The sequence below is a fragment of the Tachypleus tridentatus genome, chromosome 7, assembly GCF_004210375.1.
Source record: "Tachypleus tridentatus isolate NWPU-2018 chromosome 7, ASM421037v1, whole genome shotgun sequence".
Classification (NCBI taxonomy): domain Eukaryota; kingdom Metazoa; phylum Arthropoda; class Merostomata; order Xiphosura; family Limulidae; genus Tachypleus; species Tachypleus tridentatus.
This window is the reverse complement of record NC_134831.1, coordinates 158,235,400-158,307,488: the sequence shown is the minus strand read 5'-3', so window position 1 is coordinate 158,307,488 and position 72,089 is coordinate 158,235,400. Positions and strand designations below refer to the sequence as shown.

Below are 72,089 nucleotides of genomic sequence, written 5' to 3'. Positions count from 1 at the left end.
TGCATTTGTTAATATTCATTCTTATGTTGAAAAACATTTCCATACATGTAGAACATTCAAAATATAATAAATCCTTAACAAAGGGAAGATATCCTTCTTTCTTATTTCAACCAACACTCTGATAATTTATGCAAAACCTTGACTGATGACCAGGAACTAATACTTAGTTTTATCGTTCCTTGTTTCTTGAAGAACAGAGTCAATTCTAAATGTTGAGGTTACATTTTGAGTATCATTCTTATGAGATATTTTATTTGTTTGGCCTAGGTTATACAGTATCGTGTAGATATTATACTGATCGTCTATGAACATGCAATATTTGACATAAATCAACAGTAATACTTCTACCGTTGCGGTCCTTATAAGAATATGTATTATTTATTTATTTTCACATGTTGCAATGTCCAATCTAGACTTAGCTCGAAGCTTATTATTTCTTGTGTTTGTGGCCATTAATGGCACTTACGTTTTTTTAGGTCCACGGGAACACATTCAACAATTAACTCCTCAGGATCTATTGCAGAGTTTAGGTCTATGTGCTATGCCTACCAGAACGTTGTTAGCCACTTCACTTTCAGGGATCTTGGTTAGGTCTCCACGTTAATTATTTCATTAGGTGGATTATTTTGTATTACTTGACAATATATTGCCAATTTAAATCTTTATAATGATAAAAAAATAACTTCAATAAACTTTACTCTCATTCGTATTCGTAACGGTCTAAATTGAACACCCCTTTACAAACAGATGTGAACAACAAAAACATAATTTTAACGATAAAAACACATAGAAATAAATTTAGTAATGTTACTAAAATTACAGATATTTATGACAAAATATATGTCCATATCAATATCAAACGACAAGCAGAAATAATTATGCCCTTCAATAATTACCTCGTGAATATCTATTTTTTGTAAAATTTGTCGCAGTATATTTATTCGCAGACAAAGTAACGAGAGTACAGTCTCATGAGATAATAAATGTACATGATTTTATACTAAATTAAGAGTATATATACGTCACTGCTAGGAAATGTTGTGTCAGTTTTATTATACCACGTTCATAAAAAAATAGAATTTTGCTATCTCATATGTTAATCTATAGGCATAGTTTCATAAACGGGTCCGGCATGACAAGGTGGTTAAGACACTTGACTCATAATCCGTGGGCCGCAGGCTCGAATTACCGTCAAACCTAACATGCTCGCCCTTTCAGCAATGGGGGGGTTTTCTAATGTTGTAGTCAATCTCACTATTCATAATTAAGAGAGTAATCTAATAGGTGACGGTGAGTGGTAATTACTAGCTGTTTTTCTTCTAGTCTTACACTGCTAAATTCTAGACGGCTCGCGCAGATAATCTTTGTGAAGCTTCGTGCGAAATTCGAAACAAACAAATTGAAAGGCGAATATAGACCTACATAATTATAAGACTTCACCAGTGAATATATTTTTACATTCTGAAATTACTGAACTCAATCATCTTTGACTTACTCATATTTATATACAGGATTTTCTTTCTGCATACAACAAGAAGCTTCTGGAATCTTAACGTTCACAACCTTTTACGACTTTGCTTTATGCGATCTCTAGCAAATAATAAATTTTAAAAAAATGACACTATAGCCTGCACTAAAACATTTCCTTAATAGTTTAGGACTAGCAATTTCTTGCATGACTGAATATTTGTAAGCACAAAGAAAGAAAGAGGAACGTATGTTTGGTATAAAACAGTGAAAAAATATTAAGGTATTACACTCATATTTCTATTTTCTGTTTTGTCGACAGGTTCAAAAATATTTTAACTTCCATTAGACCTCAGAAGCTGGGATGTTATATCTATGAACATTACTTAGTGGGGTTTCTAAAAGGTAATTAATAACTTACTACTTGGAGTTATCAAGAATTGTGTTGTACATTCCATTGCTCTCGGGAAACAGACACTTCAAGTTATTAGTTCGAACTCAATTTATTTAGTAAGACTGCATTTGCACAACAAATATTATAGTGTCAACCAATATGTGCGCTCGCGTTGTAACCGAGTAAAACAATCAGCCGCTGCAACCAATGTAGAACGAAAAACTAATAATTTATTGAACTTTTACAACCAAAGAAATCAAAAAAGGAAATCTTTAAACAATTCGAGCACAGTTAGCCCTCATGTAGCTTTGCACGAAATTCAAAAACAAACAAACAGTTCGAATATAAAAGTTATTTACCAAAAACTTAGTTATCAAATACGTGTCTGACCAGAACTTCATATCAACTGTAATGAACAACAGAACCTAAATATAAAAAGAATAGTAATAATTTTAATAAATAATGGTTTGTTTTGAATTTCGCGCAAAGTTACATGAGAGCTATCTGTGCTAGCCGTCCCTAATTTAGCAGTGTGAGACCAGATGGAAGGCAGTTAGTCATCACCACCTACTACCAGCCCTTGAGCTACTCTTTTACTAACGAACAGTGGGATTGACATTCACGTTATAACGCCCTTACCGCTGAAAGGGCTAGCATGTTTGGTATAAAGGGGATTCGAACCCGCGACTCTCGGATTACGAATTTAGTGCCTTTACCATCTGGCCATGCCTGAACTAATGATAAATAATGAAACCAGGAGTAAAATATCGAAGAGGAAAACCTAATTAAAAAAAACTTTACAATATTGTGAGTTTAGACAATTTCAAAATTAACACGATATGGAGTAACGATCAACAGTAATATGCTTTAACTATATCTCGTGAATTAACTCGTTTACATTTAAGGCAGGATTCTTATTTTGGTAGTTAGATCACGATATTTTATCTCATATGAACATTTAACTTACGTAACGTTTCAAAATATTAAGATATGTAAGAAGAACCTTGTGGCAGTTTCATAATAAGTACACACGCATATACATATGCTGCATATTTTCAAATACACATGCACAGTAACATATCTAAACTATAAAAAAGAGGAGCATTGTTAATTATATTTATATACCCAGATACTAAGAAATATAAACTAAATAAGCAAAGATATATTTTCAATTGAAACTTCATAAAAACCCAATTGGTTGTAGCGACTCCTGGATTTGAGTGAAAACGTATCCTCTGAATCCATTTAAGTTTTAGATGAAATTTCTACGTTAATGTAAACATAACCTTCACTTTGTCTACTTACAGATGTGCTGTCATTGTACATTATACTTGTTTATATTTATAAATTTAATAGTGTTTTTGAAATTGTTTTTACTGGTAATTATCAATAAATACATATAACTGTACATCGTTTCAGAAAATACAAGAACAACAATCACGCTCCAACGAAGTCCAATGAGAAAACCTAGTTTGCCTCCAAAGTAAAACAGTGAACATGTAGAGATAAACAGATAGAAAACCCATATATTGCGTCCTTTTTTACTATTTATCTCAGGTAATAAGTTAAATAAGGAGTGGTTTCCAATGGTTAGTATAGTATCGAGTGCCAGATAAATCAGAAAACATCCACCAACTGATACCAAGGATCGAACTTACATTCCATTGACTTTTACATACGAATAATACCAGTACTTTCTAGTTTTAACATACGTAGAAAAACAATAATACATATGATAATCTAGATATACTGAAGGAACTCAAACTTTTGTACTCATATCAAAGGAGCCTCAGACTAAAAAGTTTTGGAATCATTTGAATAATAGGTTCGATTCGAATAAATTGTTCCCCGCTGGTACAGCGTTAAGTCCATGAAATTACACCACTAAAATCAGAGGTTCCATTTCACTCGGTATACTCAGCAGATAGCCGGATGCTGCTTTGCTATAAGGAAACTCACACAACTCGAATAAACTACAAGATATAAGATTAAAGGAAGCGTGAATCTAAAAATGAAATTTTGAACAACCTACGAAAGTTAACATGACACCCAAATAACAACCCGTTTATCAAGTAAAGAAGAATTATTTAACTGGTAAACAATGAATATCAAATAGTAAAATGGTATCTAAGAACAGTTAAACTTGGATAGGTGTAAACTGAGTTATTTGTTAACTTTGTTTAATTAGTAAAAATGATCATGAAACGAGTTTAAAAGGTAAAATTTGTAAGGTTTGAGCTCTTGCTTTTCCTAATTTCTTCTTACCATTGCTATAAATACTAGAAAAGTGTCTACTTACAGAGTCCGGGCTTATATCTTTCTTTATTTTGCATAGAAACAGGAGTCCGGGAAACAAATTACAAGTTATATTATTAAGTAAGTTTTAATCGTCACACAACTTATAACAAACCAAACCTAAGAAACACTAGTTCTGCAAGACATATTTATTTATTTATATGTGTTTGTTCAACAAATAGGAAATTGCGTATCGTGTATAGAACAATAATTCATATCAGCTATTTGTCGATATTTGCTGGTGTCTCAGCACAAATATCCCAGATAAAATATTGGATTTACTCAACAATGTATATTAATAATATTTCAGTAAATTATATTCAGAGTTAAACTTTGTAACTGCAGTGTTTATATTACTTACGTTGTTTATTTTTTAGATGTATGTAAATATAAAACGTATTTACAACTGCATTTGCTATTGCGAAAAAATGAGCTTTCAAACAACTACAGCAAAACATTCTCACGCGAGCAAGAACAAATTGTTTACTAAGAGAACCAACTACTTTTCTCGTCTCTAATATTCAAATGTTTAGAGCAGCTTGTAGAAATAATGAAATTAATGATGTTTATTTTACAACATCTCAGATTGTTTATACACAAATATTTATATCGAAATCATCTGGTATTGTAGGAAATGGCTGGGTTTTGCTGCACTTCAAACTCAAGAACAGTTCATTCACTAATACATATGATGCATAAAATTTAAATAATTGGTTTAGTACAGTTAAAGAAGAAAACACGTTTCAAACATGTTATTGTAGTCTAACAGAAATAAAGCATCAGTCAGAAGGGACTCGTGCAGCCAAACTTTGAGGTCAAAAACACAATCGTATTTCAGCAAGTGTGAGACAACACACAACAGGGAAATCTAATCATACATTACGTTAGCAGAACTCACGCTAGCTAGTTACACTAAACATAAAATGTTCAAGACTGAGAGATAACACAAGATCACTTTAATGTCTCTAAACTTAACCAACTTGATATCAGGGAAAATGATTTTATTTGAAGAACAGCCTCAACGTTCTACACTAACAAACAATATTAATCACTTATGACTTCAAGAAAACTGAGGAAGAATTTGTTTTGTATAGGAGGTAAAGGAAAGAAGAATGGATATCATTATAGAACTGAAACATAATAGTGGAAATAAAATGCATTAGTTAATAATCAGTGGAACACAGGATAGAAGAGTAAAGGTATTTTCTCAATTGTCAACTGTTAGCCTAATGTAATTAGAATGTTACGCTTTCACCACCAAGATATTCCAAAGTGGGTAACGAAACAAAAACAATTTTCATTCATTCAATGAAGTAGGATATGAAGATCATACTGTATACAGTAAGGTCAAGAAAGTATCAATGTATCACTAGTTCTCTTGGACCTAACAGCATGTTACGTATTGTAATAATATCCTTGAAGAGTCTCCGATTTATTTTGTAATGATTTCATATAGTTGGAAATTTTAATTTTAATTTAAACGCTAACTGTTTGTCGATGTATATAAATTTGTGATTTTGTGTTGATACATCGGTACACTTCACTGGACGGGAATGTAAACTAGCTTTATTCTTATATGGTCTCAAATAAACTTCTTACTGCTGAAGTTATATAATGTCTTCCTTGAATTACTAACGTCTCAAGTTAATTCTCTGAAGTTGAACAGTCCGTAATCTTCGAAATATATAAACGTTCCTGGTCAAATATCTGCAGTTTTCCGATTAATAATCGTTTATCATCATTATAGCTTCCGAGACTTATTGTACACTGACTGCGGAGATACAACAAAATTATAGTGGTTCTCCGCGTGTTGCATTTACTACCTTTAACATTAGAAGAGATTCTCGAAAATTCATCTGGCAACAATACTGATACTTACGTAAACATATACATCATTGGTTCTTACGTTCGAGAATCTTCTACAAATTAAGAAAACAGAAAGAAATTGCGCAATACACCTTGAACAATGTATGTTACATACGTTTCTAAATGTATATTAAACGGAAACATAGATAGATATTAAAATAACATTAAATCCGTTCCAAGCAATAGGCTCAGCATTGACTATTTTATATTGTTTCAAAGACTTAATACTAAATCATTCATACACCTCAGGAGTAAAAAAAAGTCAATTCACATAACATTAAATTAGATTACACACATTTCTAGAATAACAACTTTAAAAGACAAAAAAAGTTTATTTAAAGCAATATTTTAGATATGTTAACTTTACTTGAAAAAGCTACTTTTTATTGGTAAAATGTGATACACAAATAGAAAAATAGCTAATTTGAATATAAAGAAATACTCTAGCTTAAAATACCTCTCAAAAATTGATAAATAACGTAAGTATCAGTTATTAGTTGTTGAAGTAACGTAAGGGTGGGTAGAATATACGTATAATTTTAAAAATAAAAAGTAAAGAATTGGAAATATTATAACCAGAATAGTTATTTCAGCTGAATACTTTTCATTGTTAGATAAATTATATTAAAATAATTTCACAATAATTATTAACTTTTATTCTGATAAGAGAAATATATATTAATGTAATCTTTTTTTAAAATATACATAATTAATTTTTGATTTCACTGGTACTCATCAAGGGTAATAATAATGATATTATGATGTCGTGGGCTGCTGGCACATACACTGGTTCAAATTTATTTTTCAACCTAATCAATACTACGATAAACGTCATTGTTATTTTATTGTTATAATCAAATTTAGATTTCTTTATTTAATCATTTCTATTACTCTTCATTAAGAGAGAAGGCAGCTAATCATCACCACCAACCGCCAACTCTTGGGCTCCTTTTTTACCAATGAATAGTGGGATTGACCGTCACATTATAACGCTTCCACGGCTGAAAGGGCAAGAATGTTTGGTGCGCTGGGGGGCTTGGAACCCGCGACCCTCAGATTACTAGTCGAACGCAATAACTCACCTGATCAGGCCGTGCTGTATATTTTGTCACCACTGTATAATTATGACCAGACATTTAAGGGCTTTGTCGTGTTCTCAGTGAATTTGATGTTATTCATCAATAATTCAACATTGTCTGCTCAGTTTAGAATTGTAGTTGTACACAAATCTTATTTAATTTACTTAATAAGATGGGTTATTTGAGATAAGTAAAAGCATGTTTATATTGTTCTGTCAATTTTGTATAATTTATTTAAATACAGCAATAATATAAAATTCTGATTCGCTAACACCTGTAGTAACACAGTAACAAGTTAACTTATATCTGTCTTAACTTAAATCATTATTGAAGTAGTCATTTGACACCAAATTTAGAAATAAAATATCCAAAGACCGAAATCAAGTACTGGAATCCGGAAACCAAACAGTAAGTTAAACCCTAATTAAAAAAAGGAAAAAAAACACAATATTCCTAAAAATATTTTTCAATATTAATAAGAATATCGAATGATAAACAACAGTACTTCACTAACTATATCTTCATTAGCGTGGTACTTTCTACTAAAGAGTTTCTCACCTTGTAGGGTATTATGTGACACCGCTGGATACAAATTAATCAAGTTTTATTTAAATTTTCTCACTTTTTAAATGTTAGTTTTTATTTGCAGACCTTACACCATTCAGTTGGTTCTCTCCTCATACAAGAAACTGTGGTTTCCGCTCATTTAATCCTAGGTTCTTGTTATATATATTTCTAAACTTTTAAGCAGCTTCAATATATTACGGCCCAGCATGGCCAGATAGTTAGGGTGCTCAACTCATAATCTGAGCGTCGCAGGTTTAAATCCCCGTCACACGAAATACTCTCACCCTTTCACCGTAGCAGCGTTATAAACTGATGCGCAATCCCACTATTTGTTGCTAAAAGAGTAGTCCGAGAGTTGGTGATAGGTGATGATGACTAAATACCTTCCCTCTAGTCTTACATGAAAAATTAGGGACTGCTGATGCAGATAATTCTCGTAAAGCTTTGCGCCAAATTCAAAATACATCTATGAACCAATACATGAAAAACCCATTAATCGAAATAACTTCACAACACGTAGGAGTGATGGGCTGACTGCGATGATATAAGTCTATGAATTTTCAACAGGTTTGTAGACAGAATGGATTCTCGACATTTGTGGTTGACGGAAGGGAGACACATTTTCTAGCTTGTAGATGACCGTCATGTGTGTCAGCATTTACACCTGTTCTGTTATTACTGACAACACACATGATCATCATCATGTTCAGTCATTACTGACACAGTATGCTTTATTTTTACCACTTTGTTGTCGAATGGTTTATTCAGCAATAATGTAAGTTTATTTGAATATAATCTAACTTGTGTTTGAAAATAACTGAGAAACAAAACATTCAAATTTACAATAAAATCTTTATGAGACAGGGTCTTTGTTCAGATATCAATGTAACGGTCACAAATGAATACACAACATCATTCAGGGTTGGACAACAAAAAGCGATTTACTAAATAATAAAAGCATTTAGAATAATTTCAACACCAGAACACACACAATAGTCACGTACTTGTGTAAGATTTGACCCTAATTTTAGTGCAAAATATATTATTTCAAAACATAGAATCGACATTTGTTTGTAATTAAGTACATAGGTTCATCACGAGCATCGAAACCCAGTTTCTAGCTGTGTAAATGTGCAAATATACCACTTAAGGGCACGGAATCAGGAACAAAAAACATGAAAAACGTAATAAAATACATTATACCAATATTCTAAAAATATTTTTTCAATATTAATAACAAAATGCAAAAATGTTGCACCAATAATTTACTAAATGCATCATTAAATAACTATGTAATGATTTTTTCTTTGTTAATTTGGAACTTTCTATTAAATAGTACCTTGGCCAATTCGATATTTTGTAAAAACATTGGGTACAAATTTATTTCTGATCCAAATGCCTTCCACCATACAAATGGTTCTTTTTTCGAACAAAAATCCACAGCTTCGACAAATCTCAGTGGTTATTACTGGCTTTTTAACCAGAAAATTCTAAAATTCTAATGATAAAACGAATTAAAATCAATGAAAATATTCTAACATGCCTTGTATACTTTTAATTTTGTTACTTAAAGTAATATAAAGACCACAATGTTAACATATTTCTGAAAACACATGACACTGTGTTATTGCTTGTCAGTCACTATAGTTGTCAGAAAGTAAACAGCAAGTAATATGAAATACAGACTTGAGTCAAAAGTATAAAAATCAAGCTCATACGATCAAACAAAGTCATAATATATTCAGTAATATGTTTCGAATTAAATTATCTAATATTCATAACTTCATTTATTATTCAAAATAACATCAGTCGTGACTGTGTGATTAACCATTATTTTGTCTTTTCATTATCTTTACTTTTCTAGGAGCTCTGACGTAACGCCGCTGTACCTTTTGATCATTTTGCGACTACAGTTTACATGCGTAAGACTTCCTTAGGGTTAAATTATAATAGCTATTTGGTTTATTGTCTATCTATACTTTAAAAAAAAAAAACATTAATACCTCCACGAAAATTGGATATATCCTGAATTTAGGGATAAGTTAAAGATTGCTGTTAGGTATTCAAATAATCTAAGAGTATGACAAAAAAACTATCCTAGCATGTATGCCATCTTCTCCCAGGACTTTGTTTTTGTTGTTATGATTCCTTCTCAGAGTTCTTGTTCGGTACAGCTTTGTATATAGTCGTTTGCTGTATTAATGTTTCTGCTATTTATGTTAACTGGAAAGTGAGGTTTGAATAATTCCATATTATTTGTTATGTAGACGTCTACTTCGTCATAAAAACGTGTGTTCGGGTCTGGTTCATGAGGTGTTCTGAACTTACTTTTTAAATGTTGTTTGAAGGCTTCAGTTTAGATGTTTTGGCTTATGGTGTTGTGCAAGGCTAGTGGTGGCTATTTTCTTGTTGCGTTGTCTCTTGGTTTGTGAATTCTTTTAAATGTGACCAGATTTGTTTGAGATCTGTTTTTGTCATTTAGTTGGGAGTAGAAGGTGTTCCATTTTACTTCTGTTCGGTCTCCTGCTGGAGCAGCGGTAAGTCTTCGGATTTGCAACATTAAAATCAGGGAACTGAATCCCATCAGTGGACGCAAGTACAATGTAGCTTTGATATAAGCAAAACACAAATACTACTTTGGTTTGTATTTTCTCTTTTGTGTTTATTCTTGTTTTTATTGCTTGATCTCTTGTTTGCATATATTGTCTTTATAGTTGTCTAGGTTTTTAAATAAGAGTTTTGAGATGCAAAAGTGTTTTCCATGAAATCTTTTTTTATTTTGTGTTGATGCAGTTTGTCTGTTTGGCGGCGTCGTGTAGGCACTCCGTGTTTATTTGACAGTTCTTATCTACTTCAGATCATTTCGCGGCTGTTTGATATACTTTAATAGATAGAAGATTATTTGATACTCCTTGCTAATTTGTCTTTTGTTTTGAATTTCGTGCATAGATATATGAGGACTATCTGTACTTGACGTCTCTAACTTAGCAGTGTAAGTTGTTGTTGTTGTTGTTGTTTGGAATTTCGCACAAAGCTACTCGAGGGCTATCTGTGCTAGCCGTCCCTAATTTAGCAGTGTAAGACTAGAGGGAAGGCAGCTAGTCATCACCACCCACCGCCAACTCTTGAGCTACTCTTTTACCAATGAAAAGTGGGATTGACCGTAACATTATAACGCCCTCACAGCTGAGAGGGCGAGCATGTTTGGCGCGACTCGGGCGCGAACCCGCGACCCTCAGATTACGAAACGCATGCCTTCACGCGCTAGGCCGTAGCAGTGTAAGAATAGAGGGAAGCCAATTAGTCATCCATCCACCGCAAACTCTTGAGCTATTATTTTCCCAACGAATTGTGGGATTGACCGTCACCTTATAACTCTTCACTGCTGAAAGTCGATCATTTTTGGTGTGAAGGGGATTCGAACCTGCAACCTAAATATAATGAGTCGAACTCCCTAACCACCTGACTTTGCCGTGTTCAGATTTTTTGTAATTTAATGTTTCTTTTCCGTAAGTTATATTTTTATAGGTGGTAATATCGAAGACATACCAATTTGGAAAATAATTGCTTTAAACATCTTTTCCCATATTAAATTTTACTAGTTTCTGACTCGTATTTTATAAGCTTAAGAAGAGATCATGTATATCACTGCAGCTTTTTGCATACGAATAATGCGTTGATGAAGTATCATTTAATGTGGCTATATTAGTTACTTCGTTAGTTAGTTATCACCATTAGTTTCCATCTAGGAACATAGGGCCGTAATCGCTTGCGGATTCTTCAACAAGTATTTAAGTGAGTAGGTTGTTAGCCCACTGCACCGAGCTGTCCATAATTTAGCAGTGTAAGACTAGAGGGAAGGCAGCTAGTCATCACCACCCACCGCCAACTCTTCGGCTACTCTTTTACCAACGAATAGTAGGATTGACCATCACATTATAACGACCCCACGGGTGAAAGGGCCAGCATGTTTGGCGCGACGGGGATGCGAACCCGCGACTCTCAGATTACGAGACACACGCCTTAACACGCTTGGCCATGCCAGGCCAGCTATATTAGTATTATCAATCAATCAATATTTTTTTTCATTAGTGTTTGTTGTTTTACATCTGAGCTTCTGTTTAAATTTAGTATAAAGATAGAATTTTTATCATGGGAAAAGATGTTATTAAATAAATCTATATTTGTTTAGTTGGTAAACAATAAATCCCTACTAGTGTAAAATACGTTTGTTTGGTTGTGGAGGAAAACATCAACTGTTATACGTTCGTTATTTCTGTTACTTTGCACTTCTGTTATCGACAAGATTGGTTTGTATAATAGGGCTAATTGTATCATGCTTATTGATTCTGTCTTTTCTGATATTTGAACAGCTGTATCCTTTACGTATATTATTTTATACTATAATGTTTCAATTAGTATCAAATTTAAGGGTTAGTTTGTTTAAGTATGTCTTTGATTTTGTATATTTTGAAAGCAAGAACTTCTTGCATGTTCATATGTCGAGCGCTGACTTTTAGAAGACAGTAGATATCTTGTGATTAATGTTATATATGGTATAATTTGTTTTTTTTAGCAATGTTTATTAACATTTCTATAAAATTTTTGTTTTGTGTAAGTTTTGAACAGTCGGGTATGAAGTATGTGAAATGATTTTGATGATGTCAACGAATATCTCTCTTTTTCTTTCCTTTGTGCTAGCCTCTGTTGTTGTACCATTATTTTTTGTGTTTCAGCTTTTGTGTGTTATGGTGATGTTTTTTTGGTATATTGTTAATAGTGTTTGTTGGTTTTGTTATTTGTTGATTTAAAGATGTTATGGTTTGGTTGTTGTTTCGAGTACTTTTGCATATGACGCTTTATCTTCTTTGAGCTAAGAGCACACTAAATATTACGGCTGTTTTTCTTCTTTTATTTTGGTTGACTTTGTGCCTTGAAAGCTTAATAGATTTCATGATCACAGATACGTGAAGCAGAATTTTACACCTTCAATGCACTACGCCATATGATGAATAACATCTAAAGTATTAATTGTGAAGCCTCCAATGGTATAGCGGCTAATCAGCGAACTAATAACATTAGAAGCAAGGTTTCGATACCCGTGGCTTTCACAGCATAAAAACACCATGGTACAGCTTTTCGTTTAATTACAAATGAACAAATATCTCATTTCGAAAACACTTATACGAGACAGATATTTCGAAATTCCAATGTTCAATGAGATAAAAATAGAAAAGACCTAAGGTTTAGATATAATTTCCACTAAGTTTTGAAAGAATATGCTTATAATGAATTCCGTTGTATTAATTAGCAAAAGTAATCCATTACTTTTGAGGAAAAAAATATTAATAAAACGTTATTTTTTGAAGCTTAGTTAATTATTTAAAATTCTTAATAGTGCTTTTATTATTACAGTTGTTTGTTTTAAATTAAGCACAAAGTTACACAACGGGTTCTCCGTGCCATGTCCACAAGGTATAAAAAAATCCGGTTTCTGGCATTGTAATTCCGTTGGCATTCCGCTGTGCTACAAAGGGACTTATTTGTAAGTATATTTTTAGTTGATTTTCAAAAAAAAAATAATAATCTTAAGACTTAGCTTTTAGTTTTTATTAGAAATTTCATCCAAAGAATTTGCATCATTCATAACTGAAAGCTGCATCTATTTTCATCGTTTATCCTCTGACATAATATTTTTATTCATATTTGATTTATAATAATCACTCGGGATTTGGAACCTAATAAAATAGAATATATTTGATATTGTTATGATGTTTGTTCTTGTTTTAAGTAAATAAATGTATGCCTAAAATAATCAAGCATTTTTTACTTCATGTTTGTTTCCTTGACTTGAAAGTTAATTAATATTGACTGTGTAACGGTATCGTTAAGAAACTAATAAACAAATTATTTAATAAGGTTTTTATTTCTCAAAAAAAAGGTTGTAAACTAGTGATGCAATTGTAATCATAACCTTATATTAAAATAATGATTTTTTATTCACAATAAAAAACCCTAGGCGAAAAATAAACTATTATGCATATATACACGTATATATTACACATTCTGTTTTTATTCTTTGAAGAAATGTTATATCACGTGAACAGTTGTGATTCTTTCATATTTTACATCCAGTGGTTAAGGCGCTCGACTCGTAATCTGAGGGTCGCGGGTTCGAATCCTTTTCGCATCAAATGTATTCGCCGTGCAGCAGTGAGGGCATTATAAAATTACGGTCAATCCCACTATTCGTTGGTAAAAGAAAAGCCCAAGAGTTGGTAGCGGGTGGTGATGAATAACTGCCTTTCCTCTAGTCTTACATCGCTAAATTAGGGAAGGCTAGCGCAGATAGCCCTCGTTGAGGTTTGAGCGAAATTAAAAGACAAACAAACAACATTTTACATTTTTTCTTCATTTTTCGCTGTGATTTAAGCACAACCTATTTTAAATATTACACTTTTTACAACTTTCAAGTCTATTTACAAAATTAACATGTACAATTCAAATAAAACATTTTGATATTTCAAGTTTCAGTTCGGTAGTGATGACGTGTTTCTAACAATTGAAAACGGACAAGGTATTCCATTATCACCACCTGACTTTTAAAACAAGCATAAGCTGCAATTCTTATGAGTTATGTAGGTGTTGTCAATGCATTTGAATAAGTTGATGTGGTTTATACAAATACTGATTTTATTTTTATCTTAAAACACCTTGATAATTTGAGGATAAATAGAAATCAATGTAGACCATGATTATTTTGATCAACAGTGACCTGTTTCATAACACAACTGAGGAAAATGAAAAAGCTCGCTTAGACACAAAAATTAATTTAATATGTAAAATATTATATGAAGATTAAGTATGAAAGCCATGTTAATTGGAAATTAATGATGTGTTTTGTTTAAACTAGAAAAATACTTGTTTTAGACTGACATTTTCCATGATAGGACATAAGGAAGTTTAAATGATATTTTATCACATTTTAATGAGATATTGTTTCAGAGTCTAGCGCTCAGACTGTCTAAAATGTCTGATACTTTAAAGTAAAACAACTGATTATCATTTTCTACACTGTTTCGTATGTTGAAAGGCTGGTCAGAAGGTTTAGTGATTATACTTAAGTGAAATCTTCAAACAGAACACATACAACTTATACATTTACCCTTATTGTGTATATCACAGCAGCAGGTAATGTACATGTATTAATGCAGATGAAACAGATTTTAGCCATGGCTAATTTGACAGCTGGAATGTTTTGAACTGTACATTAACAGAAAACATGTCTATAAACAACCCCTGAAAACAAACATAAACAATAGGTTTCAGTTGTATTGTTCCAAAAATATATAGATCTTTTTCTGTTGCCTCTCTGAAAAAAAGCACTCAAGGTTTTAGAGACTACATTATTTTCGGTAAGATTTTAATCTAATACTTCGGTAGAATGTTTTTTTTAGGATTAAGGTTTATAATAACGTTGAAACCGTGAAGCACCATTTCAGATGTTTTGTTGATGTGTAATGTATGTAACGGTTATAAACCAATAGGGAAAGATCCCTTAGACACAAGTCTCATGTGCTTTGTGTACAGGCCGACAGTTAGTTGAAACTGGAGAATACAAGGAAGAAAATATTTATCAGCATCAGCTAGTTACTTTTATTAAACAATAATATTGCCTGTCATTTTTATAAAGTACAACTGTATGAAACGGCTTTGGAAGCATTACCTTTAGAACAACAGACTCTCGGATCATCATTCCAATACTTTAACGATTTGTACAAGGGTGAGTAAAACACTTAAAATGTTGGTTCTTAAGAATCTTACTATAAGCCTCAAAAATATATAAATATATTACAGAAAATATTGTAGGTAACTGAAGAAATAATCCATAAAATATTAAAATTATTTTAACCCTAAACTATATTTGAATTAAATATATTTATAAATAATTTAATCACCAAATTATTTATTAATTTATGATGTTATTTGTTGCAGATCGTCAATAAAATATTTGTCCCATAAAAATATAAAAAGTATAATATATATAGCAAGAGTAGCAATTATAAAATTGTTCTTATTTTATAACTAATGTAAATGGTTGCTTTAGCAACAAGACGATGAAACATATTAAAACAAATTATTTCTGTGTTTCAGAAGAGAATTTTATCAGTTTTATCCTGTTATGCATGTACATATTAAAAAAAACACACGTTATAACTGATTAAACAGGATAAAAGTCTAAAGTTATTTTATGAGACAAGTATCAAACCACTCTTATCATGTTTAAGGATTACCTTAAACCACCTCAATCATGACTATTTGTAAACTGACTCATCATCAATTTTCAGTACAGTTTCAGTTAAAGGAAATTTGTTAATTTTTCAATATATAATTTCCGTGCATTTGGCAAATTTTTACAAATAGCATGTTTTAATGTATCTAATGTTTATTTAACAAATGAAACTGTACATTAGTTTCTCGATAATAGATTTAACAATGATATCAATATCATATCCCATATGATAGTCATAACTATTATAGTGTGAACTACTTTGTATTTACTATAAAGAAAACCTATTCACCTGAGAGATGAAGTAAAAAAAATGGTTGGCCACTTTTCTTTTCCTGTGGGAGTAATGGTGGAAACTAAGTAATGAATATGAGATGATTGGAATTTAAATTATTATCTTCTTCAGTTTTTACTAACGAAGATTGAAACAATATTCCACACCTTTAACTGTTGATAATGAGAAACGAGATCAAACAAGATGACTGTGTTAACTCTGAGCTAGTAAAGAAAGATATTAGAAAATTTTAGAAAAAATTATAAGGCTCCTGAGCCAGAAAATATCTTCACAGAGAAGAATAAATACTTAATTATATTAAATTAAATATTTATTATGCTAACTGCAGCTACCTTAAGGTGAATGCAGTACTTGGTTTAAGATAAGAGACAAATTTATCTGTAGATTAAAATTAAAATGATAGAATGTAATGATTTATTTATTATTTTCACATAATGGTTAATAATTGTGTTTCAATATCAATGAACAATAATAATGGTGAAACTGGTAATCTTTATTGTTGAAAATTGTTGTATGATGTCCATAATATATTTCCAACTAAATTACTAAGAACAGAAACGTACATTGAGTGTCCAACATTTAGAATTTCATTAATAATTCAAACTACCATCAAGCGTGTTTATGTAAAAGACCAGTGTTTCATCCTTTCATTATATTTACGTTTCTAAAAGATTTAACGTCAAACTGTCTTTTAATCACCTATTGACAAAATATTATATGCCTGCTATATCTTTAGGCTTTGGCTGTAAGAAAATTGAAGTTTGAAATGTTAACGTAATCACTTCTATCAGTTTTACAAATATCAACTTTATGAATGGTGATTACTAATTGGTTCAATGCGTCCAAATATTCAAAATGAATTAGATATTTGATAAATTCTGGTAAAATGGGTTAATAATTTGTTCATGACATCTACAAATTGAAATGAACACCTGACCTATATTTGCACTCAGTTTTATTATGTAATTCAACAATTGTTTTAGTTGTGGAATATTTTCTTTTTCTGATAAGATTGTTGTATGATGTCCTATATAGTATTGTACTGACAACGGCGTATGACTGTAACATGAACTTAAGTATTTTGTTCATTTACTCTCTATCGCGAAGTAACCATGACTAATCTGAAATCAACGTCCATAATATGCCATATGGTAACTGTTCGACAGTTCTACGCATGTTTATCTTACAATATATTATAACTTAAACATTTTAAGTAGTAAGTAACCATGACGTTTAATTTAATGAAGCGCTTGTAGTAAGACCGGTTGTTCTGTTATTAGGAAATTATTTCTAATGAGTTCCATGTATTGTTACATTATAGTGAATCCAGGTTGTAGAAAATTCCAGGCCTCAGCTGAGCAACTATAGATATATATGTTCATCAAACTTACACGTTGAAGAGTCAACAGCTAACGCGTGTGTTAGGCTCACCTCAACTTCTGACAAACAATATCAATCTGTTGATGATACAAGATCATTTACTGTAAGTGTTATTATTTACAAATGTAATTTATTCTATAACTTAGTATTTAATGAGTATAGTTTACATGAGAGGAGTGTTGAAGGTTGATTGTTTAAAATTGTTATTTGTGATAAATTTTGTCACATAAGTTTATACAAGTCGTACGTTGTGTGTGGAGTTGGCTCTCGTACTTGTCATTTGTTAATACTCTTGACGTTACGTTACTTAAATCATTGGTACTTTTCTCGCCGAGTGAGTACTGTTACATCATATCACGTCGTAGATTGTAGAATCTTCAAGGCGTTAGTTGGGATTGTATGTATATATATATATATATGTATAGGCAACCGAGCGATAGCAAGTTCAATGAAATGAAGTAATGGTTCAATCATACGCAAATTACAAAACCGAAAGTTAGTTATAATGTGCGTGATTAGCAATAAAAAGCGATATTTTGAAGCAAGTTTCACATCTCAGTAGGTTTAAGGAGAAAAAATTGTCTTGCCAACTGGTGTTCTAATGAAATTGAACCCGTTTATGGGACTTTGACGAAAGAAGTCAGGTATTTAAAATGTAAGGCACAACTTTGGTAGCTAATATACAAGGAAGGTTAAATTAATTTATCGCAGATTGTGCAGTAAGAAACAGAATAGAGAAAAATAATTTGTTTTGCCAATTGGATTCTAAAGTAATTGATCTGTCTGTGTAGTCTTTTGATAAAAAAAAGCGAACTACTTTGAGAATTAGATAAATCTGTCATATCCTACAATGAAAGTATATTTGTACATATCTTATTGTGTGTTTTATGTTTATTTTTCAAATTTGTTGCCGACAGATCACAGACATCTGCTGTAAAAGAATCCAAACCTACGTACTTAAAATCCCTAAACATACCAATAATAAAGTCAATATACGTGTTAGGCTAATTAAACAGCTAGCAGACTGTCTCACTCCAACCGTTCGAAAATTAACTATTAAAGAGTGGTAAATGCTTAAAATAACAGCACAGAAATATAGATGGTGTGCCTTTTTATATGAAAATTTATTATATTATGGTATTATTACACACGACAGTGTCTATAATAATTGCAAAAGAATGCTGACTTTCTCTTTCCAAGTTTTCATAAAGGCTTCTTCAAGCTCGATTTGTTCCACTTTTAGGAGAATTTTTAACTTATCTTTTATCATTCATCTTTGATTGGCTAGTAGTATTCTTCAAATGCTTCCTCAGACAATAAATAATTTTTGACTAGTATGTAAATAATATGCTTTTCAGTTATTTTTTTCTTATTGATTATTTACTTCTAATTTAAACAAAATTGTAATTTTGAGCAGTTTTGTTTTATCTTTCTTGTTGTTCGAGGGAGGGCGATTGAAGAAAACCTTAATAAAAAGACATGATCAAATATTGTTGGATCTGATAAATATAGACTGAATTATGATTTAAAGTTAAATCGAATTTTGTCTCTCATTCAGATCTTGGACATGAGCTTTCAATTTAATACTAGAGAATTAATTCTAAATTGATAATATTACACTTCGTTTAGTGGCTAGCTGGATAACAATCTATTCTTAGCAGGTCTCATGCCATTTTCACGATGACTTTTCTCCGACGTAGGTATTTAATCTCCTTGCAGATTTACCAAAGTCTGAAATTAATTCACTGAAATTAAACAATTTGTAATATTCTGAATCTAAAAAACGTTCTTGGTCAAAACATTTTAGTTTCCACATTAATAAATGTAGTAGAGCACAGTTATAACTTCTGAGATTTTAGAAAAGTAACTGCAGTAAGCCAATAATATATATTTGTCTCTTGGCGTATCGGCTTATAAATGTTAATGCGAGATTATTGAAATTTCAGTTTTCAACAATGTATAACTCCAGGAAATCTTCTGTAGACTGAGAGAATAGGTGACAATTTCGCAACACGTATTTAATACTACAATTTACATACATTGTTAAATGTATATTTAACTAAAACAAACATCAATAATAAAATAAAAATGCATTAGTAAATCCGTTACAATTACATCATCTACACAAATGTTAAGGAAATTGAGTGTTATTTTTTAAATGGAAAACCAAATGTTATTGATAGAACCCAACTAAATGAGGTATTTACTTCCAGAATATACACGTTATTATCTTTAAATGCTCAATAATTATTACAAATTAATTTAGAACGAAAGACGTTTTTACTTTTACTTTATAAAGTCGTATGTAAATATATTATCTGTAAATGTTTGTTCTGAAAGTATATATATAGAAAAGACTTCTCATTCACAAATACCACCTTAGAACTCAAGGGAGTTTGTAATGGAACTTAAACTTCAAACTCCACTTAAGACTTCCATATTTTCTTACAAGGAAAGAGTATGGCACCTTGTTTACTTAGAAAAAAATGAATTGTCTTTTTTGTTTGTTTTGGAATTTCGCACAAAGCTACTCGAGGGCTATCTATGCTAGCCGTCCCTAATTTAGCAGTGTAAAACTAGAGGGGAGGCAGCTAGTCATCACCACCCACCGCCAACTCTTGGGCTGCTCTTTATAACGTCACATTATAACGCCCCCACGGCTGAAAGGGTGAGTATGTTTGGCGCGACCGGATGCGAACCCGCGACCCTCGGATTATGAGTCGCACGCCTAAACACGCTTGGCAATGCCGGGCCTTGCTCAAATATATTAAGTTTCGGTATTTACAGTAATTATATATTTTTAATAACCAGTTTTTTTAAACAAGTAATAGGAGTTCCAGTGGGAGGTAACTATTCTACTTGTATAAGAAATTTATATCTTTAACATTATGAGAAAAGATTTATTGAAAACTACACAAACCCAGATATTTTTTATCTTAACTTATAGATATATAGTTTGGTTTGGTTTTTGGAATTTCGCACAAAGCTACTCGAGAGCTATCTGTGCTAGCCGTCCCTAATTTAGCAGTGTATGACTAGAGGGAAGGCAGCTAGTCATCACCACCCACCGCCAACTCTTGGGCTACTCTTTTACCAACGAATAGTGGGATTGACCGTCACATTATAACGCCCCCACGGCTGGGAGGGCGAGCATGTTTGGCGCTACTCGGGCGCAAAACGCGACCCTCAGATTACGAAGCGCACGCCTTAACGCGCTAGGCCATGCCAGGCCCTATATAGATATATAGATGATTCGATCAGTACAAATTTTTGATGTAGGAAAATATTTTATAATTTTAATAATTATATTTTGTTATGAATAAGGCCATTTAACGACTTGGCAATACGTTATGCAGATGCATACCTTGCCGCATATTACTGTATATTTCAATAGGCTAATAAATTTAAGTGTTTGAATAATATTGATTTATTTTATCATAATTAACCCACGAAACGTTTTACAAACTCTAGCAATATGAAAATATTTTATCCGTAATGTTGAAAAAATTAATGTATAATAGATTTAATAAAAAATTTTAAATAAAATTATTAAATTATTCCGTAACAAATATAATAATGTATGAAATAAATATAAAGAGATAAGACTTAGATAAATTTTACTAAACATTTTCAATAATTATATTTTGTTATGAATAAGGTTATTTAAAGATATGGCAACAATTTATGCGGATGTACACTTGCCGCATATAAAAGTTTGTTTTGAGCATGATAGTCACAGTGGACTTAATAGATGAGTGGTGGTGTGAAGCAATAGTAGTTTATTTAGGTAATTGGATGTGATATTTCATTCTAGTATAATTCGTTTACTGGACTCCCTAATAGTGCCTTTTTACCATAATGAGAACTGATATGATACAAAGGGTATTTTTTGAAAATTTAATTACTCTCGATGGTAGTACCTCATTTTTCTTATTTTTATTTTTCAATTAATGTTTCTTCTTCGAAACGTCCTTTGTTCTGCGGGCATTGTGGATTGCAGCGTTTTCTTGCTAAAAGCTCCAGTCATTTGTACACAAGCGAAAGCCTTCAGTCAATAAGGATGCTCTCTCCAACATGCCAATTTAGCCAGCTAATGTTTGACGCCCCTATATAACCTGAAGCTCTATTGTTGATTGGAAGGAAAAAGCACCTTAGATTATGATGGAACCTCCTCCACTGTGTCGTGTAGAAAATGTCTACGATGGGATATGCTTGTCGTGCCAGTAACGCTGGAAGACATCTGGACCATCCAGGTTAAATTTTTCTCATCAGACTACGAAACCTTCGTCCACTTTTTTCCGTCCTCTGTTTGGTGCTTCTCAGCAAATTTTAACCGAGCTGTTTCGTGGTGTGGAAGGAGGCATGGTCTTTGAAGACGTTTACGGTTTTTAAAGCCTTTCTCTCGTAGATGCTGTCTTATTGTTCTTGAGCTGCATTCTGCGTCCGTAAGCACTTTAATCTGTTTCGATGATCGGCTGGTGTTTTGCCGGACAACCCCTCGAATCCTCGTGCTCAACATCGGCAAATTTTGTTGGGCCGATTACTTGAAATTCTCGTTCCGTATCCGTCAGGGTCTTTTAAGGAATGTGCAACAGCAGTTTTACTACACTCAATCTCACCAGCGATGGCACGTTGACAGAGACCTTGCTTTTGCAGCTCGACAATTCTGCCAATTTCAAACTCTATCAACTTTTTAGCCTTTGCCATGTGTTTACCTGATGCAACAGAGGAGATGACAGTGGGAGAAGTTGAAAACGCTAATGCTTGAACACAAATGACTAAATTTGGTTACGTGTTTACCAATTAACGCTTCGTTTCAGTATAGTTTTAAACTTTTGACCAGCTAGTATTTAGGCTAATTTCATAGTCTTTACATTTTCCCTATTAAATGATAATTTTTTTTTTATTTTCCATTTTCTCATTTTCATCTTTCGAAGCTTTACGCAAGTAAGTGGTTTAGTCTAACAACGCAAAATGCATATTTCTTCCTTATGTTCATTGGTCTTAAGATTTAGGCCAGCAGTGTATATATTCTGGTAATACCATTCATTAAATGGTCATATACTATGAATCAAACTGAACATTATATATAAAATGCAACAAGAAATGGAAATGAAAATAAATTCACAAGTAAATGAAAAAAGTGAAAACCAGCTTTTGTTTACTTTAAATTAATTCAAAGTTCTTCGTGCTATTAATTATCTTGATTAACAACATTGTTAATTTGTGTTTTTAGGTTATTGTTTTTGTGTTATTTTTGTATATATGTGCATATAGATTCTTAAGAAACAAAATAATAATAATGAAATTTTAGAACTTGCTTTGATAAATCTGACTTTGATCCAACTGACCTACACTAGAAAGTTTTGAAACGAAGTCTAAAAAACAGAAATGGCGGGCCCTCAAATGTTTGTTTTGTTTGTCCAAACAAACGTAGACCAGCTTCAACTAGTTATAAACCTCGTGTGATAACAAACAAAGTTAACAAACTAGTCAGTCCTATTGTAATGGTTTACAAATTGGTTCAGGAACAATCAGCAAGCCTTAACTTTGAGAAATGTTGATTGCTTATCACACACAAAACCCAGAAGAGAATCATAGTTATGGTAACAGGCATTGTAATAATGAGGTGATTTACATTAGTTAACAAAAAATTAATGAAGTTAAAAGACAATGCAACTAAAATAAAAGCAGCTACTATAGCTCCAATTCCTTTATGATTTATGGAAAATTATTTTTTGATGTGAATAAGAAACTTGGTTGGGGAATAAAGACCACTCCAAGAATACCAAGGACGCTAGGAACGAAATTCGAAAACTTGCATAAACGTTTGAGCATGAAGAGAGAAAAAAACAATGGCAAAAACTGAATTTGCAGAGCAAATGGCAGTTGCGTCACTAAGAAGAATAAGAGTGTTGGAATATTAGAGAAAAAACATTTTCTAATGCTCCAGTTAGAGAACTAAGAGATATAAACAGAATCGTCGTAGTTGAAATTTATATTTCGGAGGATGATCAGGGGTGAAATAATAAATACACGAAACACCTGAGATAAGCCCAGAATCTTAATAAATACTCTCTCTTTGGTAAATTGGACTAATTCATCATTAAAAGAGAAGAATAATCCAACACAAACAATTAAGCCAATTCCATAATATTGTCGTCCCAGGTCCATTTCGTTTAAGCCTTGGAAAAATAAAACAAAATAATAACGTTATTTTACAATCTCTTTGCATAGCTTTTAATGTTTTCTGTAAGTATTTGTGTAAAATTAATTAATTTACTTATAGAAAAATCTCAAATAATTAGCATGCTTAATTTTTAATGTTTAATCTTCTTCCTAATATATAAATTAAAATTAGTCAATTTATAATAGTAAGTGTTTCAAATAAACAATTTATTTATTAAAACCGTGACACAGTAGTGAAAAACCACTGTTATCAATTAGAAAGAAAGTTTATTTCCTATAATTAAAAAATTCGTCAAATAATTTACAAATTTTGTTATCTCAAACTAGCTTGTACATATTTTGTAAAACTATACCGAGTACCTTTGACTTCGGCCCGACATGGCCAGGTTAGTTAAGGGGTTCTACTCATAACCTTAGAATTGTGGGTTCTTATCTCTGTCGTACCAAACATGTTCGTCCTTTCAGCCCTGAAAGCGTTATAATCTGACGGTCAATCCCACTATTCGTTGATAAAAGAGTACCTGTAATGTCAATGTTTTCACTATCATTTACTTTTGTCGAGAAAGCTTTCGACAGCGTATGGCACAAATGGTTAAATCTGAAATGTCCCAAATGAAACTACCAAGAAATATTATGGGATGACTTTTTGTAACTGAAAAGATGCAAAACAAATATTTTGGATCTTTTCTGATTATTTTACTTGAGGAAATAGTGTTATGCAAGATGTAAAAACTAGCTAGCCTTACTCTATACATCACGTATGTGAGTGAAATGACTCCGTTAAATAAAATTCGTGCTTTTTTTTCCTAGATTGCAGATATAGTAGATATATGCAAGAGTTTCAAAATCCCAACCTTTGTAACGACAAATTTACAACCACGATTTGATGAAATAGAAGACTACCGTGACATTTGAATAATCAACATAAATGCTTAAAAAACAAATATTTTGAGTTGTAAAATTAGTAAAATATTGCATGCTAAAATATGTAGTTTGTAAATATTTGGTATTTAGAGTAATCTAAACATTATGATACAGAGCCATACAAACAGTGGTAAGGGGAAAGACGATAATAAACTTTTATTAAAAATTGGCTTGATAAATAAAATACGATGTAATATACCTAGACCATGAACAACAAGCCAGTCTGCAGAAAACTAAAAAAAAATTAAGTTAAAGTAGTTTTTAACCCTTTTATTACCAACCAAAATTTTCAAACTTCCTCCAAGCCCTTGATGTATATTAATGAAAAATGTATCAAACCACTTGATGTAAATATGTTGTAATGAAATTAATATTTTCAAATACATTATAATTTAAATTTTTGTTTCATCTAGCTTGGATTTCTTAGTATTTCAAATAAGCTGGTATAACAGGTAGTAAAATTAAAAAATCGTACTTAAGGCTACAAATCTACGGTACTCAAAAGTTGACGTCTGTGTTTATACCTTTAATGTTAGAATTGAAGTATTCTCACATAGTGCAATTTAAAGAGCCTAAGATTACGTTTTACGGTGCTGATAACTTTCAGAGTCTTGTGAAGTGTAGTAAATGTAAAGCACATCTTAGCTAGGCATGTCCCTTTGCTAAGACCAAGCCGATCTTCTCCTGTATGCAGGTAAGGTTAAATGTATTTTTTGTCCCACATAAAAGGACTATTCATTCATTGAACTGATTCTTCGACACTAAAGTTTTAGGAATTTTACTACAAATGTGTTAAATTTGCTTACTCTGTTATTGGAAATTGAAAGGCATGTGAGAACTGAGTTTTACGTTTGGTACTACCAGGAAGCAGCAGACAAGCCGATAAGTTGCTGTTGGTTGGTTCTAGAAGAGTCAATTTGTTCTGAGTATAGAGAGGATTGTTTGTGACTAAGTTTGAATTAACTAACAAATTTTAAGTTGTTCATTTTAAAGAAAACCCTTCTGCAATATGGATAGATGGCTGAAGAAACATACACTACACAGGAAAACCTCAAGTGATGCACAAATGCAGCCTAGTTTTTGTGAACTTGAAGTTAGTGAAAATAATAACCCTAAGTATAAACGTTCAAGTGATATACAGCTTGGTAGCAAAGAAAAAAATTCTTTTGGACTCCACAGTATTGTGATGAATATTTGAAGTGTAGTTTTATAAGTAGTTGTAGTAATAATAACTTGCTACTATGTGTTTTGTCTTGATGAACATTTTAAAATGAAAGCATGAAACAATCGAAACTGAAAAACCATTTGAATAACAGACATTCAGAGTATTCAAGTAAACCAATAGCTTTTTTGATAAATAAGAAAAATTAATTTCTTTTTTTCCAAACAAATAATTTCGCAAACATTCTCCACGAGATTTTCCAATGAAGATTTGTTTATGGCTTAATATATAATTTCAAAATTAATTGCCGAGACATGTTATCTGCATATTATTGGTGAAACATTAATACTTTCCTCAGGAAAAAATAATTACATGTCATATTTATAGAAACAGAACAAGGATATCAGTTGAATTTACTGTTTTTATCTAATAATATAGTGAAGTGTAGAATTGTGGATATGGTGAAGATTATTGAAGAAACTCTTACACGTTGAGATCAGTGTAGTCAGTTTTCTTTCATAACAAGTGGATAAAAGCACAAACATAGCAGATAATGCCAATTTCATGTACTTTATAAAATATTATTATAAAGACGGAATTTATGAAGATTTATTGTTTTATAAATCACTTCTAACAAGAACAACAGTTGACAAAATGTTTAATTTAATCAATAATTTCATAATTCAGAGTGGTATGCAATGGAAAAATGTGTTGGACTGAGTATCGATGGTGCTCGTTCAATAACAGGATCCCCTACAGGAGTTTTCCAAAGCATCCAGGTAGTGGCACCAGACTGTAAATGGGTGCATTGTAGCATTCACATAGAAGCATTATCTGTAAATAAAATGTCCTTGCTTTTGAATTTACTATGTCAGAATTGTTCAATTCATAAACTATATAAAATCTTGTTCGTTGAATTCCAGAATCTTTGCTGCTTTGTGCAAAGAATCAGCAAGTGAACACGAACATCTCCTACTACACTGTGAAAGTCGGTGGTTATCAAAAAGTAATATCTTAAAAGACTAATTGAAATAAAGAATGACGTTATCTTGTGTTTGGACCAACATTCCGCATTAGCAAAGGATGCAATATTTGAATTTAGAATCAGGTTTCATAACTTGCATTGGTTAAATAAAGTGGACAGTATCTGTGACATTTTAGGCCTCTTAAATGCGTTAAATCTAAATTTAAAAGGTTTTACCATAAATGTTTTTAAAGTCCAGAAAAGGATTTCTTTAGTTTATTTGAATTTCGAGCAAAGCTACACTGTAACTATTTGCGCTAACTGTTTCTAATTTAGCATTGAAAGACTGGAGGGAAGGCAGCTAGTCATCACCACCAACTCTTGGGTTACTCTTTTAGTAACAAATAGTAGAACTGATCGTCACATTACAAGCCCCCACGGCTGAAAGAGCAAGCATATTTGGTGTGACGGGGACTCGAACCCGCAATTCTTACATTAGAAGTCAGGTGCCTTAACAAGCTGGCCATACCAGACTCCAGAAAAAGATAGAAGCAGCTGTAAAATCATTAATTTGTGGGTACATTGAGTTGAGAAAAGAAATTATCTACTTTAAGAGAATTGCAAAAAGAAGAAGGTAATATTCCAATCACTCAAAGGACGCTTTTGGGGCTATGATCATGCTTGAAGAAATATTTCTCTCTAATTGACAGCAGTAAAATGTTGATCGGGATTAATTTAATGTTGTTACGGAAAATGAAGAAGGTTTACAACTGAGTGATTCAGAAATAAATTCTTTTATTGAACTGTCTTACGACAATATATATATGTAAAAACGGCTGGTTTGGGTTGAGGAAATTTTTTTATGTAGAGGAGCACAACATTGTTTATAAAATACAATGTGATAACTGCCACGACTATTGGAGAAACAAGTAAAAAAAATGGAAACCAGGTTAAAGGACACAAAAAGTCACCTTCACACGTTTTCGAACATTGTAAATCAAATAAACACAACACAACCATAGAAAACACCCAAATACTAAATAAAGAAACAAACATAAACGCAAAATTAAAGAAGCCTTACTTATACAACAACTCAAGCCCAAAATAAGCCAATACAAAGGAACACCTTTCTACCCTTATTAATAAATATATCCAACATCTAAGCACGGCCTCTACATTCCTACACTAGATTACACAGCCGCCTCCAAGAATATGGTCAGCTGTCGGTCAGACCTACATCTTTCTTTGAGAACCTAACGATGACCGAAGAACGTCAAAACGCTGTTTGCTCCTCTACATAAAAATTTTCTCAACCCAAACCACCCGTTTTTACATATATATTTTTCTCTACAAGTGGGTTTTTCTCGTCATCACTGTCTTATGACACTGCATTGAAAAATCTTTTGAGTTACGTCTCGTTAAATGAGTTGCTGCATGATGAAAAACGGCATTATCCTTTCCACTAGGAAAGTTATATCTTAAAAGAACATTAATAAATATACAATTAATGTAAAGATTAAATAACAATATATACAGTATACACAGTAGTAGTATAAAACACGTGTATATTCTATGATTGATGATGTATTGTTAGAAATATTGCTTCCAGTTTGATGTTAAGACGTATTTATGAAAAATTAGAAAAATAAACTGGTCCCTAGTTGGAATACTTTGGCAAACGCTGCACTAAAATGTTAATCTTCTGTAACAAGGTGTAAGTTAGAAAAGTGCATCTAGGAAGTCATTTTTCCGTCATGATACACATATATTATCTGTTGCTGCAATATAACTATAGTATATATAGATTCTTCAATTTATTCCCTAAGTATATCTCAGCTTCAGATCTATTTATACTATTACATAATCACAAGGGAATACATACATGCCCAAACACTTTCATAGGTGACATGTAATCTATAAACGGTGGCATTGCTCCAGTGGTATTCCTTTCTAATTTTTTCTTGGTATGATAAATTTCAAAACATGTACTCACACACAAAGGAGGATTTTTTACAACAAATTGTTTGAAGCCAAAATAAAATTACAGCTCAGAAACGCTTCAGTGAGAAACACTTATAGAAATATTACAAAATACACATGAATAATGCAATACTAATGCAAATAAAACTAAAACAAACGAGACAATAACCGAAATATAACGTACGAAAGCAAAGTTAAAAAAGACATAAAACTAGACACGTCTCTGTACACATCTGTCACCATTTCGCTTGACTTATGTTTCTGTGGTATTATACGCTTATTTTTCCGTAGATGTGACTGAATAAAGCAGTAAAAGGTAAAACAAAACAGTTCCACTTCCTATAATTTCTTACAAATAGCCACAACAGAAGGAATGATTGAGAAAAATATTTATCTTCAAGGTCAGATATCATAACATACGATCATCTTTTACCTGAAATTTTATCAACATTTTGTTCTGTTCTTTACAGTAATTTTTCGCAAATCAATGACTTCTTACTTAAGATACATAGTTCAATCGTTTCTCGAAACTTTAGTCACTCACCGAGCCAAAAACAACGTTTCTTATTTAACAATGCAGAGTAAAGTCGAACACGACAGATAAGGACAATTACAAAAATATCGGTTAAAGTTGAGTGTGGCAGTGAAAGAGTTAAGGGCATGATAGCTAGAGGTAAAACTCTGTGGTGTCCCCTTCCCTTGGTGCTCTAAGCACATGCTTATTTTGCTTAATGGTTAATGCAGGGCTGGTTATGGCCTGAACGTGTGTGTTTACCTGACATAGATGAAATAAGCGTCGAACACTTAAGTGTATCTAGTGGTAGACAAAATACAACGAAGTATATATGTAACAAGTACAAAATTTTAAAAGTTTTACCTTGATATTTATTTTTTATATTTCAAAAACTTTGAATTGGTTTACCTGAATTATGAACCCCATTTTTTGCATATTACTGGTATACTTGCGAATAACATATTGTAACTAATAGTTTGAATAGCCGGTTTTTCATTTACAAATTCGATAGGCCAGTGAATTTAGGAATAACTTGGCGAGCTATACTGTTAGGTAGTACCGTACTTAATAATATTTATTACTATTGATTATTTAGATTTCTCTAGGATAATAATAAGCCTTCGTTCAGCTTCAGTAGTCTGTGTTAATATTTTCTTTAACATTTGGGTTTCTATCAAGACTCACCTTTTCCTCCTTAATTGTTTATTTCTTGGTTCATCTTTAAAACTAACTGTTTTTGCTCTTTCATTTATTACTTTCCTTAAAATTTCTTTAGAGGTTTGATTGAACTTGCTTTCGCTTGCAACAACTTATTGACCTTTCACTGAAAGATTTCTCAGATATCATTATAGTTAGAATGTCTTTATCTTTTATTTTTAATTACAGTTTACTCTTATTTAAATATGTTAAGTGTGTTTTAGTTGTTAATATATTATTAAAATCTGTTTTGCTCCAACACCACTCAAGGATGTTTAAACATCACATTGCGGAGATTACTACAGCAATATATTTTGATTATTTTAATTTGGTTGGTTTAATTAAAATATTCATAAAATATTATATTTTAAATAATTAGAGAAATTAAAACAAGTAAATATTTTCTCATCTGATAAAATAAATTTGATGAAAAGTATCATGTAAAAAACAGGTAAATTAATTATAATTGATATCAAGTTTTACATTCATTGGAAATTTACTTTAAAATAAAAAAAATATTGACGTCTGAGTAAAATATTTTAAATCTGCAACAAGAAAGCCAGTTTTTAGTACAGGAATCAACTTATAAAAATATATCTCAAAGAAAAATGACAAAGTTACATGAAATATCAAGCTATCTAAACAAGTTATTTATAAATACAACTGAATAATTAAGATATATAGATACGTAAAGATGTAACGTTAAAATACAAAATAAAAACGTGTTACGTTTTTATATAATACAGTTGTTATTGAAGTAAATCTTTACTCGTTAGCCCAATATTCTCGTCGTATTACATCTTTGTTGTACGTCATCTACAAACTATAGGGAAGTGAAAAGGTCTCCCTATGTTCTTATGATGTGGGAATGAATCTGCCCTTCTACTACGATATACATAATTTACCACTTTAAATTAACTTGAAAGTGAGATATAAACATAATACATTTGTTATTATTATTTTTTGCATGATAAATTTGTATTTTTATTCAGCTGTAGTAGGCATCACTGAGTTGTCAATGACCGATAAAGGTGACTTTCCTATATTTTGTGTATTGTATGTGTTAAATATATATTCCTACATTTCGGTTCCTCCAGTGGAACAGTATAATGTCTGGAGGCTTATACCGATAGAAATGGATTTTTATACCAGTAGCGGGTATTGTTTTGTACTTAATAACATCATCATCTATGCTATTTGGTGGACCAGAGTCATTAACAATAATGTCCTGGTACTTCACTTAAACAATAAAACCTAAACAATAACATGTTTCAGAAGTTTTTGCTTCTTGAATTTTCATCTTAATTGATGAGTTTTAAATATTTTCAAACATAAAAAGTAGTTTTTCTCGCAATGTATTTTGTCCACCTGATGGTTAAGTCATAAAATCAGAGGTTATCTGATTTATTGATATTAAGGTGTTTAAGAATGAATTTCATCATCCACTTACACAAAAGTCAATAGGATTTACATATAGAAATATAATCGGAAATTCTTCTTGTAAAATAGAACGATTTCTTTCTCCAGCTAAATGAGGTATTTAATGCTTGAAAGCAATTTGCACACATGCGAGATTCCTTTTGGTTATGTTGAATAATAGTACCAATTACTCATCCCTAATATTTTATTTACGGTAATTTACTTGAAAAAGGTACATATGGCAGTATTATAACATTGAGGTGTACGTCGGATTTAATAAATGGTATATAACTTGAGGGTTTGTTCAAACATGTTTCAGTGAGCTTGTTGTTAAATATCTGAGTTCACAAACATATAATAGCTATTTTATATCGAGTTATGATGAAACATGAGTTTTCCATATCAAATAGTGTTTTGTTAGAAACTAATATTCATGGTGAGTAATTTAACCGTAAAATACTATGCTCGTAATTTATTTATGAAACTTTTGCAAACGTTATCGTAGAGTATTTAAAGTTTTCTTAACAAATGTTTCAGCAAGTGTGTCTGAGATTTTACTTACATATTCTAAAAACATGATATTAGTTTATGATAATAAAGTTTTGTTCGTTTCATTTTGAATTACGTGCAAAACTACACGAGGGCTATCTGCCCTAGCCGTCCATAATTTTAAAGTGTAAGACTAGAGGGAAGGCAGCTAGTTATCACTACCCACCGCCAACTCTTGGGCTACTCTTTTACCAACGAATACTGGGATTGACTGTAACTTTATAACGCCTCCACAGCTGAAAGAGCGAGCATGTTTGGAGTGACTGGGATTCAAATTCGCGACCCTCAAATGATGAATCAAGTGCCTTAACCACCTGGTCATGGTTGGCCATGATAAAAAAGGGTTTCATGTGAGATCACAGTAATCTAGTGATTTTTCTAATTTGATATAAAGTATAAATGACATATAATTCATGTAAATACGGTCGACACAAAATAAATAAATTGTTATATTATTAAGCATTTTTGTTGCTCGCACAGAAATGTGTGTGTTTTTAGTTGTTGAAACATTCTTCTTTTACTGTAGCAAATGTAGTTACAAATACTATTTCTTATTTATAAATATTTCAAAAGGAAACAACATATACATTATGACAAAATTAAATATTTACTATCTGAATATCCTGCACTGAAATATAATGAGTATATACATTGTTGTGTAAACCCAGAGATGAATATGTGGTACGTGTGCTGAGACCTTTCTGATTGTTAAGTACTGACATTTATTGTTGTAAGCTGGGAAACCTATGTAAGCGTATTTGTTAAAACCAGTTTAAGGGTCCGGCATGGACAAGTGGATCAAGGCGTACGATTTGTAAGCTGAGGATCGCGGGTTCGAATTCCCGTCACAAACATGCTCGCCCTTTCAGCCGTGAGGCCTTTATAATGTGACAATTACTCCCACTATTCATTGGTAAATTAGGGATGGTTAACGCAGGTAACCCTCGTCTACCTTTGCGCGAAATTAAAAAAAAAACTGTATTCTTCTAATAACATATAAACTATGTTTGCGTTATATATTGTATCGTTTTGGAATTAAAACTATATTTTGACATCTTCTTTTCATATCTATAATTCAAAAATACCGAAACAACTGCTGCAAATTAATATAGCACTATTAACACCGAATACTACACATACGTTTTACCGACACAATTCATTGGTTGAATAAACAAATTGTCAATATTCTAGAGTTCCATATGTATAACTGTTTTCTACGTATTTTAAAACTATAAGGTGCTAGGATTTTTCGTATAGAAGAGTCAGTAGAATGGAAGTTCGGCCATCAATATCATTTGCTGGATGTTTCCTGATTTGTCTGGTAATCGGCACAATAAAATTAAAAGCAGTGTAAGGCTAGATACATTAGAGCACATAAAGAGGTTTGCAAATGAAGCAAAAATTTACATTATCACTAAGAAAGTTTAGGGAGTCTATGAAACCAATAAGTGCACATCTCTGTAAACATGTAGGAGATTTATATAAGGTGAGGTTGAGAAGATGAAAGGATTGAGTGCTCATTTCCAGTACATCTTAAACTGATCTTGCCTATCTTTGATGCTAGACATCTATGTGACTAAAGAAGAGCTAGATATCTGTCTTCTCAACATCATAAAGGACGAGGTTGAAGAAGATAAAAAGTAGAGAAACCTGGAGGTGATGAAGACTCGTCAAAAATGCTGAAAGCTGAATATTAGAAGATAACAAAACACCTACGCAATAATTTTCAGAATCATTGGATCAATGAACAGATACCAATAGAGTGAAAAACAAGATTCATTATTAAGCAGCTAAAGAAAGTTACCTCCCGTAAATTGCACAGCTGGCTTGCTACAACACTTTTGTCCATCATCAGCAAAGTTTACAGTCACATATCAATATCAGCAACAATAACATAAACCTCTCGTGTAGTTTGCTCGAAATTCAAATCACACCAAACCAAATCTGTTTTATAAAAAATGGTTACGTCACTTAGCTGTCATTTAGATCCTGATACCTAGCAGGACTATATAACCGTAAAAGTACACAACAGGTAACACACATTAATTCTTGAAGCCATATGTTTTAAAACACGAGCCTTACATTTGTATACCTGTACATGTAAACTTATTAAATAGTCAGCACACGCACAGTGAGTTTAAGTGTTATACATTGTGTGACGATTAAAATTTATTTATTTAAATAAATTTTGTTTTTTCGCCATAATCGTTTTTGATATAAAACAATAAGAAAGAAAGAATATTGGAATCTGTAAATAGATACTACTGTTATCAGTGGTTAAATATTTACTGTTTACAATAATTTAGAATATATCAATTCAAGGTTTACTTTTGTTTGTACCACATCATTATTTGACGTTCATTACTTATTAGCTTAATAATATTTCTTCATATGAGAACTCTGTTGTTGTTTTGAAAAGTTGTTTTTTATGTTGTATAAAGTTTCAATTCCTTAGTCACTTTTAGATTCACACGTTCCTATTTTTATTTTTTGTAGTTTTTTCAAATCAAACCTAGTATTCTACCAATCCTAAGAAAGTCCCTGTTCCAGTCCAACGCTATAATATTTTCTTATAATAAAATTCCCTGTAAAACATGTTGTAAAGAGTTATTCTTTGAACATTTTTTATTTAATACACTTCTTTCAATATAGTTTTCTTTTTGTCTGTGACGTATGTTTTTAATAGAGAATTGCGCAAGTCTCGCTTGTTCTCGCAAATTGTAGATAATTCTTGAATAAGGATCAACAATGTACAATGTGTGTATAAAATGTTAGTGATTGACAGTATTATCGCAATCTTTTGTTGAAGTTGTAGTCTAGTTTCGTATGAAAGGCAGTCAGTCAATTGAGAGATAGTAGTAACATGTTGGTAAACAGCTTCAGCTGTACGCTATAGGCCTTGAAGATATAATTGTCATTAACGTTTGTTAATTGGAAACTACAGCATTTAACTATGGAAGTTATAGATTTCGAACATTACCAACCGCTGAACTGCAGTGAACTTCTTCTGACGTTATTATTTCAACTAGGACATTAATATCTGCCAGAAGAAATGAATTTGTAAGTGTGTGAGGCTGGGCAAGAAATAAGTCGTCAGTGAGGCCAAACAAACTGGCTAACGAAAGCAAGGTGAGGGACGATATTAACTCAGAATTAATTTCTCACCGTGGACTTGGATCGTCGATAAAATATTTAGTTCTATACTGTATATGAGTCTCAGTACTGTTTGTAAGTTTGTTTATGAATGATGTAAAACAGTAAATTCTACTTTTATATTGTTATGGTTTTGTTTACCGTTCTTTCACTATTCCTTCTATTGTTTACTTCAACTACACATTTTAATTATGTTACGTTTCATGCTCATTTTTCTAACTAAAGCACGTTAAATTTCAAGATGGATGTATCATGAAACTGACACAACCCTCTCGTAGGAAAAGCGTACAAGCGTTAGAACCGTGAACCATTATGGCAATCAACGAGTAACACAAAATGTGACCTCGTGATCAAACCCTTTGAAATACTCTGTCTTAAGCTTAAACAGTGAGTTCACGAGATATAGCTCAAAGATCCATTTTGGATCGAATCTCTTAATTATTTGCTAACGCCAAAACTTGGAAGATGTAAGAGTATTTCTACACTATGCTATGACTATTGTCGTTGTCTAAAATTATTCTCAACATAGCTCATCATTTACATAAATTATTTGAGAAACACGTAAGTGCTTTTGTGTGTTAATTGTGAACCAGGATTAATAAACTGGAGAAAAACTGGTTCCACTTTTGTATTAAAACGTTCAACTCTTAAAGATTCAAAAGTTAAAAGCAAATGGAAGTTATTTAGAAGTAATAACAGTTTTATAACGAAAAAAAACATTAAACATATCCTTGTCTACTACCATATTTTACGCCTTTAAGACGCTGCATCACAGAAGACGCATCCTAATTTTGGAGGGGCAATTCTAAGAAAAAAGATGTTGACTGAGCACCAACACCTTTATGCAGCATTGACGTTTGCAACCTATTATGTAAATACAGTAAAATACATCATATTCTCCAGCAAGCTTATCTGAAGTACTTTTTTGGCACGTATTTACAGAAGAATCTTTAAGTTGAGAGCGTGGCTTTGTATTGTGAAAATATCTCCAGTTGACACTCATGCTGTTTTCCGGATTCCTCTTCTCTTGCACGTGGATGTTCTGTCTAATATGCAAGCCTCAGTCAAGAAGTATGACAAAGCAATAATAAAGCATCAATGTTAGCCAACTTTTTCCAGATATTCTAAGTTTACTATCAACTCCAGGAAAGTATAGTCAACTCAGATTGTGAATTTACAACCCAAACTGAAAATGCTTCTTTCGTCACTGTACGCTACTCGCATTCTCGATTTTTGATCATATAACAAACATCCACGATTTAATGTTATGTGTTATATTACAATTACAATAACACTTCTATGATTCTCCTATGATTTACTTCAAAGTCCAAGGAAAACTCCTTGTTTTATTTTGCATTAATAGACACGCATTGAAGACTTTATTAAAGAATATTATATGAATTTGACTGTTTGACCACATTCCTCTGTCACTCGCAAGTGATTCTCAAATTTTGTGATGTTGGACATTATTATTTCTATCTCTTAACAACTGGCTACAAAACACTCATAATATGACAAAAACTAAGGAATCTGTGGACTTCTTGTTTTATTACAAGTTGGTAACGATCTCTCACTGATGCTATCTAAACCAGGTATGTAAAAACTACATCTATAATTAAGCTTTCACTGAGAAACTCCCTCTTATGTGGACGAGCAATCTTTATTCTGGTTATACTTTCATGCTTTTAATAATCTTCTTGATTTATTCTTTACAGGTTATTAGTTACACACTGCAACACGTGGTCAAGCATTGAAATATCATTGACCTAGATCAGTAATCTGTGCTATTGCTGATCCTACAATATGATTTCCGTCAGCCTTTCAAAAGGAATGTAACTATTATCCAGTATGATAAAGAATTCTTAAAAGACATCTCTTATGCTAAATGTAGTCTCAGAAAAACCTAGTTGGTCCTGCTCGCTCAATGAATTGTTTGTTTGTTTTGGAATTTCGCACAAAGCTACTCGAGGGCTATCTTTGCTAGCCGTCCCTAATTTAGCAGTGTAAGACTAGAGGGAAGGCAGCTAGTCATCACCACCCACCGCCAACTCTTGGGCTACTCTTTTACCAACAAATAGTGTGATTGACCGTTACATTATAATGCCCCCACGGCTGAAGAGCGAGCATGTTTGGCGCGACTGGGATGCGAACCCGCGACCCTTGGATTACGAGTCGCACGCCTTAACACGCTTGGCCATGCCGGGCCACGCTCAATGAAGCATGAGCAATTGGCTGGTTAACTTTTGATACTGTTATAGGACAATGCTATGGAGATGGCTGAATGTACTTATCTTTTTGAAGAGTAGAGATCATTGATGTCTTTCCCTCTGACAACTGGTTTAAAATTGATATTTATAACTGAGTCATCATAGTAACTGCCGCCTCTAGGGTGAGAATATTTTTAACTTGAGAAAGTTCCCCACGGTTATCTTGCTGAGCAGATCATCAATGAATTTATCCACAAAGTATCCTTCTAATGATCTGTTGCTATTGCAGAGTGTTCTTTATTAACATACGGTTGTCACGCATTATTCACATTGATGGTCATAACCTCACTTTGCCTACTTTTGCAAATGTTAACATATTCTGATGTGTCATCCTCTTTTCCATGATAGAATCCGAATAGAAATGTGTGGGTCAATGTATACTTATTCTCCTGTTATTCTTCAACTGATCTGTGAAAGTTTCAAAGACTGGGTCATTCAAATTTAAGTGTTGGATTGTATGTATCCCAGGGAACCACTTATGTGAAACACTTCAGAGAATAGTCCAAGCCTTCCTTTACTACACCTTTGTATAGCAGGGTGTGTAATATGTTTAGCTTCGTTCGCAAATACCTGTAGTGTAAGCCAAAACCTTTCGCCTGTGGGTTTTAATCCAATGTCTTGATGAGTACTGTTCTAGGTGTTTAGTCATATGTTTTGTGTGGTAGAGTTTACGGGGATTCCAGTAACCTGCTCAGAGGCAATGGGGAGATAAGTTGTTCACAGCAACTTTTCATACAGTCGTGAACGATTAGCTATACTAAATAAATAATTGGATTGGTAAATTTGTTTCATCTTGGAACAGAACTGTAATTGATTAAATACTTTGAAAATCCAATAGAGATGAGTCTAGAGCTATTGCCTAGTGCTACAAATTGTTACAAACACTACCAATCCACTTGACAACTCTCTTAGAGTATCTAAAGACTGCAATATATAGAAGTGATCCTTTCTAATAGTGAAGGAGGATATTGCTGTCTCTTGGCTTTTACATTAATGTTTGAAGTTGCAGTAACAACTCAACAAGCAAAGTAATTATCAGCTGCATGGAAGGCGCAAAGACAATATAAAAAAGATAACTTTAATAGTTTTTCTCCATCATGTGTTTATGTCAAAACTGAATAAAACAGACGAAATTAAAAACTAAAAAATCGTATTGTAATAAAGAATGTGAGAAACCCGTAATATGTCCATATTTCACAATATTCGGAAGTTCTATAAATCCTCCAAACGTTGTTAATTAAATGCATATAAAAATGTATTTTTAATTGTATTGAATGATGAAAAGGAATAAACTATATATGCATCATTTTAGTTACAAATAACGATAGTAGCAATAGCTCTACTTCCTGATCATACCTTCGATATTGTTTTGTTTTTTCTCAGCATGCTAGTGAGTGACGTGATAATGTATAGAAAATTGGAGCTGTAACAACGTTTCCATAAAAGAAAGTTTAATTATTGTATTAACATTTTAATTTTCTCCTGTGAAATACTTCAGTTATCATTATAAGTTATAAATATTTTGAGTTTATAACTCAAAACTTGTCATCAGGTTTTGATGACAAGTCACATAAAGACTACAACAGTGATGACGGAACAAATACACAATATCTGTATTTTTTATAACTATACTTTCTGATACTATTTTTTAAATAACATTACAGAACCTGTTTCATATGTTATGAAGACTGACTCACTCCAAAGTGGGCAGTTTTTCTTCTGATTGAATATCTCAAAACCATTCAGGGTATTTATAGATGGTGAAGTTGAGCAAGTTCCACATCTGTGCGTATGTAACATAAAAGTTGTTTACATCCATAAAAATTAGAGATCACAGAGTCCTAAATGTTGCATGATGTTTTGTTAATTGAAGAAATACATACCATAATATCAGCATTTGATACTGACAGATGTCAGAACAATCTTCTCCATTTTTACCTGCTACAACAGCATAATAAACGTGAAAGATTAGCTTATAGTCTACCCTTTACACACTGGATAGGAAAGAAATGGTAGGTTTTCATTTGTGAACCATCAGCCCAATATATTTTGGGTTATATCCACCTCCAACCTATACAAATACAGTTAACAAAAAAGAAACTGTCTTCCTCATTTAATAAACAATGTCATGTTGATAAGTTTTCCTATTCTTAACAGCAATAGGATAAATTTTGATTATATTATAGTGTTTCAAAGGATTTGGGATACGTCTTTCATGCTGAATTCTTGAATTCAATTCGTCCAATTCTTGAACGCTTAACTGCTAGTTTGAAGGACATTTTCCATGGGTCTCTTAGACTGTGAAGTAAAAAGGTATTTTAATATCAACATAGGGTGTTACCTGAATAAATATAGTCAGTCAACTTGCAACGTTTCATTGTTAAAGTTCAAACCTGAATTATCAATGGCTTCTTCGTCCTCAATTTACATATCAATAAAGATTTACGAAATAAGCTTATTTTAATATAATAATGAGTAACTAAAACATCATTTAAATATCAACTCAAATCTGCAGAATCAATACTTCTTTTAAGTACAAGTGGGACAACTAACTATTTAATGCATTGGATTCATGAGTCACACATAACATTTAAAACTGCAAATCTAAAAGGTATATATGTAAAAACGGCTGCTATGGATTGAGATTTTTTTATGTAGAGGAGCGAACAACGTTTCGACCTTCTTCGGTCATCGTCAGATATAACATTAAAAACTGCAAATCTAAAAGGTGACGATGACAGAAGAAGGTCGAAACGTTGTTGGCTCCTCTACATAAAAAAAACTCTCAACCCATACCAGCCGTTTTTACATATAAACCTTTTAGATTTGCAGTTTTAAATGCTATGTCTGATAATGACCGAAGAAGGTTGAAACGTTGTTCGCTCCTCCACACAGACACAAAATTTTCAACCAATACCAGCCGTTTTTAATTATACATTTGTCTCTACAAGTGGGTTTTCTCGTCATCACGTATTATCAAAACTAAAAGGTTGTGCGGGTCATTCTTAAAAACTCCGAGAAAGCAGGTAGGTACCTGAAAGGAGCTTAAATTACAATAACTCTTAATGGAACATTTTTTTCAGATTAGTTTACTACTTCTGACAAAGTACTTTCTATGGTCGAATGTTTAATTAGGTACTGAAGTTAAGCCTTAACAAAATAAGGCTTTAGTATATTGTTTTGAAAAATGGTTAAGTGAAACTATTTTCTAATGTGTAGCGGGACTTGCATAAATAAGTAAAATTATAATATAGGTAGGAACTAAATTAAAAACCTTCTGTTTCAAACACAAGTAATACATTTGTATATATGCAAATCCAAACTTATTAAATAGTGTGCATGCATATATATATTGATATATATGCTTAAATATAATTTGAAAGAAACAATTTCATCTTATTTACTTATGTATCATGTGTTGTATTTTCTGTGACGGTTAAGACTTATTTGTTAAAATAATTTCTGATTTTTCCTAAGAATCCCTTTTTCACAAACAGAAAAAAATAATAACATCACATTACAAGATCTTTGTTCACAGAAAAAGTCAGAATTTTCAATTAAGTAGTTTTACTAAAAATATGTTCATAAATATATGGAGTAAGAGGGGTTGAATGGTCCAAATGGAAAATGATTTTCATGTGAAAATAAGAATAAACTTAACTTCGATAATTTTTAATTTTTATAATAAATAAGAATTGTTTTTAAATGTATTGTTTCAGTTACTTTCTGTATCACAACACTGTACTGGGGGTAAATTTATTTGAATTTGCTACCATCATAAAAAATAAGAAATAAACCCAAATTACGCTTTTTCTTTCTCGAATAACAGAAAGTTGTAACAGAGTATTAAACTTGTTTATTTTAAATACCTTATACCTTGTAATAGCGTATATCTAATAATAATTAATTTTATTGTTTATTGCCCCTTGAAGAGTATCTAACTAATAATCATGCCACATTTTGTAAAACACTCAACGAATATATAATTAACATATAATTTGATATGTTCCATGAGCTGCTTACAAGCTATATTATTACATGAAAATGTCACGACAAGTACTTTCACATATAGCGCGAAGTTCTTAAACCAAACAGAAATATTTTTAAATTTTCCATTCCTCGATGGGACAGAGGTGAGCCTTCGAGTTTACAAAGCTTAAATTCGAGAGTCAGTTCCCCCCGGCGGACACAGCAGATAGCCCGATTTAGCTTTGCTATAATAAAACACACATACACACACATAGTGTGTGCGAGAGGCACTCAAACGTCTTGTGAGTCTCAGAAAGTGCGATAGCATTCTCCATGGAGGAATTCAATGAAAAGAAATGGCCGGACCTATTGGAATAATACAAAAACTCAAAGAAAACTGACACGACAACAACCACTATAACACTGAAATAAAGAGCCATTTCTTGAGTGGTACTCACTTTCTATTTTATCTATCCAGAAATTTAGTTTAATGTACATTTCATCTTGGATCATTGTGGAGAAGCTGTTTGTTTTTACTCTAAGTTGTAGGATTGCGTCAAAAGACCAGGGTAAACTTTGAGAAGATCTGGAAATAAAAACAATGGAGGACAGTTACTTAATGACTGTACTGCTGTATCCTGAGACGTTGACCAGCATAACAGAGGACAAAAGTTTGTTCTTACATTTGTTTCTTACATTGACAAATTATCTTGTAACTTTATTTCATAAGACAATTCTGAGACGAATGACTTTAATTTACATAAAACTGTGTAAAATCGTTCATTAACAGTTAATTGTATGATGTTCCATTTCTCATGTTTCTGTTACTTATTGATTATCCAAGCAGAGATAATTTTACTCTGTAAGAAATATTTACGTGTGTTGACAAATTAATAGAGGGCAAAACAAGCAAAATCTATAGACGTGTGAAAAGTTAGGATACTCTATGAAAGCCTGTGTATTTTTGTAACATTTTTGGATATTTAGATATTTAATCTCAATTTCAACAATACTGAGAGATTATAGGAATATAACTAAACAATTAAAATTGAAGACAAGACTTTTTAAGATCTATTGTAAAGGTAATTCTACAAAAATGCATATTCTAACTGAGAAAAATGTTAGGACACCCGACCTCCTAATAGCTAGTGTTACACCCTTTGATTGAATTAACTGCAGTGAGACGCTTCTTGTAGCCATCTACTAGTCTCTGACATCAGTCTGAAGAAAGTTTGCCCCACTCCTCAACGCAGAATTCTTTCAGCTGTGAGATGTTTGAAAGATTTCTTGCATGTACAGCCCGTTTCAAGTCACCCCACAGCATCTCAATGGGATTAAGATCTGGGCTTTGACTATGCCATTCCTGGACTCCCAATTTTTTAGTTTTCAGCCAGTTACTGGTAGATTTACTGGTATTTTTGGGTCATTGTCGTGTTGCAGGGTCCAGTTTAGCTTCAGCTTTAACTTTCGTACAGATGTTCTCTTATGATCCTCAAGCACCCTCTGATACACAGTAGAATTCATGTTGGATTCTATGATTGTGAGCTGTCCAAGGTCCCGCTGCAGTAAAGCAGCCCCAAACCATGACACTTCCACCTCCATGCTTCACAGTTGGTGTAAGGTTCTTTTCCTGGAATGCTCTATTTGGTTTACGCCAAACACATCCTCTGTTCTGGTGTCAAAATATTTCAAAGTCCTAGTCTTTGTCTCCATTCTCTCTGGGAAACTTCAGTCTGGCCTTGATGTTTCTCTTAGAGACTAAAGATTTCCTTTTTGCACACCTCCCATGCAAGTTAAACTTGTGCAGTCTCTTTCTGATTTTAGAGGCATGCACTTTCACCTCAACAGTAGCCAGAGCCTGCTCTTGGTCCCGTGATGACATATAGGATGTTTGGAGACCTCTTTTAGCATCTTGCGGTCTGTTCTCGGGACTTGTTTGGATGACCAGACCTGGGCATGTTGGCAGTTGTTTTGAAAGCCCTCCACTTGTTAATTATTTTCCAGACAGTAGAATGGCTGATTTCAAAATATTTTGGGATCTTTTTAAATCCCTTACCAGACTTATTTGCTGCTACAATTTTCTTTCTGAAGGCCTCAGACAGCTCTTCTGCTCTCACCATGGTGCTCACTCTTACTTCAATAGTTAGGAGTGCACCAAACTAAATGTCTGAGGTTTAAATAGAGCAAGCCTCATTCAAAATGCTGAGTAACGATCTTCTAATCATGTGCACCTGATGTGATACAGCTGTGTGTGAATTGAGCCATTTCAAGTTGGAATAAATGTTGGGGTGTCCTAACTTTTTCTTCAGTTAGAATATGCATTTTTGTAGAATTACCTTTACAGAATATCTCGAAAAGTCTTTTCTTCATTTTTAATTGTTTAATTATAATCCTATAATCTCTCATTATTGTTACATTTGAAATTAAATATCTATATATCCAAAAATGTTACGAAAATACACAGGCTTTCATCGGGTGTCCTAACTTTTTTACATGACTGTATTTGGTTTACAACAAAAACCCAACGATTGAAAAGCTAATAGACAATGCTTCGAAATTAATAAACATGTTTTCACCTGCTTTAATAAACATTTCCATCTGTAGTTTCAATAAATTTTCTCCTAAGCCAAAATATAATTTGAGTTGTATTGTAAAGTTGATTTTTTGACATCCACGAAAACCTTTAATGATATTATTCTAGTAATAATATGTTCAGTAATGAATTTCTGGACAATATGTACAGATGATTAGTTTTATTGTATTTGAAGCTTAACAATCTAATTTGACAAGTCTTGTTTAATGAATTATGTTAGTATTACAAGAATGAATTGTTACAAACATTGATTTGTGATTCTATGTTATGACATTAAACAGCTTCATTTCCCCATGTGGTTTAATGCTTTACAATACCGTTCTGCAGTGTGGTAGCTAAAACATTACTTGACAACTTTCAACAAGTTATATTTAACATTCCAAGTACCATTAACTTTATAAATGAGCAATGTATGACATATAGCTCTAAAACTATTGTGCCAACTGGAAAGTGTTTCATTGGCTTATGAAATATTTCCATAAAAAAAGCAATTAAAATCTAAGAACTTTATTTATCTATATTCATAATTCTAGACTTTTCGTGCTTCTTTCTAAGGACTTTAACTTAAATAACGTAAATATTTTTTTTTCTTTTTACGCTCTACAAAAGCTAAGAATCTAGACTCTTCATACAAGATATTCTAAATATTTATACCAAGAAAAAAATTATTGAAGATGAAATAAAATTAGGTAAGAGAAAGTTGAAATTAACTTTGAAGCTAACCCTGAAGCCACTGTTCTAGTCATAAGGCTTTTGTTATTGGGAAACCACTGTGAGAAAATTTTACCATTTATTTCATAACGTACAGTTTTTTAATACACAAAAATAATGTTTTATCATTTATAAGCTTGAAGGTGTATAAACTGTATAATATGTGGTTATTAGTAGCAAAGGTAGAAATTTGTATAATCAAACTCATCCTTACATCACAGTTGTATATAAAATACACAAACAAATGAAAAAAAAACTCATCTATACATCAATAATACCTGTACCTATATTAGAAAATAAGTAATAACTATACCACAATTATATGTGTTTGTAGAAGTATAGTTTAGTTCTAAAACTAAGAGAAGTTTTCACAGAATTAAATACTTATGACATAAAATGTAATTTAAATTTCGGAAGATTATATTTAAATATAAATATACTTGTGTACATAAGTAAGTCTAACACAGTATAACATTAGAGAGAGGACAGTTTTTCATGTTTATCTATATACTGAAACTTCTCTCTTTGTTTTTATCAAAGTGCAATGACATGTTTTAGTTGTGAAAATAAGATAGTGAAACAATATTTTTTTTAATTATTAGAAATGGAAGTTAAATACTCAACAGAGATATAAGTATCATCAAACGTCTTCCCGTACGTGATTACATGTACAATGCTCCAAGATAGCTCAACTCTGTTAGATGTACCAGAGGAATTGGTTAAGCTAAATGGTAACACGGAAAAATAAAAATGTATTATTTTATTTGCTGAGTTGCACTTGCCAATATCCATTGTTAAATATATATATATATATATTTTCCAGATAGAAGGTCTACAATAGAATAAATTCATAACAAAGTGAAAGCATCCTTCTTTCTGACTTAAATCGTGATAGTTCATACAAAGACTTGTGGATCAATTTTCTTCTCCTTCACAAGTACAATAAGTGATGGTCACGAACTAGTGCTTCTTTCAGTTGCTCCTTGTTTCTAGTTCATCAGCCTATTCATTCAGACAATGTTTCACAGGTCACCTGCTGTTTTGCTCTCAGAGTAGATGATGAATTTAATCTAACATATACACTGCTGGCTAAAATCTTAAGGCCAATGAACATAAAGAAAAAATATGCATTTTGCATTGTCAGACTCAACCACTTATTTGAATAGAGTTTCGAAAGATGAAAATAAGAAAAGAGAAAATAAAAAGAAATTAGCATGTAACAGGAAAAATGTAAACACTTTTAAATTTGTCTAAATACTAGCTGGTCAAATGTTTAAAATTATGCCGAAAGGAAGCATAAATTGGTAAACAGGTAACGAAATTAAGTTGAGCAGGAGGATTTGACGGGTTGTCCGGCAAGTCACCAGCCGATCGTCGAACCAGATTAAGGCCCTTATGGTCGCAGAATAGAGCTCAATAACAATAAGACGGCATCTACGAGAGAAAGGCTTTATAAACCGTAAACGTTTTCAAAGGCCACGCCTCTTTCCACACCACGAAACAACTCGGTTAATCTTTGCTGAGAAGCACCAAAATTGGAACGTAAAAAAGTGGACGAAGGTTTTGTTCTCTGATGATAAAACATTTAACCTGGATGGTCAAGATGGCTTCCAACGTTACTGGAACGATAAAGATAACCCACCGGAGACATTTTCTACACGACACAGTTGAGGAAGTTCCGTCATTACTGGAGTGCTTTCTCCTTCCACGGAACAATAGAGTTTCAGGTTACACAGGGCGTCAAACAGCAGCCGGTTATATTGAGATATTGGAGAGAGCATTCTTATTGACTGAAGTCCCTCACTTGTGTGGAAATGAATGGATCTTTCAACAGGACAACGCTGCAATCCACAATGACCGGAAGACAAAGGACTTTTTTCATGGCCAATAACGTGATTCTTTTGGACCATCCAGCGTGTTCGCCTGAACTGAATCCCATTGAAAATGTTTGGAGGTGAATGGCAAGGAAAGTCTATAGAAATAGACGTCAATTCCAAACAGTGCGTGTTCTTCGTGAAGCCATCTTCACCTCTTGAAATAACATTCCAGCAAACCTTCTGCAAACGCTTATATCGACCATGCCAATGCGAATGTTTAAAGTTATTCGCAATGATGGCCATGCAATTCACTACTGAGATCTGTTGTTGGGCGTTTTCTACCCTATTTGGGAGTTTTTTTTTATATGGTCTTAAATTTTTGACCTTCTAGTCTTTAGGCTGTTCACATTTTCCCTATTAAATGCTAAAAAAAATTTTTTTTTATTTTTAGTGTACCTTTTTTTATTTTCGTCTTTCGAAGCTCTACTCAAATAAGTGGTTGAGTCAAACAACGAAAAATACATATTTTTTTTTATGTTCATTGGCCTTAAGATTTTGGCAAGCAATGTATATTATCCAATATTTCAATTATACTTATTCACTTTATTATAACAATATTTAATAAATGAATAATTTGCTGTTTCTTCATTAATTTTTCTTTAAAATTTCCTAAAAGATTGTTGTATCTTTTGATTGTATTGATTGTGTAATCAATAATTACAATTACTGCATAATTTTTACTCAGTACTGTGCCCGACAAAGAATCAATTATTCAAACTGTCAGTCAGTTTAAAATAATTTTCCAAATAAATAATCCATTTATATTTAATTTATGGTATTTACAGCAACAATTGAAATGTACGACATTTCATTCTACGCTAATGTCTAATAATTATTTTAAATAATTCGTTATGTAACATTTCGACACTAACACATAATGTTGAGGCAGTGTAAATTGATATTTAATGATGTTTTAAATTACTGTTTGTTAAAGTCACTGAAACTATTCTAATACATAACAAATTTATGTAGCACCAATAATAGGTTTATTTTATGACATTTATTTTTATTACATTGAAGTTCAATATCATAACAATTATATACAAAACAAACCAAATATATAAATTATTTTGTGGAACACCAATCACCAAGTTGGATTACCCTTTCTTCAAATAAAAAATTGTGCCATATATTATTTTACAAACTTCTTCTTACTAAAAAGAGACGCACGATATATACTACCAGGTTTTGGTTTCATTTTATTTTCAAATTTATCCTTCATTCTCAGTCATTTGATCAAAGAGGTCTGTTGTCTTTAATCGTTTTTAGTTAGTTTGTTTATTTTTTGAATTTCGCGCAAAGCTGCTCGAGGGCTATCTACTATAGCCGTCCCTAATTTAGCAGTGTAAGACTAGAGGGAAGGCAGCTAGTCATCACCACCCACCACCAACTATTTAGCAACTTTTTTTACCAACGAATAGTGGGATTGACCGTCACTTATAACGCCCCAACGGCTAAAAGGGCGAGTATGTTTGGTGCGACTTGGATTCCAACGCACGACCCTAGGATTGCGAGTCGAACGCTTTAACACGCTTGTCCATGCCGGACCGAAATCATTTTTAGTGCTCATTTTTTATTACAGAAGCAGAAGTTAATAATATATTTTTTAATTTTGCTTAAATATCGATTTATTTATCATGGTATTGATATAACATCTTATAAAGTCATTTTATTTTATCAAATTCAGAATAAGAGAATCTGTATTTTTCCAAATGAAAGTTAGTTTGACTCTTCTTGATTAAGTTCCACATTTACTATTTATGATATCTTCTAAAATTTAAAAACTACATAAACAAGTAAAATAAATGAGATTTATCTGTAAAATACAACGAATTATGAACTTGAATGGTTACAGAGTTAGTTGTTTCCAGATGATGTTGATAAACTTGTTCACACGTTCAGACACATTAATCTACAACAGTCTAGTTTTAATTTAATATTAACAAACTATTAATCACCTTTATTCGTTAAGTGATGTTTTGCAACTGACGTAAATATTTTGAAAAAATAACTGATTAACATGTTTTAAATTTTCTTTCTAAAAGTGAGTGGAAAATTTAACATTATGAACACTGAGTATTTAAACTAATGAGTTTAAGAAAGCATCAGATTCACTTTTTACTAATGATCAATACTCACAAAGAATTAACAATAATGAGCGTAAAAAGAACGTTTAATTATAAATCAAGTAAATAATTTTCGATTATTTCAAAACAAATATTTTTTTCACATGGGTTTCGAAGCTCTTACCGTAACGTGAATTATCTTTCATGGTCACGTTATGGATAGATAATGAAATGTATAAAAATAATCAGTTACAAATATGATTTTGTGATTTTCTTATATTAAACTCATTTTTCGTAACAGACTACTAATCTATTTTTACTATATGTTGTAAATTTCAGACGTAAGTATTGAAATATATTTTAATAAAACTTCAAACTAGCTTAACATAGTTGTGAAAAATACTTCTTAGTTTATAAAATACGAACCTCTACATATTTAACTTTTTATTTTACAATAAATTACGGTTTATAAATAGTAGTTTATATTAAATAATAGAAATCTCCATTTATAGTTGATATCGATATTTCTTTGTTCATTATTTATTTGTTTAAAATTAAGCACAAAACTACACAACGGGCTAATTGTGCTCTGCCTACTATGGGTATCGAAACCCAGTTTTTAGTTGTGCCACTACAGGGATTTATTCATGATAACCCGATGTAATATCATTAATATATGTTTATCAAATCAACTATTTAACAAGCATACTGAAAGATATGTTAACAAAACTTCAATATTTACTAATATCTTGAAGTATGACTTACAATTCAATGTAATAACACCTGTGGTATACACTTGTTCTAGCATGTTATTAGTCAAATAGAATAAATCTCTATAAATAAAATATAAGAGAAATTTTCCAAAATAATTAAAGTTTCTTCATTTTATTAAGAATACAAACCATACTATTTCCTTGAGATCCATAACTTAACTGACAACCCCCAGTAGTGCTAAATATTAGATCTTGACACTCACATTCTCTGTCTACTACAGTTTAAAACTGTATATTTATATATTTACAATATATGTAAATAAAGGTTTGTAAAGTATCATACTCAATCAAACAGTGGGAAATGTTTTCAAAAGGTGCAAAAATGCGATCATCATCTCCGAACAAATCATCTTCTTAAGTGTCTCTTTATTTTGCGAATAGAGATTTGTTTTATTTGAGCGTTCATATTTTAAGTATTTAAATATTCTCCAACAGAAAAAAGGAACACTCTAATAAGTGACGCCATTTTTCTACCTGTACATATACACGTACACGCACAAACAGACCAACTATTTTGTAATAATAAGAATTTGAGTAAAAGCTATTTCTACTGTCTCAGAGCATTAACTGTATTGCTTAGGTTTGGTTCGTTATGTAATGATTAAAGTTTACTTCATAAAATATGTTCTGACTTTTTTAATGCAAAATAAAGAAATAATACCGGATTCTGTAAGTAGACATTTTTGTTATATTTATAGCAGTGGTGGGAAGTAATTAAGAACAGTGAGAGATCAGGACTTACAAATTTTATCTTTTGAACTCGTATGATGAACTTTTTCACTTAACTATATACACAAAGTTAATAAATATCTCCTGTTCATAATAATTCAGTATATAACTAATGAAATTTTATATTTCTTAGTCACTGCTTTACTGTTTGGCGTTTTCTCATCTTATCAGTTGAATAATTTTTTTTTTATATAATAACTGGATTGTTGTTTAGACGTGATGTTGCTTTTACTAGAATGTATAATGTTTCACCTTTTAAGCCATCTTTTAAATTCATGCTTTCAGTAATCTTATTTGTTGTAATTAATTCGAACCGAGCCCATTATTTCAATGGGTCCCAAAATGTTTCACTTTGAGGCTCCCTTGATGTGGATAAACATATTTGAGACCCCAGTCTATAAAAATGGTATAAATGTTATTTATCAATTTTTAAGAAATAATTACTAATGAACTTTAATGACATCTACAAATTACTTTTTTATTTACTTGTGTGTTTAGAATTCTATTGAAACAAAACAACCAAAGATTTGTTTGTGTCTCATATTGAATATTTTAATAATTGAATAAAAATCACAAAAGTTTAAATATTTCGTTCTGGTAACCATACCTACCTCATTTCACCACTGTTTCTAACACATTTATGAAACTTTTAGGTACTTAAGTGTGAGCATAATCAGTCAGCCTTTTCTCGAGTCTCATGATCTAATAACGTTGTTGTCTCTCCCCCACCTTTAGCATTGTGATTGAAAGAAGTACCTTATTAAAACAATAACATTTCCTTTAGACATAATGTATCATTTATTTAACTCAACATAATATATAAATCTGCTTATTGTTAATTGAGAATTTAAACTAATTCAAAATTTTGGTTTAACGCCGATTTTTGGCGGTCACTTAGAAAAGGCTTCACGACTCCGACTTTGAAAAACAATTTATTATTTTATCACGTTTCAGTTAAGAAAGCCCTGATCTTAGCCTATTGCTATCACATTGTATATTTTATTATAATATCTACAAAATTCTGTCTTTCGTTTTCCCTGTAAAGTCTAAATTTCATTTTTAATCGTACTGCATATTGGAAAACGTATTTAAAGCTACGGGCATAAAATAGCAACAGTTCATCATTTTCATGCCTTATGCAGATTATCTGTTAATACTAAACTTTTGACTCGTTAACTATTTACACATACTAAAATAACCAGATATATCATGTTTTATCTCACTTCTTCTCATGCGATATTATGCTACAACCACGCCATCTGTTGTCTCGCCCATAGTTATAACAAAGTTCTACAAGACAAATTGAAGTAAACCTTACGCAACTTGTCTTGAACAATCTATCTTCAGACTTTCTAATTGCGTGTTGCCTTTTGTTTCTGGATCAGTTGACATCCTATGTATACTGCTGTATGATATATTTTTTTTAAATTCTATGGGGAACAATTCGAAATATTGTCCTGTGATTCTACGTCCTGTAACAACCATAGTAGATATGGTATATATACTGCTCACATATATGATCAAACACCACAACAATAGCGTACCAAAAAGTTACGAAAAGGTAATAAAACTTGTGTATAATATATCAAAGAACAAAATTCACAATGCAAACACCTAGATTTATCATGTTATTTATGAGAAAAGTTTACAATTTAAAATTAACTGATGTTGGAGATAAAACATTTATGAGAAATATTTAAAGTAATTTTACGTTTTGTGTTATTTGGGTTTTGACATTGAAATAACTATATCTCATACATCATGTTTGCTCTTCCTTTGATTCCGATAATTAACTGTTGGCTAGACATTTTACGTTTACAATACTGTTATGATTGGATAAATTGTGTGTAATCTAGATTGTCATAGGTATTATTACTTATCTACGTAGGTTAAAATTATAAAATATTATTCGTATGTAAAAGGCAGTAGAATGGAAGTTCGTCCCGTTGTATCAGTTACTGGATGTTTCCTGATTTATCTGGCAATCGGCACAATGTTTACGTTTGGAAACCTTACTCCTTACTTAACTTCTTACCTGAGAGCAAGAACCGACAAGGACACAACATATGAAGAAACTAGCTGGATTTTCTTTACTTTTATCTCTACATGTTCTTTGCTTTATTTTGGAGGCAAACTGGGTTTTCTCATTGGACGTCGTTGGAGCATGATTATTGGTTCCGTTATTTTCTGGTAAGATGTACAGTTATATGTATATAGAATTAATAATAATCACTAACAAAAGAAATTTAAATAAGACTATTAATTTTATGAATGTAAACAATTATAATACACAATGACAACACATATGTAAAGAGTCAAAGTAGTGTTTGTATTGATATACAGTCGCCATTTGAGACTTTTTCTTAACTGAACAAAGAGGACACGTTTTTACTTAAGTCTGTGGTTCGCTACAAGCTATTGAGTTTTTATGAAGTTATTTAGAAATATATCGTCATTGTTTATTTAGTTTACATATCATAGTATCTGGGTATATAAATATAATTCTATACACTATTTTTCTAGTTTAAATATATTAATGTCAGTTTGTCTATGAAAATATAATCTAATACGCCATTTTTTAGGTATGGTTTGAGATAACAAATTATACTTTTATTGTGTTGTTGTTTTGTTTACCGTTCATTTATTATTCATTCTATCGTCTCGTCAGACTATAAAGTTTAGTTATATTAAATTTGTGGTTTACCTTCAAGCTAGAACACGTTTAATTTCAGTATCCATGTATGTATATACGAGGGCTGTTAAAAAAATACGCGGACTGTTTGAATTGCGCGACTCCAGTTGGTTCCAGGGTTCGCACAGATCAGCTGATTACGACGCCATTTCCCGATTACAGATATCTTCATTTGTGTATTAGCTACGCGGTTTTAAGTGAAGTGCGATATTTTCGTTTGACGGATTTCAGAATGAATGACCTGAAGGAGCAACGACTTACTGTGAAATTTCGTGTTAAACTTGGAAAATCTGCGACTGAAACTTTTGCTATGCTTAACACGGCTTACGGTGATGTTGCTATGAAGCGTACGGCATGTTTCAAGTGACATGAACGTTTTAAAGATAGTCGACAGTCCATTGAAGATGATGAGCGTCCTGGACGTCCTTCCACGTCACCTGACGACCCACACGTCGATAAAATCAACACCCTGGTGCGGGCAAGTCGACGTCTGACTGTCAGGGAGCTTGCTGAAGAGTGTGGGATATCAGTTGGATCTTGTTACGAGATTTTGACCGAAAAAATTGAAGATGCACCGCGTTGCTGCAAAATTCAGCCCTCAGAACTCGTGAGTTTTTGGCCAAACACTCGCTCACTGTTCTTCCCTCCCCCCTACTCACCTGACCTTGCTCCTTGCGATTTTTTCTTGTTCCCCAAACTCAAAAGACCCTTGAAAGGAAGAATATTTGAGATGATTCCCGAGATTAAGGCAAATGCGACGAAGGAGCTGGAGGACATTACAAAAGAAGCGTACCAGGACTGTTTCAACAAGTGAAAACACCGTTGGGATAAGTGTGTGTGTTGGGGAGGAGAGTACTTTGAAGGGGTCCCAGACCTGTAACTTCTAAATAAAGTACATTTTGTTTTATGACGTCAGTCCGCGTATTTTTTGAACAGGCCTCGTACTATGAAACTAACACAAGCTTCCCTAGCATTGTGGGACTGGCATGGCCAAGTGGGTTAAGGCGTTCGACTCGTAATCCGAGGGTCGCAGGTTCGAATCCCTGTCGCACCAAACATGCTCGACCTTTCAGCCGTGGAGGCGTTATAATGTGACGGTCAGTCTCACTATTCGTTGGTAAAAGAGTAGCCCAAGAGTTGCCGGTGGGTGGTGATGACTAGCTACCTTCCCTCTAGTCTTACACTGCTAAATTAGAGACGGCAAGCGCAGATAGCCCTCGAGTAGCTTTGCGCGAAATTCAAAATAAAAAACCATGCCTACAATTTAAAGTAGTAAACACACAAGATATGGTTAAAATATGTTATTGCTGATCGTTGCTAGATGTTGTTCTAATCTTGAAGTTGTTTCAATTCATATTTTTTTTGGAATTAGGTTTTTTTTCTTCTTTAACATTTTCTTGCTTCTGATATTTATACCAATGATTGTTATTCTTGATATGTTTATTTTATATTGTTTATTACCGTTACTATGAGGTTCTGGCGAGACGTATGTTTATTAGCTATGGGATACATTTTATATTCGAACTGTTTTTACAGTTTAATTTTGAATTGCTGCTCAAAGTTTGATACGTTTGTTTTTATTTCGACATTTTGTTTCAGCGACTGTTTGTTTTAGTAAATTACAACGTTAGTTAGATGTGTGTAAATATAATGTTATACGCCGTTATTTACATAGGTTTGTATTCAAAACACGGCTGGTTTGAGCATTAAAACTTTAATTAAAGTTCAGAACAATATTTCAACCAACAGGTCTTAGGTCATCTTAAGGCTAACAAATTATTTCACAAATAGTACATTTTCGTTTACTACAGTATGGCAACAAAAGCTGCAGAAAGCAGTTGTTATAAATCTTCAAAAATCTACAAGTCATGACCATTTAGTAGCTGCAAGTACAAAAGTTAACACTTAAGCCAGATTATCCAGATCATGCAGCTTTTAAGTGGTTTGTAAATTTTCACTTTTCAGAAAGCTAAATTGTTCATTAATGAGGAGAGAAATAACCAAAAACATTAATTTAAAAAACAAACTTGTCGTTACATGTAATAGACTTTTGGAATTATACTTCCCAAAATAGTCTAAAACAACAAACACAACGACTGAAGATGTTACAACATCTTCACTCAAGGTGAGAAAAAACAAAAAGGATAATGGTGATATTAAAATATCAGGGATGTTGGTACTGAGTAACAAGATTAATGATAGTGATGCTTTAAGTTGAGAACAAAGATGGTCGTAAAGTACAGATAAAGCAACAACGATAATTATGATGTTTTAGAAGGAAATATAAAACGATGGTGTTGGGTTGGTGGATTTGTTTGTTTGTTTTGGATTTCAAGCAAAACTACACGAGGGCTATCTGCACTAGCCGTCTCTAACTTAGCAGTCAGAAACTAGAGAGAAGGCAGCTAGTCATCATCAACCACCGCCAACTCTTGGGCTACCAAAGAATAGTTGGATTGACCGTCACATAATAACGCCCTCACTGCTGAAAATGCGAGCATGTTTGGTGCGACTGGGATTGAAACCCGCGATCTGGGTTGGTGGAAGAAATATCAAAGTTATAAAATACAACATTAGAAGGAGTGATGTTGCCGTTTCAGTTTTTATCTTTTTTGTATTCTTAATATATATTATGTTAATGTGATTTAACGTAACTTTCATAGTTTTTGTTCTCAAGGTAATGACGTATGTATTCATTCTATAAGACAATAAACATTTTAATCTGTTAGCTTTGGAATAGCAGTGACGTACTGGTGTGTACAACACAGTCTGGTAGCTACTATAATATCTTATGGAGTGATTAACACTTTTGGTTTTATCTGTTGCGTTGGTCACCCTATTGTTACTGCTATGGAGGTGAGTACAATTGTTTTTAAAGCATTTTGTTATAGAAATATACTTAGGAATAATATAACAAAGCCAATTTTGAATAATTTAATTCTCCATTTATCTGAAAAAAGTATTATTTGACTATTTTATTTTATCAAATAAAACTGCACATAACAACACAAGTTATAGTACATGGATAATGTGATAAAATGTTATCGTTTAGTATTTACTCTCTCTTTTAGGTATAATGCATCTATATTCACACAGGTCTAAATTCTTGTTCGATACATATTTTTCATTTTTCAAATTCGACAAAAAGTTGTAGTTGTTGGATCCTACTGTACATATTCACACTTTTATTAGCGTTCAAGCAATTACTCCGCTAGAGAACTAGATACAAGTAATACTATAGTGTTTTATTTTTCTTTACCTCTAAACTTTGTATAATTCATATTCATCTATGATATTTTGGGTGTGTTTGTTGATATAAATACAGAATTTCTAACTAATGACCACACAATATATAGTTCATTTAATTTACTTCCAAATAAATGCTGTAACATTTAGTTTGTATGCTTTAAACGCAAGTCACTCCATAAATTACCAAATCTTTCACAGTGGTTTCCCACCAGCAAAGGCCTTGTGACTGGAATAGTGACTTCAGGGTTAGCTTTAACTCCTTTATTCATGAATAGTGTACAGACACTCTTTGTGAATCCTAGTAATCTCCAACCTGCTTCTGATGGGTAAGTCACAAGTTTCTGTAAACTTACGTGAAGTTTTCTGAATGAAAATAATCACAACTAGTTTTAACTTTTAGTACGTTATTTTACCCTTTATTCAAAGTTCTTGCTAAAGGAGTTATTCATGTTATTGGTGACAATTGCTTAGAATATCACGGAACAAGATAATATATATTTTATTGTCAAATGTAAGCTACACAATCTTGTATATTATCGTTTGCCGTCAGTGTTAATTATTTTAGAGTTAAATAAAGTAACAGTTTTACCTAACCTAAGTAAGTTAGAGTCCTTGGAAAGCACCATTTAAGACATAAAGTAATGTTTTTAAATAAATAAATATTTCCTAACCTCAAGAAAACCTTTTCAAGTGTTTATAATAGCTTTATATGGTTACACATTATTTATTGTTCCTTTATTAAATTTGGAAATGTTAAATGTTGAAATTTGTTAAAAAATGTTTCAGCTAATAAAATGGTGCAAGGTATTCTTAATACACAAGTATAAAGAACCGAAGCAAGCATCTCCAATGTGCTTATCAAATTTCTTGTTTGTTTCATTGTTTCAGAAGCTGGTTTCTAGCGTTTTACGTTCGCATAAGTATGGTTGTCCCACTATGGCATGCACCCAACGACACAGTGATATGTCCACGGACATACAACGTTAGAAACTGAGTTTTCATACATTTGAGGGACAGAATACATATAGCCCGTTGTGTATATTTGTGCTTATCTACAAACAAACCCATTTTGAAAAAGAGATTGTACATTTTGTCAATATGCACAACACGCGAGATCAGTACATTATTATTTGTTACAATAGAATATTTACGTTACTAAAGTTAAAGTCTGTAGAAAGAATCACAAACACATTAAAAATCAAGGTTGTAAATGAATACAATTTTTAACATTTCCCAACCGAAAATAAAAGCTCAAACTACTTGAATATTTTAAAGTTATTTTACACTGTGTTGGCCAAAAATGTTTAGAGTATCCTGGAGGAAGAGAGAAGAAGAGTGTAACCCAGTTTTTGCGGGACACAACTAATGTTGTTCAGCATTGTCAATGTAGTATTAATTTAATTAATAAAACAGTTTACAATTTACGTTCAATATTTCAATATTTTTTTCAGGTTTTTTAACAACAGCGAAATTTTAGAAAGTGTTCCTGTTTTGTTTCTGATAATGGCAACTATTAATGGTGTAATTTTACTGATTGGACTGCTTATGTACCAAGAATTACCACGAGACTTAAATCAGGTTAGAAAAAGTTGATTAAACTATATTTATCAATGAAACTTCACACTACAAAGTAAATTAACGTCATATAATCTGAATAGGCTCAACTTATTTTCTAATGGCAGTTTTCGTTGAAGCAAATAGAGATTATTTTAGTTTGAATAGTTAGATTTGTGCTGAAACTTACCAAATAATTAAGCCGAAAAACCTGCTTAGCCCGGAAAGTTCACACGGTCCTGTGCGATTCCGTCTTAGACAGATTTTATTGTATTAACACTTGATCTTTTAATCTCAACTGGGAGACATATCGGTTATATAATGGCTACAAAACTAGATCACTGATAAACATATAAACATGAATAACCTGGAACATATTTAACTGTTCTTTATACCAAAGGTGGCAGTAGAAGTATTTTTGTCGTTTCTATTGCACTTGTTCATCTGTGATATATTGGGTGTGTTTGTTTATATAAATACCGAATTTATAACTAATCACTGCACAATATATAGTTCATTTAATTTACTAACAACTCACAACTCTTCTCAATACCTTTTGGAAAGAGCGTAAGAGATTTTTAAATAGTTATAAGCACCGCTGGTCTATATGTTCCAGATACGTTTTATTAATGAAACTTGTTTTTATTTGTTTCTTCTCTAGTATTTTGAGTAATTTTATTAACAAGTATAGTGTTACTTTATTGTTCAGTAGAAATGTCGACATTTTTTTATACACACTTAAAGATTAAGAGTTATTAATAAACAGAAACATTGATGAAATTTCAACATTTTCATCTAAATAGGTTTAACCTGGGCTTAATGGAGTTTTGATGCATGTTTAAGAAATTTCTTGCTTAAAATAACTTTTCAGTCAGACAATAAAAGGAATCTGAGAAGCTGATATATCTACTTTCCATTATATTACATTTCATGTTTCTATACATAGAAACATCTGTATTCATATTTTTAACACAGGAAGAAACAATATTCAGTGAACTAACTAATGTGTACGAAACGTCAAGACAATCGTGTAGTAATGAATTGAATGAACCAATTCGAAAAAATGTCGATCGTGGAACAGTAATAAATAACAAAAAGTTATGTGCATCATTTGAAGAAACTTCAGCCAACGTGAACGTTCATGACGAACAACCGTACAATAATGGTGAAGTTAAAGTTAATGTGTCACCAAAGGCCGCCCTGAAAATGAAAGAATTTTACCTTTTATCGATAGTTTATATCTGCTCAGATTATCCATTCCTGTTTGTCAATGTTTTTTATAAGGTAAGTTTAGAAGCTTTATATGAGTTTATATTTTTGAGATATTGAATGCTTAAACTATAGAAACTACGATTTCGATAAAAAGTTAAATATTATTCTCATCACAAAATACTCTGAATAACGAATGAAACCAATATTATATGTAAGGAAACTTTGAGTGGAATGTTCAAATCTAGCAAAAAAATAAGAACCTGTAGTTTCAAGCTAAGTACCAACACCAAGACTGTATCGTGAAACTTTCTCCGTAGTGGTGAAAAATAGTTCTTTTATCTTCACAAATGCTTTCTTACTGTTTTACAGACATATGGACAGACGTTTATTCTAGACGACACGTTCCTATCTACCATTGGTTCTGTAGCTGGAGCAGTTCATGCCCTCAGTCGAGTGATTGTGGGCTTAATTCATGACAAATTATCATATAAGGTGAGAATATGTAAAGCGCCGTGATTTGTGCTGTTATTAATAATTGCTAAAATAATATTTATTATATCAAATGTATAGTCTCAAAGACTCAGATATTAACTAAAGGACCTGGTATTATGAAATTCAAATCTTAAACTCTAGTATGGTAACATGATATTCTAGTTTTTTTCTTTGCACTTAAAGCGAAAGTAGATTTCTGTAATAGTACTCAGAGATATGTAAACAATTAAAATAAAGTAAAATTTAGAAATTCACTGTTTTGCGTAATTGTTACAATATAACGTTCAGAGAATGATTACACTGCACAACAAAATTTTTGCTTCTTGAACACTGTTGGGTGTTCCTTATAGATTTTTGGCTGCTGATCACGAAAATTACATCCAGATATGCCCATCACGTACCATTTCATCGAAATCTTCAGTTTCATCAGGACATTGCTACAATGGAAAAACGACATCAGGGCAACTGGAATCCATCATTGCTTGCTGACTACTCTTGGACACTGCAACGTAATGCACCGGACATTGAATACAAAAGAAAAGCAGGAGCAAAACATTTTTAATAATGTTGAACTTAATATCGAATTAGAAACATAAACGCAATTAAATACGTTATTGCCGGTAAATAGTTAACTGTCTATTTCTCAGAATTTCTACGTGATGAAGCAAAACCAAAACTAAATTTGTGCATACTTACCAGGTAACTGTCACATTCAGCAAAAACTTTTCAAAAAATTGTTGTGCAGTGAAATATCTGAACAATTTCAAATTGCGTATTTATTTTTCCCACTGAAATAAAATAAAACAAAGTTAAAACAAAAACTCGATAGAATAAGATTCGCGTAAACTAAGCCTCCCCCGCTAGTACAGCGGTATGTCACCGGATTTACAACGGTAAAATCACGAGTTCGATTTACCTCGGAAGGCTCAGAAGACAGCCCAATGTGATTTTGCTATAAGAAAACACACAGACACACGTAAACAAAAATATTTGTTTGGAATACATATTATAAAATCTTTCAATGTTTATCTAGCTGTTGTTTCATGTACTTTGTTGTATCTTTTCACATAGAGTTATCATATATTATGTGTATGTCTATAAAATCTTAGTTAACGTGTCTTCTCTTGCTGGGAATAAAGACAATATTGCTTTTTACTTTGGTGGTGACACCTTATGGAGGAGAAGTGATGTACATGATCTGGATTTGTGGGCTCTTTGCTACATTTCCTCTTTCTTCTGTTTGTATTCCGACTGCTATCGCTGAAGTTTTCGGAACAAAACACAACGCTGAAATTTTTGGAATGGTACTTTTTACATCAGTAAGTGTAGAGCAAGGATTACCAATATGTTACGAAAAACACCAAATAATTGATTTTTATATTACCTCATTTTAACTTAACAAATATCTAAGTAAATGTTTCTCTAAAACAATGATTCCTTTATATAGACAAATGTGTTTAAACGTTAACCTTTTTAGTGACAGCTTACTCACATTAAAGAAATTATCTATATATGTATTTTAAATTTAGAAATATCAGAACTAGCATTGATACTTTGCTGCAATACATAATCCGCTAGAGTTTTATCTAATAATTCATAACATGTTATTCCAGACAGCTTGTTCCTTTCTCTGGCCTTTGGTTATCAATCATATTACTTCTTTAGGATGGTTTACCACATTTTGTATGACAGCAACTATTTCATTTATAGGTAAGAGAGGAGAAAATTAAGTGTTGTTATTCAAGTACAAGTAGTTCTCGATTTACGCGATAGTTACTTTCCAAGAACTGTTTGCGTAAATCAAACTACAGTAAAACTTTTCTAAACCGGAAACTGTAAAGGGCGGAAACCTGTACAAGCCGAAAATACAAAATTTTGCAGCATTATCTTAAGATTTTTCCCGGGTCGGCATGGCCAGATGGGTTAAGGTGTTCGACTCGTAATTCGAAGGTCGCACCAAACATGCTCGCCCTTTCAGCCGCGATAAAAGAGTAGCCCCAGAGTTGGTGGCTGGTGGTGATGACTAGCTGTCTTTCCTTTTGTCTTACACTGCTAAGCTAGGGATGGCTAGAACAGATAGCCCTTGAGTAACTTTGTGCGAAATTAAACAAAAACAAACTTAAGATTTCTCTTATAAAAGACCTTCGATATGGCAGAACACTGCAAAATGCAGATGGAAAAGTAACTTTCACCTATGTCATCTATCAATAAATAGGATTAGAACCTGAGTAAGGCGAAAAAAAAACGTTTTTGATTATAAATATTAATAAATTCTTTAAAAAGTTGATTGTTATGACGATTCTAGTGAAATCCACACTCTTGTTGAGAAGATTTATGCAGATAATTCTGTGAACGTTGTTAAGAATGTTTCAACAGAAGCTGATAAAAATTATGTAAAATCTACAATAGAATCGCAAGATTGTAACAAAATGGAAAAGACTGTGAAGAAATAAAAATTCCTACTTCATCATAAGTGTTAAATTATATTAACACTATCAAATTGTATGCAAAAATGAAGGGGGAAAATGACTTCATGAAGAGGTCGTAGAATTGTCGTGTTTTTTTTTTTACCGCATGAGAAAGCCCATTAAAAAAAGAAACAACTGAAATTGGACACATTTTGTCGAAATAAATTTGACTAAGATTTCGTGTACTCATGTATATTTTAAAGGGTTTTTTTGTTCTTATTCTAATAAATGTAGCATAAAGAGTATAATAAAACTTTATTCACAAACGTCTTACTTCTCTTGAGTCGAGCAAGTATAACTTTCCGCACAAAAAAATATATATAATTAAGGGAATGCATGTTCACTGTCTAAGCCTGAAAACCTGCTTAAGCCGGAAATTTTATTCGATCCTGTGCGATTCCTCCTTAGACAGGTTTTACTGTATTTCCCCTAGAGTATAAACGATGCGAGCAATCCCAGTGGGAATGCCTTAATATATTGTAGGAGTGCCGCCTATGCTCACGTTTTTAACATAATATATCTACAGGAAACATTAACTCTGTTGCGAAGCATGATAAACTGATTTTAAGGAGTTTGTGTATGACTAAACGGACCATGCGCCATAATTTTATCATTGTAACGTCGCTTTATCTATCATGCATTGCATTTTCGCGGATGTTATCGTAATAAAGCGTCCGCATCAGCTAAATCATCAAGAACGCGGTAAGTGCTTCTATGTGTTCCGTTACAATACACAAATCGTTCAAAAAACGCATTAATCAAAATTCGCAAGCACGTAAATCGAGAAATGATGTTATTCCATCGATCACGTTAATCCAAAAGCGCTTAGAACGAAGTATAGTAGATCGATAACTACCTGTAATAAGAAGTTTTCTTATTTTCTGTATTTCAACATCTTGGTTTCTTTTACATTTTATGATTTGTTTCTCTATTACATTTTTTATGTATGTCACTGAATACAAAACCGTGTAAATGAAACGACACATTATTTCGCACTTTTCTGGTAAAGTAACGTTATATACCTCATGATTCAATATCTTCTTGTAAAAAATCATACATACCTCTAATGGGAAAGAGAAAAACTTGTATTTATCTGATTTTATTTTAACATTTCAATCAAGGCTGTTATCATTAACACAAATAAAACTGAATAAATGTCTCAGTCATCAATTATAGATCTAAGTTGTTTTTATAATCTTTAAAACTGTCGAAATCTGAAACATTTGAGAGCAAGAAAAACCTTTATGTTATTTGTATCCCATTTTGATCAATGACACCAGATATTAATTAAAATACGCCGTCGGTAATTTGTATGCTGAAATATTGTTATAAACACTTCATCTTAAAAATACCTAAAGGAACAAAAAAGCCAAAAGTTGTATTTAAAATTATACTGAGTCTAATTTGGTCTTCTCATAAAAATTACAATTATCAAAACATGTTTGTTATTTAAGGAATTCATATTTGTGTATCAACATATATTGACTTGAGATTGATAGATTCTGTTTAATATACATTATTCATATCACATAAAATACAAAATTGTTGTGTTAATTAACATCCATTATATGATTTTGTAAAGATAAATGATTTTATATGTCATTTAAATATATATATTTTCCTTTTTTCATAGGGATACTTGTCACTATACTTTTCCCTGAAACTCAACCTTCATAGGCTTCAAAACATCAAGTAGTTTCGATAGAGACGAAGAAAGTAATGTTTACGAAGTTGTTGAATGTCAGAAGTCCGTTTCTTAACATTTTATACAGGATCATTTCTCAGTAAATGATATGTGAAATATATAGAATTGATGTAAATAACTTATGAATGTGAATTATTTAAACGACACTGCTTTATAATGCTAGCAAATTAATATGAATATCAAAACATTAAAATCCATAAGAGAAAATTACATCAATTCACAATATTTCTCAATACCTTTTTTACTGAAGTAGCGATGTTCAGTTTTATAAGTTTGATATAGGAACTATCTCGTATTCTGTCACACAACGTTGATTTAAACAAAGGAAATGACGGAAATGCTAATGTTGAAAATATTAAAAGATTAAAATTGGGTGAAATTAATATCTTCTTTTTGGCACATTATGTATAACCTTGTCTATGTATATATTTATATTATATAAGAGTACTAAAAATATAATAAATAAAAGAATACAGGGTGGAGGATGAGAGATACACCAAACACTTAAGTTAGGTTTCATACAGTACTAATTAATATCTTGTAGTTATGTTCCTACATTGTATTGAAGGCTTGAATACTAAAATGAAGGGCATTAAGTAATCTGTGAATAAATCCCTGACCATACAAGCTACCTAACGAAACTCAAACCTGATATTTTGAATTGAATTTAGTTAAACATATTCGAATATCAGGAGAAACTAATGTTCTGTAACCGTGATTTACTTACTTGGTAAATTTTGTGATACCATATAAAGTCAATAAAAGTTAATGTACCACATTTAACAACTATTTTATAAACCACCATTCTTTTAAGTTTACTACTTAAATTTATCTTCAGATATATCACACGCTATATCTTAACATCTTCAACAGATATGAAACTTTTGTGCTTCTCTAAAACTCACTATTGTTGTTGTCATTTTTAGTTTTCTGTTTACAATATTCTTAATTTTGTAAATGCCATAAGTTGAAGAATTATTGTAAACTTTATAATATAATTTGTTTATACGAATGGAATATTTAGAGAAAAAATATTAGTATAGTATTTTCTCAAATAAATCATTAAGATAAGTGATATTATTTCAATTTCTTACTTTATTTCTATATCCTATCGTTTCATTACTAAGTAATATTCTCCATTATTCCATAACCGATTAAGTTACATCCACATATTGTAACCATAATTGTTAAAACATTTTCACTAGTTAAATATGATTTATCTCAAGAAAATGTTTAAAAGAACATTTTATTTATTTATTCTGAAACAACAATTTTATTCACTTTAACCAAAATAGTTTAAAGGAAATATTATTATCCATGTTTCAACAACAAGTTTAATGTACTTTGATATGAAGTATAATAATCCAATTTTTGTTGTTGAGCAGCACAGCACACATTTGACACCAGAAATCTCTTTGTTTTAGTGTGTAGAAAACGTAAAACACGAAACGATATGTTTTTGGTCTAGAACTTACCTATATCTTGTAACTCATTATTTAACGATCAGGAAATTCTCTTTGAGATAAACTTCATTCATTGATAAAAGACAAAATGTCAAAACTTCCTTGAAGAATATCATTTATATTACTACTGCTAAAACATTAATACTGAAGAAAAACATCTGGTGTTTCCAAAGAGTTGTTATTATTAAAAGTAACTTAATAGCAATCTTTCTTTTGTATTATAAATAGTTGTACAATGAGGGCATTTATAAACCAACGTTATGGGAATGATTTTTAGAGATATAACCAATAGGCTATTTCATGATAAATATTAGAAAACGTTAAGACTGAAGAATTGAATGATATAGTTTAGAAAACAGTGAATAGATGAGAACTGCACTTGATTAAAGCTTATCAAAGGACCTGAAGATTCACCAGAAGAACGTATTTTTGACAAAAAACAGTGAGGACAAATACATCTTAGGTTTACGTTACTTTTATCATTTAGAATGTTTCCTGTCGCCACAAGGAAAACACATTTTTTTCAGGATTATTCATTAAAATTATTTAAAAAAAACATTAAAATTTCCCAATAACCTGACCTGTAGCCTTCTGTAATATTTTTTTTTCCTTTTATGACATGCACTCATACAACCTATACGAAGTCAAATTGTACTAAAATAATAATGGAACAGAGGTGAAGAAAATCAAGTAAAAGTTGAATTGAAGGTTACGTGTAAGTAAGAAGTGATGGCACTAGATATATTTTAGTATATGCAAACATCTGTAAAAATACTTACAAAAACGATTTTTTTTGGCACTGACAATGAAGGGTGGAATTATACAAAACCGATATAACTTTGTGACATGGGGTAAATCTAATGATAGTTTGGGATTCATATTAATCTGTTAGTGTTTTAAACAGAATGTCTTGCTAAATGATTCACATGAATAAGTTAGTTTCACCAGTTTTGCATACACTATTGCTAAAATATTAAGGTCAATGAACATAAAGAAAAAAATATGCATTTTGCGTTGTTAGACTCAACCACTTATTTAAGTAGAGATTCGAAAGATGTAAATAAAAGTTTAAAAAATTATCATTTAACAGAGAAAATATGAACACTATGAAATTAGCCTACAGTTACGACAGAAAGTGTTCGTACCCCTTCGTGGTGAATAGTTTTTTCCTCATAACTTAAAAATTATCACGATTAGTATAATGAAAGTTTAGTATATTATAGATATTATGCTAACACACTTCTACTTAAATTTTTATGTAAATTTATCGAAAATAAACAGTTTATAAACAAATAACCAACCATAGGAGGGGTAGAAAGTGTTTGTTCGTCTACTTTAATGGTCAGTTGTGTAGCCTTTCAGGTGAATTACTTGGCCCAATCTCTTCTCACAGCTCTCCATAATCGGTTGACAGTACTCGACTGATATTTTCTTGCATTTTTATTTATAGAAGGCCTCCATATCTTGCAAGTTTTTTCTGATTACGCTGATGAACCCTGGTCTTCAACTCATGCCAAACGTTTTCAATTGGGTTGAGATCGGATGACTACGATGGCTACTCCAGAACGCTTATATGGTTCCTCTGTAACCAGTATTGCACATATTTCGATGTGTGTTTAGGGTTATTGTCGTGATGGAAGATACAAAACACCCAAGTCGCAAGTTCCGAGCATCATTCTTGATATAAGTGCCTGCTATATCAACCTACTCTTCATTTTTCATGATTCCATTGACACGGTGAAGGCTGCATACATCAGAAAAGCTGAAGAAACCCTATAGCATGATCAAGCAATCTTCGTGTTTAACTGTAGGGACGGTGTTCTTTGAAAGATTTCGTTCCCCCTCTTAAGGAAAATATAGAGAACATAATTGTGGCCGAAAAGCTCGATTTTAGTCTCGTCTGACCAAAGAACACTCTTCCAATAGGTAAAGGGTTTATCTACATGCTTTATTGCATACCTCAATCTTGCTTCAAAATGAACAGGCATTAAATATTGAGTTCTACGAAGACGGCATGCTTTGAACCCAGAATAACGTAACATGTTTGTAACTGTAGAGGTGCTTACTTTAACCCCAGTTTCTCTTACCAGTTTATGTATGTCATAATGTGTTAAACGATGGTTCCTACTAACTTATCTGAGAAACTTCCTCTTGGTTGTCTCTGGAATTTTAGTGGGGCGTCCGGAACAAGGGAGGATAGCAGTTGATCCTGTAAGCTTAAACTTCGTAATTATGCTTTGAAAAGTAGATTTCGGCAAATTAAGTTGTGTAGCAATACCGCAAAGAGACACACGAGACTTGTATTTTACAATAATTCGTTTTGTTAAGTCACTAAACAGTTGTTTCCTGTTCCTGTTTCCAATGCAGTTTATTCTCCAAACTAACAATTTTTTTTATGAGAATATGAGCTTGTTCACACTTTCTGAAATGTACTATCACTTTCTGCTCCTCCTATTTTTGGTTATTTGTTTATAAACAGTTTATTTGTGGTTTAATTTACATACAAATTTATGTAGATATGTGTTATTATAATATGTATAATACATTTTGCTTTTATTAGCTTAATCTTGATACTTTTTGTTATGATCAAACAACTACTAGGGACACAGGCGTACGAACACTTTCTGTCGTAACTGTAAATACTAGCTGGTCAAAAGTTTAATACCACACTGAAACAAAGCATTAATCGGTAAAGAGGTAACGAAATTTAGTCATTTTTGTTCAAGCATTAGCGTTTTCAACATTTCTCATTGACATCTCCTGTGGAACTTCAGGAAAAACATGGTAAAGGCTAAAAAGTGGACATAGTTTGAACGAGGCAGAATTGTCAAGCTGCAAAGGATTGGGCGTAGTAAAACTGCTATTGCAAATTTCTTAAAAGACTCTGAGGGATACGGAACGAGAATTTCAAGTGGTCGGCCCAAGAAAATTTCGCCGGCGTTAAGCAGGAGGATTCGACAGGTTATTCGGCAACACACCAGCCGATCGTCGAACTAGATTAATGCTACTACGGACGCAGAATGCAACTCAAGAAGAATGAGACGGCATCTGCGAGAGAAAGGCTTTAACAACCGTAAACATCTTCAAACGCCACGCCTCCTTCCACACTGGCTACATTGGCATTTTGGAGAGAGCACCATTATTGACTGAAGGCCCTTGCTTGTGTGGAAATGAATGGATTTTTCAACAGGACAACGCTGCAGTCCACAATGCCCGCAGGACAAAGGATATTTCATGGCGAATAACGTGACCTTTTTGGACTATCCAGCGTGTTCGCCAGAACTTAACCCCGTTGAAAATGTTTGGGGATAGATAGCAAGGGAAGTCTACAGAAATGGACATCATTTCCAAACAGTGCATGATCTTCGTGAAGCCATCTTCACCACTTGGAATAACATTCCTGCCAGCGTTGGCATTTCCTCTCCTGATTAGAACTTTTTTTTGGTATGGTCTTAAACTTTTCACCAGCTAATATTTAGACTAATTTCATAGTGTTCACATTTTCCCTACTAAACACTAAAAAAGTTCTATTTTTATTTTCCTCTTTCTTATTGTTATCTTCCGAAGCTCTACTCAAATAAGTGGTTAAGTCTAATAACGTAAAAAGCATATTTTTTCTTCATGTTTATTGGCCTTAAGATTTTGGCCAGCAGTGTATTTGTGAAATTCCTTTGCAAACAAATTAAGTTACAAACAAATAATTATTGTGTGAATAAAAGATCTTTCAAATAGCTGCATATAATATAACTTCCTAGTATTTTATTTCTTCAGTATTCATTAATAAAGGATTTAATTCCTTGTAATCTGTATAAATAGATAACAATGGTGAATTTATTATGTATAAGGTTCGCAATTAATAACTTAAAAAGCTTGATTTGTGACATACTACACTCAAATAACTTAGGGATGGTACCTATACCCTCACAAATTAACTTACCAGCAGAATTTCTGACTAGCTGGTGGAATAATGAAAAATTTAAATAAATAATTGAATCGACGAAATGAATTATCACATTATCAGTCCTAACTGACACTGACCTTAATAACTCCCTGATAACTCATTTATTTCTCATCGATTAACTTCTTCACTAATTTTGTTATTTATATCGAAGTCTGGAAACAGTTAGATACATAACGTTCATAAATGCCTCACAGTGGCTCAATGGCATTGTCTTGGAACTTATACAGTTAGAAACCATGTTACGTTACCCATAATGATCCCAGATAGCCCTTTGTTTAGCTTTGTGCATAATAACAGAACAAAAGAAAGTTCATGAAATTTCTAAGTATTGTGTCATTAGCTCTGTACTAAACACATATCTGAAATAAAACATTAAAAATATAGTTTACAAGAATACCAAAATGATGAATTTCTTTTAAAATTCCAAACCAAGCAAAAATAATATCAATTTGTAGACTTCGTTTGTAAATATCAAAGTACTCTTAATTTATGGTTTAGAAATTCTGAAAATGCATCGTAAAAGCTGTTACGTTAGATAGAGTAATTCATATAAAAGTATATTCGAAATATTTGCCTAAAGAATAGAAAATATTTACATAAATATTTTAGCCCATAGTGTTCTAGGATTATATTTTGTTTTCGAAAATATCGTAGAACAAAAGTAATTTCCTTCGAAAAATATAAAAAAAAATGTTTGATCGTCACTAAATTAACAATGTATGGTATTTTTTAGTTCAGAATCTATAATGGTTTAACAAACTAGTGTTTTATTTACAATGGTAATTAATACAGTGAGATATACACTTTTAAAACATTTACTTTCAAGGCTTTCATAGCAAGGTGTATATATGATATGTGATGTTAATACATAAAGAAGTTTAATGCAAATAAACAATCAGTATCTGGTGAAAATTATTTTATTTTTTAATGTTTCATCTCACGGTCTCATCAAGTAGTAAACACGTTATTGAACATATGAAGAGTAATTTATCACAAACGGCTAAGCTAAAAACATATATGCAAGTATATTATGAACTACGATGTTTCATTAAACAGTATGATAGTGTATCTGTAAATTTTGTTCAAAATATTTCAGCATATGTTACGCTTAAGAGTGAAATTTCACTTACATATATTAAAGAAGCAGCTATTATTAACAGTGTTTTTCATATAAAAAATCAATGAGCACTGACTTATTAATATCTCAGGCTATAATTTTGCTTGTATATAACAGGTTTTTACGTTTTCATTTAAATTGATGGAGAAATACATGCTTTTCATAACAAAATCGCTTTCAACAATACGTAATGTTGGACGTACACAAGAATATTGTACATCAGCAAAATCGTATTTTAAAGTTAAATATTCCTTTAATGTAAGAAATCACTTCTTTTCTACTTGGGGTTTTGTTATATATTCCATTTTAAAGATACGCATGCGCACGCACGCTGATAAATAAGTAATACTCAGATGTGCATTCTAAGGATCCAGCGTTGTGCTTAAACCATACTGTTAAGTGAAAGTGAAGTGGTAAAATGACTATATCATTATTGAAAGAGCAGAACAACTGTTATCTTATAGTAAGCTGTAGAAACGTTTGCTCTTCCATTTGCTATGTAGGATGATATACAGTTCAGAGGTGATATGACACAAAATATGACCAAAGAAGCGCTCATTCTCTTGAATGACTTACTATTTTATTGTTTTTTTTTACTTACGCGCTAATATAACATACACTTGATATCGCATTTTCTCTAATTATTATGATACAAATGCATGTATTAGATTTTATATAGCATGTTAAAAATTTTAACCTTGAAAAGGTTTTATTTTATCCCCAGTAACATATAGTTAAAAACATCCCAATGAATAACAGAAGCGTACATAGATTGTAAATCCTTTTAACAGCAGCACTTGCTTGTGGTTAGTGTGCTCTACTCGTAACCTGTGGGTCACGCATTCAAATATCCCCGCCAACATTGCTCGCCCTTTCAACCCTATGGGTATAGTAGTATGATTTTTAATACCCATATGTAACATTGAATACTACATGCATCTTGTTTGTCAATCTTTGAAAGTGAATTAACCTATACAGGGTTCCGTGTGCAAATAATGATAGCACGCATTCTTGAAGGCCATTAAATGCTCTCTTTCACTATGTAAACGCTTTCTTACACAAACGATATCTAACACTGATATTCGACATTGATCTAAATAAACCCCTTTAGTTAATCTTTGAAACTACGCTTACTTATTAAAGACTAATTTTGTTATAAAATAAAACGTACGTTTAAATGTGGATAACTTTAATAGTTTTATAAAGAAAAGAGATCAATGGTGTTTATCAGTCTCTTGAGTAATCTAAGAAATTAAATGTTACTAGTGATCATTCTTTTGACTGAAAACGTAATCGATTTCAACATGCGTTCCAAACGTTTAATCATCATTTTGTCTAAAAGAAGCTTCCATTTTAAACCAATTTAAAGATATTTTTACAGATGTTATTTTAAAGTGTTTTTATTTCATGTTTATCCCAGTAAATATTTATATTTAGATAATAACCTGCTCAAACTGTCATTCATATCTTACCAAGTTTTCATGAAATAGAATCTAGTGATCTTCAAATGATTCACAGATTTGTTACCAAATATTCTGATGTTAAAATACATTATTCTCATTGTTAAACTGTTAGTTTTAAAAGTAAAAATGGTAAAATTTGTGACCCAAATAAATATTAGAGTCAGTTTTCAAACAGTATCTCATTGAGTTATCAATTGATATGTTTACTCCATTTTCTGAGGAAAATGGCCAATAGAAACTAAATGTCGGACATTTAAATTTTGTATACAAAAAAAGGATTTTTGTCGACTACATTTGAATAATTAAACTAATATTACTATAAAGTTAAATTAAGGACAAGTAATTTATTTGTTTAATTATAAAAAAACAACAACTTAACAACCATTGAAATAATTGAGAGCTCGTGGATCTTTATGCCCGTCCACCCATCGAGGTTGAAGAGAAAGGATGCTGACATTTAAATTTTACTATTAGTTTTAACTTGCTAAGACGGCTAAATCTAAAAAGTGAGTTATCGGTTACGTTTTACAAAATGAGATTGTTTC

General features: G+C 31.9%; 2 protein-coding genes across 2 annotated transcripts; both read left to right on the top strand.

Annotated features, from left to right (window-relative positions):
- The first annotated feature begins 15,332 nt into the window (after positions 1-15,332).
- On the top strand, positions 15,333-58,472 carry LOC143257845 (apicoplast pyruvate carrier 1-like). The gene is made up of 7 exons (XM_076516876.1): positions 15,333-15,451; positions 17,575-17,736; positions 52,091-52,358; positions 55,590-55,716; positions 56,308-56,435; positions 57,561-57,687; positions 58,467-58,472. Exons 3-7 carry the CDS (start codon positions 52,099-52,101, stop codon positions 58,470-58,472), a joined length of 648 nt encoding a protein of 215 aa, XP_076372991.1. The 5' UTR covers positions 15,333-15,451; positions 17,575-17,736; positions 52,091-52,098.
- Positions 58,473-58,547: 75 nt separating this feature from the next.
- LOC143257844 (apicoplast pyruvate carrier 1-like) lies at positions 58,548-66,782 on the top strand. Its single transcript, XM_076516875.1, has 4 exons — positions 58,548-58,947; positions 59,245-59,367; positions 60,477-60,671; positions 66,624-66,782. Exons 1-4 carry the CDS (start codon positions 58,594-58,596, stop codon positions 66,780-66,782), a joined length of 831 nt encoding a protein of 276 aa, XP_076372990.1. The 5' UTR covers positions 58,548-58,593.
- Positions 66,783-72,089: the final 5,307 nt, after the last annotated feature.

Coding starts and splice junctions, on each gene's coding strand:
- LOC143257845 (XM_076516876.1), top strand. CDS start 52,099: ATGGAAGTTCGTCCCGTTGTATCAGTTACTGGATGTTTCCTGATTTAT. Junction 52,359..55,589: donor ATTGGTTCCGTTATTTTCTG/GTAAGATGTACA, acceptor TTAATCTGTTAG/CTTTGGAATAGCAGTGACGT. Junction 56,436..57,560: donor CTCCAACCTGCTTCTGATGG/GTAAGTCACAAG, acceptor TATTTTTTTCAG/GTTTTTTAACAACAGCGAAA.
- LOC143257844 (XM_076516875.1), top strand. CDS start 58,594: ATGTTTCTATACATAGAAACATCTGTATTCATATTTTTAACACAGGAA. Junction 59,368..60,476: donor ATGACAAATTATCATATAAG/GTGAGAATATGT, acceptor ATAAAATCTTAG/TTAACGTGTCTTCTCTTGCT. Junction 60,672..66,623: donor ACGCTGAAATTTTTGGAATG/GTACTTTTTACA, acceptor ATGTGTGTTTAG/GGTTATTGTCGTGATGGAAG.